At 45.6% G+C, this 71,024-nt stretch overlaps 5 protein-coding genes and 1 pseudogene across 5 annotated transcripts; 4 read left to right on the top strand and 2 right to left on the bottom strand.

The window, feature by feature from the left end:
- The first annotated feature begins 19,171 nt into the window (after positions 1-19,171).
- LOC136451149 (proteinaceous RNase P 2-like) lies at positions 19,172-22,436 on the top strand. Its single transcript, XM_066451898.1, has 6 exons — positions 19,172-20,279; positions 20,711-20,812; positions 20,913-21,088; positions 21,329-21,449; positions 21,650-21,718; positions 21,789-22,436. Exons 1-6 carry the CDS (start codon positions 19,176-19,178, stop codon positions 22,020-22,022), a joined length of 1,806 nt encoding a protein of 601 aa, XP_066307995.1. The 5' UTR covers positions 19,172-19,175; the 3' UTR covers positions 22,023-22,436.
- A 1,131-nt stretch (positions 22,437-23,567) lies between these two features.
- On the bottom strand, positions 23,568-27,311 carry LOC136451150 (probable aspartyl aminopeptidase). The gene is made up of 9 exons (XM_066451900.1): positions 26,928-27,311; positions 26,655-26,790; positions 26,272-26,544; positions 25,369-25,510; positions 25,012-25,251; positions 24,637-24,769; positions 24,376-24,557; positions 23,992-24,104; positions 23,568-23,772 (listed from the first exon to the last, which is right to left on the bottom strand). Exons 1-9 carry the CDS (start codon positions 27,166-27,168, stop codon positions 23,664-23,666), a joined length of 1,569 nt encoding a protein of 522 aa, XP_066307997.1. The 5' UTR covers positions 27,169-27,311; the 3' UTR covers positions 23,568-23,663.
- A 360-nt stretch (positions 27,312-27,671) lies between these two features.
- Positions 27,672-28,813, top strand: LOC136451151 (uncharacterized; annotated as a pseudogene).
- Positions 28,814-33,185: 4,372 nt separating this feature from the next.
- On the top strand, positions 33,186-35,227 carry LOC136454098 (rho GTPase-activating protein 3-like). The gene is made up of 4 exons (XM_066454644.1): positions 33,186-33,293; positions 33,379-33,506; positions 34,179-34,574; positions 34,662-35,227. The coding sequence occupies exons 1-4, from the start codon at positions 33,287-33,289 to the stop codon at positions 35,031-35,033; spliced, it is 903 nt and encodes a 300-aa protein (XP_066310741.1). The 5' UTR covers positions 33,186-33,286; the 3' UTR covers positions 35,034-35,227.
- Positions 35,228-35,663: 436 nt separating this feature from the next.
- Positions 35,664-38,111, top strand: LOC136454099 (uncharacterized). Its single transcript, XM_066454645.1, has 5 exons — positions 35,664-35,818; positions 36,043-36,090; positions 36,190-36,264; positions 37,622-37,726; positions 37,812-38,111. The coding sequence occupies exons 2-5, from the start codon at positions 36,073-36,075 to the stop codon at positions 37,926-37,928; spliced, it is 315 nt and encodes a 104-aa protein (XP_066310742.1). The 5' UTR covers positions 35,664-35,818; positions 36,043-36,072; the 3' UTR covers positions 37,929-38,111.
- Positions 38,112-40,526: 2,415 nt separating this feature from the next.
- LOC136455601 (secreted RxLR effector protein 161-like) lies at positions 40,527-40,937 on the bottom strand. The gene has a single exon (XM_066455556.1). It carries the CDS (start codon positions 40,935-40,937, stop codon positions 40,527-40,529), a length of 411 nt encoding a protein of 136 aa, XP_066311653.1.
- Between the last annotated feature and the right edge of the window lie 30,087 nt (positions 40,938-71,024).

The raw sequence follows: 71,024 nt of genomic DNA, 5'->3' as shown, positions 1-71,024 counted from the left end.
TTCCAAGAGTTCGCGAAGAGGTGTGCCCAAGTATGTACCAAGAATGTGCTGGCCCAGGTCCGGGTCCTTGCTCCAGAGGCGCCTCTCTCCAAGATAGCAGAAGAAGCTGAAAGCCAAGAATATCTTGACGCCGTTGAAAGGATGGAGCCTGAGGTTGAAGATCTAGCCAGTAGGGTTGTAGATAGTCTAAATATTGATATTTCCCTTTCTGATGACAACGCCTGACTCGATTGAGCGTCCTCTTGTAATATTACACTTCTTTTTAAATGAAGATTCTTTATTTTTGTCGATGTATTCTTTGCCTGGGTGCGGTTGAAGTCACTTGACTTGCTGAGTACCTTGTCTTGTTCCCGTCTTTGCTCCGTAAAACAACTCTGTGCCTTATTCTGACGAGGCCCCTCGATTTGTCGAGTACTTTTCTTTTCTTCCTCCTTTGTGATCCGTCGAGTGCTTTGTCCATGCTATGACTTGTTAGATGTAGATCTTTGCGTTAACAACCTTTCGCCTGCGCTATGTAAAACGACTCGGTATAGAATGTTGCCTCGACAAACTTCGGCATCCGAGTGCTTTCTTGAGTGGCGCTTGTGCTTTTCTGAGGAAAAAGTATTCCTATCTGGATGTAGCCCCCGAGCCTCTTGCTATTCGGAACGAAGTGCTGGAGGGTCTTTTGAAGTTAAAATTTCGGTCGACTCAGCCAAATTGCTTTTTGTTAGCTTTTAGCTACCCTCATCGGCGAGTTCAAGCGTTTTTTTTTCAGCTATTTTGCTCTTGGCCGGGATGCTCAGGCATGTTTTCAGCCATTTTGCTTTTTGTTTCGGGTGTTAGCTTTTAGCTACCCTCATCGGCGGGCTCAAGCGTCTTTTCAGCTATTTTGCTCTCAGCCGGGATGCTCAGGTATGTTTTCAGCCATTTTGCTTTTTGTTTCGGGTGTTAGCTTTTAGCTACCCTCATCGGCGGGCTCAAGCATTTTTTTAGCTATTTTGCTCTTGGCCGGAATGCTCAGGCATGTTTTCAGCCATTTTGCTTTTTGTTTCGGGTGTTAGCTTTTAGCTACCCTCATCGGCGGGCTCAAGTATTTTTTTCAGCTATTTTGCTCTCGGCCAGAATGCTCAGGCATGTTTTCAGCCATTTTGCTTTTTGTTTCGGGTGTTAGCTTTTTGCTACCCTCATCGGCGAGCTCAAGCGTTTTTTCAGCTATTTTGCTCTCGGCCGGAATGCTCAGGCGTGTTTTCAGCCATTTTGCTTTTTGTTTCGGGTGTTAGCTTTTTGCTACCCTCATCGGCGGGCTCAAGCGTTTTTTCAGCTATTTTGCTCTCGGCTGGAATGCTCAGGCATGTTTTCAGCCATTTTGCTTTTTGTTTCATGAAAACAACTCGTTGGAAGTCATGACAAGACATGCTGTGGATGAATATCATCTTTATTGATCATGAGTATAAACTAATACATATGTTGTTGAAGAGTATTGTCTTTCATTGATTGTGAACGTAGGTCCCTTGTGGCTTGCATATCTATTTTTTCTTGAGTTGTTTTTACGTGTAGAATCTTCTTAGCTGGCTGATGTGCCATGTATTGCTGACTTCTTTTCCATCTTCGGTTATTAACTTGTATGTGCCTGGTCCGGTGACTTTTGTGACAATGAACGGGCCTTCCCATGGACTGAGTAGCTTATGTCGTCCATCAGTCTTTTGTATCCTTCTTAGCACTAAGTCTCCAACTTGTAGTGATCAAGGTTGGGTACTCTTGTTGTAGTGCCGTCTTAAACCTTGTAGGTATCTGGCTAATTGGAGGGTAGCGTTTATTCTGACTTCTTCTGAGCTGTCGAGTTCTAATCTTCTTGTGTGTTCTGCTTCTCCTTCATCATATTGTTCTATTTTTGGGGATGTCCAGATCAAGTCGGCGGGTAGTACGGCCTCTGACCCGTAAACTAGAAAGAAGGGTGAGTGGCCTGTTGCTCTGCTTATTTGAGTTCGTAGCCCCCATACTACTTTCGGTAATTCTTCAATCCATTTGGACCCATAGTCCACTAGTTCTTCGTACAATCTTGGTTTTAATCTGGCTAGTATAAGTCCATTAGCCCTTTCTACTTGTCCGTTGGCTTCTGGATGTGCAACAGACGCATAGTCTATACTGAAACCACAGTCTTGTGCCTAGCTCTTGAATTCTGTAGCTGTGAAGGGGGAGCCTAGATCTGTGATGATTCGATTGGGCATGCCGAAGCGGTGCATAATGTCTTGGATGAACTCGACTGCTTTGGTTGCACTGTATTTTGCGAGTGGTTTGTATTCAATCCACTTGGTGAACTTGTCGATTGCTACAAAGATGTACTCGAAGCCGCCTTTTGCTTTTTTCAGGGGTCCTACTTGATCTAGCCCCCAGTAGGAAAAAGGCCAAGCGGGTGGGATGCAGATAAGATTGTGAGCTGGTACATGGGCTTGTCTTGCAAACATTTGGCAACCTTTGCATTTTCTGACAAGCTCTTCTGCGTCTTTCAAAGCGGTTGGCCAGTAGAATCTGGTGCGAAATGCTTTGCCAACCAGTGTCCTTGAAGCGGCATGATTTCCACAGCAACCTGAGTGTATTTCGTCTAGGATCTCTTTACCTTCTTCAAATGAGACACATTTTAGGAGTACTCCTGATGATGCTGTTCTTCTGTAAAGTTTATCTCCTACTAGAACGTAGTTTTTGCTTCTGCGAACAACTTGGGTGGCTTCCGCCTTATCTGCTGGTAATTTGTTTTCTTTGATATAGTCGATGAAAACTTAGGTCCATGAAGTGTTGATTATCAAGATCTGAACGCCTTTAGCCTGAATTTCATGTGTTGTTTCACTGGGTTGTTTGATAGAGGGAACTGATAGCTCTTCTATGAATATGCCGGGTGGAACCTTTGCTTTGTCTGATCCGAGCTTGGCAAGGACATCTGCTGCAATGTTGGAATCGCGTAGGACGTGTAAAATTTCTAATCCTTGGAAGTGTTTTTCAAGTTTCCGTATTTCAGCACAATAAGCACCCATGTTTTCTTTGGTGCAGTCCCAATCTTTGTTGACTTGGTTGATGACCACTGCTGAATCGTCGTATACGAGTAATCTTTTTATTCCGAGGGTAATCGCGACTCGTAGCCCATGGATGAGGGCTTCATATTCTGCTTCGTTATTTGTAGCTTGCCATAATATCTGAAGGACGTACTTGAGTTGTTTTCCTTCTGGAGAAATGAGGAGAACGCCTGCACCGGCCCTGCCTAGTTTGAGTGATCCGTCAAAGTACATCTTCTAGTGGTCGAGGATTGTATCTGATAAGGGCTGTTGAATCTCTGTCCATTTGGCCACGAAATCGGCGAGGGCTTGAGATTTGATTGCTTTCCGTGGGGTGAAATTGATGTCAAGAGCTCCAATTTCAACTGCCCATTTGGATATGCGCCCTGTGGCGTCTTTATTGTGTAGGATGTCTCCGAGTGGAAAATCTGTCACTACGGTAATCTTGTGGCTTTCGAAATAGTGGCGAAGCTTCCGTGAGGTAATGAGTAGTGCGTAGAGTAGTTTTTGTACATGTGGGTACCGGATTTTGGATTCTGACAGTACTTCGCTGATGTAGTATACTGGACGTTGCACTTTATATACGCGCCCTTGTTCTTCTCTTTCTATGACTATTGCTGTGCTGATTACGGTAGGAGTTGCCGCGATATATAGCATCATGTCTTCATCTTTCTTTGGAGGTGTCAGGATAGGTGATGAAGTGAGGTATTCTTTAAGTTTTTTGAAAGCTTCGTCGGCCTCTATTGTCCACTCGAACTTGTCTGTTTTCTTTAGTAGTTTAAAGAAAGGTAACCCTTTTTTGCCGAGTCTTGATATGAAACGGTTGAGGGCCGCCATGCATCCTATTAGTTTCTATACATCTTTGACACTTCTAGGTGGGCCCATTTCTGTTATAGCTCGAATTTGCTTGGTGCTGGCTTCGATCCCGCGCTGACTGACCAAAAATCCGAGTAGTTGTCCTGAGGGAACTCTAAATACACATTTATTTGGGTTCAATTTCCATCTCCATTTCTTCAAGTTTTCGAAGGTTTGCTTTAAATCTTCAATTAGAGTGTCTGGGTTCTTTGTTTTCACCACCACATCGTCCACGTATGCCTCCACATTTTCATCGATTTGATTCCCAAGGCAAGTCTGGATAGCTCTTTGGTACGTGGCGCCAGCGTTCTTTAGTCCAAACGATATGGTCTTGTAGCAGTAGGCACCAAACGGGGTGATGAAAGATGTCTTGCTCTGGTCTTCTTCTTTTAGTGTGATCTGGTGATATCCTAAATAGCAATCGAGAAAAGATAATAACGCAGATCCTGCTGTCGAGTCAACTATCTGGTCAATGCGTGGTAGCCCGAATGGATCTTTTGGGCAATGTTTGTTGAGATCTGTGTAATCGACGCACATACGCCACTCGTCCGTGTTTTTCTTCTGTACAAGGACCGGGTTTGCTAGCCAATCTGGATGTAGGATCTCCTTGATAAATCCGGCTGCCATTAGTTTTGTTATTTCCTTTTTAATTGCTGCCTTCTTGTCGGGTGAGAATCATCGTAGCCGTTGTTTTACAGGTTTGGAGCTTTTGTTAACATCAATTCTGTGCTCAGCCAACTCCCTTGGGACTCCTGGCATGTCAGCTGGCTTCCAAGCGAAGATATCTTTGTTGTCCCGAAGAAAGTTGGTAAGCGCAAGTTCCTATTTTGCCAAGAGGTGAGCACTGATAGTTGCTGTCTTGGAGGTATCGTCTGTGCCTAAGTCGATTTGCTTGACGTCGGCTTCTTTTGGTGGTGCGATGATGCTTGGCTTTTTAGCCGGTATTTCTAATTCTTCTTGGCTTGTTTCTGCAGCGATTGCGGCTATTTCTTTTCTTCCATTGTCGACTTGCGCTTTAGCTGCAATCTGGATCGCCTAAACGTCGCAGTCAAAAGCGCGCTTTAAATTGCTTCGAAGGGAAAGGATACCGTTGGGTCCTGGCATCTTAAGTAGTAAGTACGGGTAATGTGGTATTGCCATGAATTTGGCCAGTGCTGGACGTCCGAGGATTGCATGATATGATGAATCGAAGTCGACGACTTCAAATTTGATAAACTCTGTTCAGTAGTTTGAAGGAGTTCCAAAGGTAACAGGTAAAGTAATTTGTCCGAGTGGCATGGCTGCTTTGCCGGGTACTATTCCATAAAAAGGTGTGCTTGTTAGCGTAATCATTCCGGCGAGTTGTAGTCCCATTTTCCTTAGAGTTTCTGAAAAGATGATGTTAAGTCCAGCTCCTCCATCGATTAGTACTTTGGTGACGGTCATACCAGCAATAGTCGGATCCAGAACCAATGGATAATAGCCTGCGTTTCTCACGCTAGTCCATTGGTCTTCTCTGGTAAATTGGATAAGATACTGTGACCAATTGAGGTATCTTGGTGTAGCCGGTTCTGCTGTCATAATGGTCCGCAGTGCTAGTTTTTCTTGATGTTTGCTTCTGCAATCCGGAGCCCCTGAGAAAATCACTGCTACCGTTCCCCTAGGTTTTTTGGAATCCTTTGTCCTCATGGTTGTCTTCTTCTCTCTTCTGATTGTCCTATTTAGTGTTTTCCTTACTATCTTTTCTTGTGTATCGATCATTGAAAGTGTAGCAATTTCCGATAGTGTGCCTCCCACTAGGGTGCAATGGGCAACGTATGTTTTCAATGTCATCATATCTTCTTGGTTTGGGAAACTTCTTTGATTTGTCAGCCATTGCCACAGTATTGTCTGGTCTACGTTTTCTTTCTTGATGTCTGCTATCTCGTTGGCTTTGCTTGTCCGGGTTGTCTTGGTTGCTTCTATTCGGGAACCTCTCTCGTGTTTTTTCTTCTGCAGTAATCATCTTTTCTACTGTACGTCTAAATTCTTCATTGTTTCTCGGATTTTCTTTGTAGAAGTCTTGAAATTGCCATCTAGCCATGATTCCGTGAGAGAAAGCTTCAATTACTTCTCGTTCGGTTATGTCATGCACTTGAGCTCGTAGTTCGCCGAATCGTCGATAGTAGTTTCTGAGACTTTCACCTCCCCTTTGCTTGAGTCCTTTTAGTTCTGCATGAGTGATTGGGTGTGTAATGATTCCTGCGAAATTCTCACAAAAAGCTCTCTGCAAATCCTCCCAATTTCTGATAGATCCTGGATTTAGTTTATCGAACCATTGGAGGGGCATGGCCTCCAGTGCCATGGGGAAGAAAAGGGCTTTGATATCGTCGTCTCCTCCGGCTAGTTCAATCGATTGTGAATATATTCTGAGCCATTGCTTTGGTTCAGTTTTGCCATCATACTTGGAGTGATTAGATGGTTTGAATTTGTGAGGTAATCGCACCAATGCGAGCCTGTTCGCGAAACAGGGGAACCTGTCGTGTGCCTTGGTTTCTTTGAATTCAGATTCGGCGCCTTCCTCTGGCCAACTGTCGTTCTGATGGGAACAATCTTGCGAGGTTGTCTGGGTAGGAACCCTACTCCTAGTCTTCTTTAGTTGTTCAAATCGGTGGCCTTGATTATGTTCCTTCCTACTTTCTCCATCATGGCTTCCACCCGGCCCAAGTCTTTCGAAAGCAGATTTCCTTTGATTTAGATCTTCTTGCCGGTGGGTTGTTGATCTGGCGGGTAGTCTTGATCGAGCTTTCTCTTCATGCGTTCTCGGGATTGTCGATCGGAGCAAGTCCTAGAGCTGTTCATACTTCTCACCAGGATGCGAAGTTGCTCCGAGTTCTTCTAATGCTTCTCAAATCTTATCGTAAGGCGTATTCGCCGTGCGTCTCCCTTCAACTTCTCGTTGCGATTTTCTTTTGTCGTACTCAGCCAATTCTGACTCGTATCTGATCCAAGCTTCCCTACGCTGCCTAGCACGGTGTTGGCGCCCTTGCTTCAACTTGTTTTTTCTTTCTCTAGCTTGTTTCTGACTATCTGTTTCTCCGTCGTAGCCCTGGGCAAAGGGTGATATGTTGGATTCTGATTCATCCGATGATCTGACATCGGGTGCTTCCGGGGGATTTAATGGTGACCGTGGTCGTCGAACCATGAGCACCTCTCGCGCATGAGTCGTTCTGTTATTGGCGTTAGTTTTCATGCTGTCGGAGTCGCTGATAACTTTAGTGGATGCCTCGGTGTCGTAGATCGAGTCTCCTTCTTGGTAAGGTAAAATAGCTGTTGTTGTTGTGCTGACTAGTTGGGTTCCGCTACCTTCAGGAACGGAATCCAGCCAGTGGATGATACAGTCCTGCGATGTTATCGTTAGCACAAGGCCCTCCTGAGCTCCTGTTAGTGGTATCCCGAATCTTGGATTGAAAAGCCTTTCAACCTGTCCTTGATAGGATTTTGCCATGTTGTCGAGCCTAAATGGAAAAGAACTCGACTTCTTGAGAGAATTCTGGGGGTAATCCGAGTTGTTTTGGGTTGTGCTCTGGAATCTTGCCAAAAAAGAACTCGGTTTCTTGAAAGCACTCGGATAAAACTTCGTCTTGGAGCTTAGATTCGAATCGGATACGAGTGGTCGTGAAATCCGATTTGACTCGGATACTATGAGCTGCGCGAATCTTCTGGTGAGCTGATCCGTTGTAGTTGTTGAAATAGGAACTTCTTTTAGATGATCTGGATCTTCGAGGAGATGGCTTTGAAGCTTGCCGTTGTTGTCTGCCTCGCAGATCCATGAGCCGAAGATGAAAGTTGATCCCGTCGGGAAAATCATGTTGTCGAGGTCCATCGAGCTCTTAGAAGCAAAGTCGCCGAAAGCCCCTACCTGGCGCGCCAGCTGTCGATGTTTCACCACCGATAGCCTGCCACGGGGGTACCCGGGGCAGTATGTTCGGGCTTCGACGTATGCCGAACTCGATGGTTTACGCAAGAGACAGCCGATTTATCCTGGTTCAGGCCCTCGATCGTAGATCGAGTTAATAACCTTACGTCCAGTCGGCCTTAGCCTTTGCGTTGGATTGATTGTCAAGTGTCTTGTTGTACCATTGTCCTTCTCTCAGGAGCCCTGCCCTCCTTTATATAGTTAGGAGGCCAGAGTCCTAGTCGGTTTACAATGAGATTTCCTAATAGGATTACCTAATAGTTCTACTACTACGATTATATGGGAAGAATCCTAGTTGGACTAGATCTTCTTTCTCCCTTGCAGGGTATCCTGTGGGTCCCGCATCGACAATGCCTCAACTTTCGCCTAATGACATATCATTTATTTCTAAATGCAGGTATATAATAGGGCAAAATTAAGACTGCAGTAGAAAGTAGTACAGATCACTTAAACTATAGATGAGCATAACTTGCAGGTAATATAAATACCAATAATTAAGTTTTGGTTTATGAAAATCTATTTTACATAGACTTACTAGAATACAAGTGAATCCTTCTAAATTTAGCATTACTAATTATAAGTCATCTATTGCAGGTGCCATATACTTATACACATGCAAGTGAAAACTCAGAGCCAAACTTTGATCTCACAACAACAGATGGGATAAAAAAGTGGGAAGAAGCACTAGAATTGATGTATCAGACTAGCCAGGTACTAGATTAAATATTGCTTCAAATAATCATTTAATCAGTACAACTAAACATATGTCAAGAAGTATATATGTTCAAATAAATACAGGGCGAAAAGAATGCATTTGCAAATTCTATGTTGACAAATCTATCAGACATCAGTTACAATGACAGAGATGAGCATAGTAGGAACACCAATTATGATGTAGAAATACTTACTGTATCTGATGTCAACCTTTCAAATACCTACAAATACAAAAATGTGAGCAAATCATTGCTTAGTTTAAAAAATGCTAAGATAAAAAGGTTGTTTGTCAACTAAAATATATTTCAATGCAGGGAGGCTTCACTAAACTTATGATGGAACAGATCAGAAACTCTCAGGAAGATAATCAGACTGACTGGAATACGCAGGTAAAATTTATAATACCAGTATACAAAAATTACAATTCAGACATGCAAATTACACATATGTGCAATGTAAATTCAGCATAACAGGACTGTAATTTCAATGCTTCATTATAAACTGTGCAGCAACATGAAAAGATGCAAGGATCATTAACAAAGACGATACTTAGAAATAACAGGAATGAGGTAAAACTATATTATATATGCTTGTCAAACTAGTTGTGTTATATTATAAATGGTAACCACTCTCATTATCAAACAAATGAAACAGAATATGAGCCATGAAGATCTGGATAGAATCTTTGGACCACAAATTGATTGGTCAATATTAGAGTCAAGGTTGTCATATGAGGTAGATACAAACAGCTGAGTCAATTTGATTATATTTATAAGCAATACAAATATGTACTGGCATCAAAGTAAAACTTATCTTTGCAAAAATAGGACGGAGAAATGGCAATCATCGCTGATGATGATGGAGCAACGACAAACATAGCTAATGATGATAGATCTGAAATTTAACAATACCATTGGTAAACTGATGTATTCAATAACATGGACAATGATGAGGCACATAAAAATGATCTCTTCAACTATTTCAGTCCACACTAAAAAAACAAATTTTCATGAGCAGGACAAACTAGAGCCTTCTCAACCGTATCTGTCGAGTGTCCAACAGCTCCACTAGTTCTTTCACCTACCTGAACAATGACAAACAGATGGAATAAGTTGCATGGGCAAAATAAAAAGGGGGGGGGGGGTCTGCTGTTCATAAGTGCACGGGCAAAAAGAACAGCATAAAAACAATATGAGTCTGCTCCAAAACATAGACCGGAATGAAAGATCATGGTAATAACAAAAACAATGCAAGTCTGTTACCTTTGTTGAATCAAAAGGTATGTCCACTGTCGCACCACGATCATTATAGAAGCCAGCTGGTTCATGAGGAAGAGGTGGCATCCGATAATTAGAAGCAGCAGGTACACTTCCTTCCTGCAGAATAGATAGCAATAGGAAGATCGGTCAAATAATAGTTAAAGAAAATATGTGGAAGATTAGAACTAGCTGGAAACTTGGTTTGCATTTGCTAAAAGATAACAAAAAACTATGCCCCAAAGCTCTGAATTGATAGTACTATAAGTGTTAGGTGGAGCACATCAAAGGCCAACAGAGTCGCAAACTCATGATGCAAGAGCACAAGCAGCCACATGCCAATTTCCCGAGGAGAAAGAACTTCGGCAAAGACCTAATGCTACAAACAACCCTCAATTCCCTTGTGTCATTAATAACTCACCACCAAAAAAATATGCAGTCAGCTCTCAATTCCCTTTTGCCATTAGCATATTGTATCTTATAAAATATTGATGCCAATAGCACTATGTGTAAATTCACCCATAAAATAAGTTTTCACACATGCACTACAATGGGTAGGTCCCTAACATAACCCCACAAATCCGTGGCTGCCAACCCCACACCCTCGAACCCAAGCATCAAATTCCATGTTTAAGCATCATTACTCCCTTGAAAACCACAGAACAACAAATACAAGCACAGCCATGGGGGAATTGGACTTGTCTAGCACTCAATAGCTAGCTGCTGGCCCCTACTAGTCACTGAAATGGAGACTTTTACCATACTGATCATTGAAGAATAGACATTTAAAGATAGCAAACAGCACAAACCCAAAAAAAGCCAATACCAAACAGCAGAAAAATGCTGCAACCTATGCCTATAAAGTATTTTGCAGCACTATCTACAAATAGCAGTGAGGTGCACACATAGGAAAAATACAAACAGGGAAACACAGAAACTCACTTTTAGTTCAAGATTCTGACGTTTACTTGCAGCATTAGAAATTATGACTAGGGCTTCTTCAACAACTACAGGATTATCCTTTGTATCTCCAGTTCCAGTATGATCCAACACACTTGCTTAAAATTCAAAAATACATTATTTAGGGAAATAATTTTAAACTGAAATCACTATTCTAAACACAACAACATAATCAACAAAAGAAAATTTTGAATAGAGATGATCCATCAATTTAGAAAATATAAAACTAAAGAAAAATGAATAAGATGTAGGAACATTGACCTCGGCATCATCTTTTCTGCATTTGAGAGGGGATTTTCCAAGACGTTGAGATAGTCCATGTCGAGTCCTAGAAGCTACACTATCAGGACTGGAAGTTTGTGATGCATAGTTTTCCTCTTCCTCTTCCTTCTACATGAATCTACAGCTGAACCTACACTTGAAAATATTCATAAGAATATGAACAAAACAAACAAAGTTAACTCAATGCTGAAACAAAGGTATAGATCACTTCATGTACTTTGAACTGATGAGTTATTGGAAGGAATAATTTCAGTTGGCTGAGAAATAACACAATTGTCGCTACCAAAAACATTATATGCACTATCTGAATCAACTTTTTCAGTCACAGAAATTTTTTCATCATTAATTTTAGTAGCAACAGCCATTGTGGGATCCACATCTTCCACATTAACTGCAATAGCAGCAGCCAATGTGATATCAAAAACATCTTCCACAATGGTATGAGTTGAACCAACAGGCATTGGGGCTTCATAGTCATGAGCCATTGCAGCATTATCTTTGTCACTAACATTGGCTGGAGAAGGGATTCCAGCAGCAGAATTCGCAGGCAGTGGATCATCATCAACTGCATGACCATGACGCTTTTTCATGTACTGGAACATTGAGATGACAAGTTTGTTAGGGCTCCTGAAACCATGTGCTGTGTGATGTTCTTGGAAAATACCACACAATGCTTTATTGTCCTATCATGTCAAAATTAATACTACCATATGAATCATGCAAAGTTCAATATGGAGGCTAGGTAACAAAATATTGCGGATTCTACATATTAAAATAGTAATGAACTAAACATGTAATTTATTCACAAATATTAAACTAAATCAAATACTCACGAACATACTAAACAAGGCACCTACTTGTTCATCAAATAATCTACAATCAGTATACAGAGAATCCCTAAAAGAAGCACAAGCATCAACCGGTAACAAAGATTCAGCATAACAAGTTTCCTCAATAGATTTGACCTACAAAAAATTTATTACAGTTAGTCAGTCAATAATCTAAACAAGAACAAAACAAACATGACAACACTCATAAAACCTCAAACCAAGACTTACCGGATGCTTTCCAAACTTATCAGCAGAGATACAATCATATGAAGCATATTTTCTAATCATTGAACCTCTCCAACACAGAATTCTTAGCAAATTTGGGGGAAGCTGGTGATGAGATCCGAAGTTCAGGAAGTCTAGATAGTAAGCCTACAAGAAATTACAAAGCGGTCAGTAAATACATTACATATAGATGACAAAAAGTAATTGATAGGAAAACAAGCAATGGAAAAAAGACATACCGCAAAGAAGTATATGCAGCCATAGATTGTCCTTTGTTTTTTTCTATATAATGATATTGAAGCAAACAACCATTCAAATACAAACTTGGACCAGTCCCAATCTTTTACAGTCGAAACATCAATCAAAGCACCTAGATACTTGGGGCTGGGAAGAGTACTTGAGTTTGGGCACAGGAAAGTTGACAATGCAACAACCATGAAGTATCAGAAGATGTCATCATCAGATAAAGTGTTGCCTACCAACTTCTTGCCAAAGGTCTTGATGAGGGGCAAAGAAGTCTCATTGATTTCTTTAAGAAAATTGGCCTTTGCAGACTCATCTTTCTGCTGCCTGATGTCTTCACCACCAATTGGAATCCCTAAGAATAGGTGAACTGATTTTGCAGAAAAAGGGACTATTTTGCCTCCAATAAGTATACCACAACAATTGACATCGACTTGATCCACAATCCATTGGACAAAGTTTCTAGGCACTGAACATCCATCATACTCAAGCAAGATCCCAAATCCATGATCCCTGATGATCTTTTTCTTACACTCATCCAATTCTCTTATTTTCTCTCCAAAATACTTATTATTGCACATGCTTCCTGCTTTAGCAGATGAACTCTCACCAACAGTTGATTTTCCTTTACCAGTGCCTTTAACATCTCTAAGATTCTAAAAAACCAATGAAAACTAAGTTTTCAGTTATAAAACTAATCATCAGTTCACTAAACATGGTGTCAAAAAAGCACATGCTACTGAATTTGCCTTTCTAGCACGCTTCTGGACTTTAGAACGTCGTGATTTTCCTTTCTTCTCAATTGACTTAACAAACTGAAAAAACAACATCAATAGTTAGTTCATAAAAAATATAGTGGCATGGACTGATTGTAGTAACTTAACTGCTGGAGAATAAGAACAGAAAAGGTTGATATGTGCAAATGAGAGACAGACTGATGTCCTCCTATAACTATGACATAGTGAAGTAATAGTCCAAAGAGATACAGAAATATGCATAGTTTAGTCATAAAAGTTTTAGAACATACTCCAGAAAACACTCCTTTCAGATGCTTGAAAGCCTGGACCGCTACAGCAGGATCAATATCATCATCTGAGGAGTTTGGATCCTAAAAATAAAATAAGATATATCATATTATATACACAGGTGCATAAACAAACAAAATGAAGTAAACTTATTACCTCGCGAATATTCAATGAATCAGAGTTGTTGTCTTCTTCAGAGTTCATATCAAACTCATCATTACTCTCACCATTTACAGATTGACCATCAGATTACAACTCATCATCAGCCATGGCTATATAACAAAAAAAGTTTAATCAACTACAGTTTTCTTAAAAAATATGCATGCCTATAATTCAGAAATAAGAATTATTAAAATCTACATGTTGCTTCATTCTTCATGTATCTAAGCATGTATATATCTAACAAAGTACCGGTAAAACAAACAACAACATATATACCTATCCATCCATATATAGAAGAGATATTTCCATCCATCTTAATCATGAAGATATATGACACACATACAGAACCAAATTTAATAAATAAACCAACATGTAGTCTGAAACACACATACAGAACCAAAGTGAGTAGTATCTGTAACCTTCTGGCCCAAATAAGCATTTACTATCAGGTCCAAATGTTTACATTGTGCAAAGGAATATATATTTTAGTGAAACAACTCAGAAAATATTCAAATTTTCGATGGAAACACAGAACACACTACCACTTCTATAACCTTCTGGAGGTTTTCGCTAATGCTAGTATAGACTAAGTGGATAGGCTACAGCAAACAACTCCAACAAATCACTACAGAATAAAACTTCTAAAACAATCTCATGCAAAGCAAGCAAATGATCATCGGAACATTAGGATTTTGTATTTCACAATGGTCTCAGAATAGCATGTACAAATAGCAGCAAAAAAGCAGTTGGCTTACCTTGCTCTTTAGGATGGAGTAGCTCCCCTGCTGATGCTACAGAAGAACTGAAAAAGTAAACAAAAACATTTGTTTAGAACATTAGTGTTTAAGCAACTCTGTTGATCCAAATTTATAGCAGAACCAAGGCAAAACATAAAGGCACACAATTCAAAACATAGAACATACAAATATGAAATATAAAAATATGAATTATAGTGGCACATACCACGGAAATAAAAAATATGAGAGGTGGCCACCAAAATAAAGATGAATCAAACAATTGGAGAATCAAAACAACTATGCCAACCCAGATCTATGGTCAACAACTAATTTCAACCACAATAGCAGAAGCGGATCAACCATGATGCTAATTTAGTTAAAGATAAATAAACAAGCCCCATGCCGCTCATCAACAACTTCAGGGGAGAAAAAGCAATTAGCCATGAACAACTACTCACAAGAATCAGCTCAGATGGACCGGAAGCAAAACTAAATGAGCTCAACACATCACATTTATGTCTTGCACTTACAATGACAAATACAAGCTGTGTGTTGCAGGCCTAAAAACTCTAGTACTGTCACTTATACTCTGATACTGAAAAAACAAGTACAGACACGACACGACACGACACCACACCAGGAGTAGCTGGGTAGGGCCAATCTATGTTTATTTCCAACTAGTTTCTACATACATAGACTGACACTCTGGCAAAGGCAAAAAAATGGCAAAATGGATGGATCACAACAAAGCCTAGAAAATGAATATGCACAACACGCATAAATTTCAACCACAAACAAATTTGCACACTCAACTGATTGTGCAAAATCAACAAATATCACACATCGATAGGAGTGCAAATTCTAATAAATTTGGACACTCAACTGACTATGACAGGAAATTTTAGAAACAATAATAGGTTGCTTATAGGTAGAAAAAAATCAACCACAGGCAACTCATAGGGCCACACGAGATCAGATCTAGCAATCAGTGGCACTTGAGCAGGTTCCGATATTATACACTAGCTAATACAGGATGTGCAAACAAATTTCAGTTCTACTACTACAGCATGGAGAATGAACGAATCAAAGGCAGACAACAACAATGGGAGGGGCATACGAAGATTGCACAACCACAAGGACGAGTAGATCTAAAAAAATTGAAAGAAAAACACGCATCTGACATCCCAAACTACTAGAATGCAGATCGGCATCACAACGACACTGGCACATCCTCACAGCAGGGACGCGAGCGCGGGTGCGATGTCCGTGGCTCTGAACTACAAGAGAGGAAGGAGAGCTGCCCCCAACCACCGGCGTGCCTACGTGGTCTGGGTGTCAGCACCGGAGCAGACGTGTGGCTGTGAGGCGACCAGGTGGCCGTCGCGTCGGGCGGAGCAAATGTGCAGGTGTGACTGTGCAAGGCCAGAAGGTGGCCATGGTAGCGACCTAGGAGTGCGAGGAGCAAAGCTGGGACGGGGTGGAGACAGAGGAGGCCATGGAGATGTGAGAAAAGGAGGGGAGGCGGTCGTACTGGCGCCGGCTCTGAAAGGATCAAGATGACCAAGAGGGGGGGTGAATTGGGCTAATTCTAAATTTTCTTGCAATAATTAACTCCTACAGTTAGCCCAATTAACCTCTTGTGCCTAGAAAAGTATTTCTATTAATCTAACGCACAAAGGACTTACAACCTATGTTCTAAACTTACTCTAGCATGGCAATTCTATGAATGTAACAACAAGTATTGAATTGCTTAAAGTAAATGCTCAAAGTAAATGCTCAAAGTAAATAGAGAGAGAGGAACGCGGTGATGTTTTGCCGAGGTATCGGAGAGTCGCCACTCCCCACTAGTCCTCGTTGGAGCACCCGCGTAAGGGTGTAGCTCCCCCTTGATCCGCACAAGGATCAAATGCTCTCTACGGGTTGATTCTTCGACACTCCATCGCGGTAAATCATCCACAACTGCTCACAACTTGAGTTGGGTCACCCACAAGCTCCGTTGGGTGATCACCAAGCTCCCAATCACCACCAAGCCGTCTAGGTGATGGCGATCACCAAGAGTAACAAGCACGAACTCTCACTTGACCACGCGAAGCCTAATGAGAACGGTGGATGCACACTTTGCTACTCTTGATTCACTAATGAGGCTACTCTCTTGGATTCTCAAATCTCAATCACCTCACTAGGACCTTGCTCTTCTTGGCACTCACAAACGTGTTTCTCAGCTGTTGGAATGAGCAAAAGTAACTCCACACACGAGTGGAGCTTCTATTTATAAGGCAGCCTGAAAAACAAACCGTTATGAGCTTCTGCAGGGTGACCGGATGCTCCGATCATGCTGATCGGACGTTCCAGTCAGTTCAACCCACACACCAGTGTTTAGTGTTGATTGGACGCTGGCAGGGTCCGATCACCACTGACCGGACACGTTCGGTCGCATTAAACCCTCACTAGAACCTTACTGTACTCGACCGGACGCTGAACCCCTAGAGTCCGGTCAGTACTGACCGGACACGTCCGGTCGTAGATATTCTCTTCTAGAACTTTACTGGAGTCGACCAGACGCTGGACCTCAGCGTCCAGTCACTTGACCACTCCAGCGTCCGGTCGCGCCAGACGCAATCTCCTTGATCAAATGAACTAACCGGACCCTTCGGCTAGCGTCCGATCGCACCGGAGCCAACGTCCAGTCAGTATTTGATCCTCCATTCACTTCCAACTCTCGATCATATATGAATAAAGTTTGCTCCAAAGGATCTTAGGCATATTTAGGAGCTACCTAGTGCTAGTTTTAACAAGTGTACACCACACCTAACTCACTAGACTCATCTAGGTCAAGCTACCCATTCATACCCCCCTTAATAGTATGGCCAAAGGAAAAACAAAGTCCTAAACTACTCTAAGTGTCTCTCCAACTCCAATCGACACTTAGAACTAGTCATCCTTAACCTTGTCGTCCATCCTTTGAAAACCGAAACGATTTCCATCGTAGGGGCATGACCACCTTGATTGCCCAATTGATCTCCATTACCATGACCTAACTTAATTGCTTCTGTAAAACACACGTTAGTCATAGTAATCTTGTATTGTCATTAATCACCGAAACCCAACAAGGGGCCTAGATGCTTTCAGACTCCATGGATCCATGAACCAGGAAACAAATCCCCACATCAAACAACACCAAGAGCGCGATTGCCGCCATGGATCCACCGTGCTTCAACCAACACCAAAAACCAGAGAAACAAAGCAAAATAAAACTCGAATCAAAGTAAAACGAACCACAACGCGGGGAGGGAGATTTACTACAAACCCAAGGTAGCAGAAGCAACATACCTCGCCAAACCCTAGAAAATCGCCATGTGCCCTACCGCCGGGAAACAATAGCCTGAGGAGGGAGACGAGAGGAAATGAAAATGGGGAAGAAAACGAAACGGGCACCACAAATTGGGTGCGACTCCCAAAATCTAAAAAAATAGCATAGACATGTGGACCCCACAAGACAGAGACTCACACAAAAGAAAAGGCGCCGGAGACAAATCTGACAGCAGAGGGAGCTACGCGTGTTTGATCCAGCGGACAACAAATCGCGTGTGGGAGACAACAAAACACACAGTCATTGTATATCAATTCTCTAAAGTATTTGTTTTCTTCAAACACAGAAGTTTTCAGTTTTATCACAATTGTCTCAACTATCATGCTTTAACGATTTACACATTGATCAAAATCACAGTCGATTTTGTTTGCCAGTTAATCAGATGTTGGTGCTCTACCTTATAGGGGAACAATCTCCTAATAAGGTAGGTTATGTTTTCGGGGGAATTCCTTGTGTGCCATTAAAAAAGATTGCAATACCCTGTGTGCCTCTGAAAAAGTTCAGCGGTCTTCAGCGCCACTGCTCCAACTTTTTTGTGCCCTCCATGTCACTGCCGTCAGTTTGGGCTCTAACGCCGTCAAACTGCAGGTGTGAAAAGTCAAAAATACCCTTAAGTTGAAATATGTCATTAATTTTTTTTGAGCATCTTAACGACTTCAAATAAAAAAACCCAAAACTAGAAAGTTGTAGATCTCGTCGAGATCTATAATTTTCATATAAAATTATCTTCATTTAATTCCGCAAAAAAAAATATGATTTGATATGATTAATATATCTTAGAAAAATCATACCTATGCTCACTTGTGCACCGTCTCAAGTGCTATTAATTGTTTCTAGTGTTGAGACAGAGGAGTTTGTTTTCCTACCTATTAAGTGCAAGAGATTTGATTAACCATACCCATTGCAGCTGGCGGAGTTACATGGCTCAAGTGGTATTGATTGATCACTAAATACTTCCTTGCTATTTTGAAGGAGATTGATGAAGATTGTCTTGCCCTTCAGGAGGTTTCTGTTTCTTATGTCAGTAGATCTTGTAATAAAGTCGTTTCGGATTCGCATCGTTCGGAGACGTGGCATGTAACTCCGACGTGCCTGTACGACTTGATCATGTTTGAGGCTTCGGCCAGCTGATAATGAAAGGCAATAAAGTAAAAAAAATACTTCCTTGTTATGATATGAATTGGGAGAAGAGGGAACTCGCCAAAAAAAAAAAAAAAAGTGCGCCACAGGAGTGTAAGCCCCGTTCTGTTCGTCCAAGAGGACCAAGTGAATAACTGTGACAAGTTCGGCCATTTGACCCAGAGCCGGCTCCCTGAATTGGGCTCCACACGTGTCTCAGCCCCCCACCGAAGCAGCAGGGAGAGCCAGCTCGTGGGCCGTCCACGTCTCCGTGGGCGCATCGCTGCGCAAGGGGCCCGGGGACTTTCCAGGGCTGGTTAAAGCCCGCTCACCTCATCCTGTGGCGCGCCTAGACGTGCGGCCGCGTTCGTTTATAAGGACGGCGTCGTCTTACTGAACTGGCGATACGGGACTAATCCTCCTGACTGGGAATGTGGCTTGCTGTCCACCTCCATCATGAGCTGGAGCAGCTTATGGGCCGGTGGCGGACGCTAACCGCCCCTAAATTCCCGCCGTTTGTTAGGGCTCTTCCTCAACCCTTGCCCAGCCGCCGCCGCCGCGTCACCGTCGCCGTCTCCGTCACCCCCATGGCTTCCACGGCGACCTCGCGCCGCCGGCCACGGCGGGGCTCCAAGGGCCCCAACGCCGACCTCTGCCGCACCCTCACCGACTGCACCCGCCGCGGGGACGCGGCCGCCGCCATGGCCGCCTTCGACGCCGCCATCTGCGACGCCGACGCCCCTCCCCGCCTCGCCGCTCACCAGTACAACCAGCTCCTCCACCTTCTCGCCGCAGCCGACCGCTCCTCCTTCCCCGGCCCCGCAGCCGCCGCCGCCGCCGCCGCGCGCCGCGTCTTCGCCCACATGCTCCAGGCCGGGGCGCCGCCCTCCGAGGCCACCATCACGTCCCTCGCGCGCGTCACCGCCGCCGCCGCCGACACCGCGTCGGCCGCCGACGAGGCGTTCGAGCTCGTGGCCACCATGAAGGACAAGTACGGCCTCTCCCCGCGCCTCCGCTCCTACGGGCCCGTCCTGGCGGCGTTCCGGCGTGACGGGGAGGCCGCCAAGGCCTACGCTGTCGAGGCGCACATGACGGCCTCCGGCGTCTCGCCTGAGGAGCCCGAGCTTGCCGCGCTCCTGGATGTCAGCTCCAGAGCCGGGGATGCGGACAAGGTGTATGAGTATATGCATAAGCTGAGGCAGACCGTGGACTGCGTCGGCGAGGAGACTGCGGGAGTTGTGGAGGCCTGGTTCAGGAGCGACAAGGCGGCGATGGCCGGCGAGTCTGAATGGAATGCAGCTCAGGTGAAGGACGCCATTGTGGCCAACGGTGGTGGCTGCCACTGCCTTGGGTGGCTTGGAACCGGCTCTTGGACGGTGCAGCGGGTGAGAGTTGGGGCTGATGATCACTGTGGGGGGTGTAGATACCGCCTCGCTTGCATTGACATTGACATGGAGGCCACACAGAGGTTTGCTGATTCTGTTGCTGGTTTGGCCCTCGAGAGGGAGACTAAAACAAATTTCAGCAGATTTCAGGTGCCCTCTCTCTCTCTCCCATTGCTGTGATTACTTATCTCTCAACTTTATATGGCACCATGGCTAAGGTTGGCATTCTGGTTATTTTACTGCCAGCTATAGTTGATTATTCTTTTGCTAAATCACAGAGAATGAATAGTATGGGGAAAATGGACTGCGAGATAATGTGTTCTACTATCTTTTAGACTAACTACTAATGGTAATCTGATGTGTGCTTTGAGTGTGTAATGTGATTGTTTCTAACTGCTTGTTCATGTAGCTGATCCTAGATCTTAGTAACTAAACTAAGCTGTCACTTATAACTTCTGTTGTAACTTGTAACTATGGCTAGAGACCTTGCTTAAAGAACTTTATTTATTAGTTTGCTCCCTGTATTAGAAATAATATCCATTTGTGAACATAATCTCACATGTTGAGTGTGACTGTTATAGGAGTGGTTGGAAGCAAATAAAGAATATCAAGCTATAGTCGATGGTGCGAATATTGCACTGTATCAACAAAATTTTGCAGAGGGCGGTTTCAGTTTGACTCAGGTCTGTGCACCACTTTACACTGAATTTTGACATGTTCATGTTGATAATTAAGCAATATGTGCTAATCATTGTTCAACTGCTCATGCTTAATATAGAGCAGCTGGATGCCGTTATAACAGAGCTACGGGATAGATATCATGGGAAATGGCCACTTATCATACTACATAATAAACGAATTTCCAAGCTTATGGAAAATGCATCTAATAGACATTTGATTGAGACTTGGAGAACAAATGGGGCTTTGTATACTTCACCAAGTGGGTCAAATGATGACTGGTAATGCTCAGTTTCTAACCTTCAGTATATCTGAACTTACTGTTTATGCTCAATTCTCAAAGACAATGGAAAGACCTTGCGGCCACCTTGTCTAGTAAACTGGGAGGTGTTTCCTGTTTATGCTGTAATTCTGCAGAGATCGCAAACATCTATAATAACATAGTTTGTTGATTATTCACTTTTCTTCATTGTTATGTTTCCTCCTGGATGTTTCTAATTATATGAGATGCAAACATGCAGGTATTGGCTATATGCAGCAATCAAACTAAATTGTTTGCTTGTGACTAATGATGAAATGAGAGATCACATATTCGAGCTTCTAGGGTCGTCCTTTTTTCCAAAGTGGAAGCAATGTCATCGGGTGAGCTCTGCAAAACCAATCATATAGTGCTATTTCTCTGTGCATGGTTATTACACGAAAGCCTGGTTCTAGAAGCTTAGAATACTACTACATAGTTTGAACTAAAGAGTGTAATTGATCCTCTCTTAACCTGCTCCATGCATTGGATTTTGTCTTTTACTGTTAATTGTTATTTGCTAAACTCTGTTACAATTGCGCAGGTAAAGTACACCTTTAATAAAGGAAAAGCGGTACTTGTGATGCCATCCTCTTATTCTTCAGAGATTCAAGTAAGTAGTCTATTTTCAGGTGTTTTCTAGAGCTTAGTATCTGCTGTTGCTCATTTCGTCTTCATTGCAGGAGTCACTAGTGGGATCTTGGCACATTCCGATGGAAGAGAAGTCTGGTGATGAGAGAGGTAGGATTTGGCTTTGTATTGGCAGGGGAGGTTCCTGCAAAGAACATGGTGAAGTTCCCACAACTAATGGAGTTGTCCACGAAATTCCTCCAACTGAGGCATCTAACGTGGTGCAGCAGAGGCTGGCAGAAAATAAGGATGAGTCGATAACTGGTAAAAGAAAGGATAGAGATTGATCACTTATAGAGCAGCATCTACCTGGGAGTTTGTCATCTTTGAGCAATTGTGGCGAACTGCGTTTCTGCAGTCTACTTTGTTGTTGATTCAGCCGAGGCAGTTCAAGAATAGGGATGCAGCGATAGTGCCGTCCCAGATCTGCAGGATGCTGATAATTGTTAATCACTTTCACTGGCTTGCAGACTCACATTCTCCACATCGGGTGTGATTTTAGACAATTTTGCTGCGCCATGTATTCTGGTTGCATCCAAGATCATCTAGTGTAACACCAGAATACTATATAATCTCAAATTGGCTGTTCCTTTAGCTTTTACCTCTCCAGTTAATGAAAAGGTGAACTTTATTCTGGATGTATGGTAAACATTTCCAAGTGCATTTTTGAGCTGCTGTACCGTTTAGAAACTTGTATCATAATGTTAGGGGGTGTTTGGTTCCGTGGACTAAATTTTAGTCCATGTCACATCGGACGTTCGGATGCTATTTAGGAGAACTAAATATGAGTTAATTATAAAACTAATTACATAGATGGAGACTAATTTACGAGACGAATTTATTAAGCCTAACTAATCCGCCATTAGCATATATTTACTGTAGCATCACGTTGTCAAATCATGGACTACTTAGGCTTAAAAAATTCATCTCGCAAATTAGCCACAATCTGTGCAATTAGTTATTTTTTTCGTTTATATTTAATACTTCATGCATGTGTTCAAACATCCGATGGGACAGAGACTAAAATTTTCCTGTAGGAACCAAACACCCCCTTACCAAGGCAATTGATGTTGTTCTCATGCCTGGGATTCTGAGGGCAAATGCACGTTTTCCGAGGTTATTCCAGCATGGCAATGTGGCATCCGTGCCTCCAACTTTCTATTTCCTTATTACATGTTTGCTCTATACCAGTGGAGTATTTTTCTATGCCCGGAGAGAATTTCTTCGTTGTGCATAGCAAGGCTTCGTCTTTGTGCAAACTAAATTTGGACAATAATAGGGCGTGCTGGATTTTGGATCGGTGTTTCGTATTTTTCTTTGTTTCCGAAATGTGTCATAGCAAGGCTTTGTCTTTGTTTCGTATTTTTCTATAGCAGTGCACTATTTTCCTTCGTTGTTTGCTCTTGGGCCTTTCCAGAGTGCTTCGGGCCTTTCTCACCGTCTCTGTTACCGCCCCTGCTTCAGATTTCTTCTGCTCCACTCCACACGAAGGCACGAACAGCTTCAGTACTTTCGTCGTTGATCTCGGCTCAGGGTCTTGCCCTGCTCTTGTTCTGTGACAAAATGCTTGTAAAGGATGCTTCCGTTGTTCATTGGCATGTTTGAATAAGGTTTGTTTGACTTTGGACAAAACTGGATTCCTTATATTTCAAGACGGAGGAAGTACCTTTGTTTTTCTTGAAGACATCTTGAAAATCACAACTTAGGTGATCCCTGTCATCATCCATAATCTCCTCCATTAAATCACCACAAAAGTGACCAAGAGTGAGATTTTCTAATTCATCACCCTCCTTAATCCTTATCAACTAAAAAATCAGATCAACTAAAAAATCAGAATCTGAGTTTGATAGATTGATACTATGCTTGACAATCATAGTTCTAGTTTCCATTAATTTATTCAAACATAGAACAATGATAAGGATTTGGGCTTAAAAATCTACATTTAACTTCCTATCGATATCAGAAAACATCTCGAAAAAAGCTTTGAAGTGTCTGTATGTTGTGTCCACGTCTTCTTTACCACACATTTCTCGTACACTGCAACCAATGCAAAATAGTAAAGTTAGTATACAGTGCTGCAAAATTCCTAGGTCTAAAAGAAAAGCAACAATGGCATGAGCTATTTGCCAACCTAAACTATTCTTTCGGTTAAGTTTACTAATTATGCATTTATATGTGTACATATGATTCAGAAGTTGTCTATAAATACAATTGCAAAGAACTGTTTCTATGAAATGTTAAATGCCTGAGCAATACCTATGCATCGAAAGCTGAGGGATACCACAATCTACAGTCCGTATGCCAACACCAGAAGCAAGTATGGGTCCAATGGTGGAGCCACATCCCATATCATTCCTTACAACAAATTCCTGTGTGGTATTTACATCAGTCAAATCACTCCAAAAACCATCAAGTGAAAGGCTAAGTGATTGTGTTATCATCTTGTTTCTCTAGTATTCAGCATTTTTATAGGTGTGTATCAGTGTATCATGAGCAATAGATGATAAAACAAGGAAAAAATAATATCAGCATTGCCTCTGTTTGCTAGGCGTGTCCATATGTTCAAACTTCAAATATAACTGGGGTTTTGCAATAAAAAAAGTGCTAGGAGTAACCACGATACAAAAAGCTAAAGAGCACCTGAACCGGAAGATTATGAATCCTTGCTATTTCTTTGAAGAGAAAAGCTGTAACAGCACTTGTGGCATAACGTTGGTTAGCATTGTGCTTGATGACAAGTCCCTTCTGTAGTTCTGGTCTGTGGCACTCTTCATGCTTTTCGGCATAGTTTGGGTGCAGAGCATGAGCCATGTCCGCCGAAACTGGAAGTGTTCATAGAATTAAGCTAGAGCAAGTAAGGTCGATACAATTAAGCTAGAGCCCTACATGTTCAAATCTTACCAAGGAATGAAGAATGTATTGCACGTTCCAAAGCTCCCTCCCCCATCGACTGATGCATCAAGGAATCGATGATTCGTCTCATAGCCTGGAACATGGTTGGTGCACCAGCGCCTTGCATTGAATCTGAACCCACCTGAATATTGCAGGAATGAACATGAATATCAAATTACCCAGTTAGAAAAAAAAATAGCATTCCCTGGAATACTAGTGTTCTAATTCTTGCTTATGGCTAGTTCAATCAAGCATAAGCCACCATACATAGGATCCAACTGAGGATCGGGAATCTAGAAATGTAAGCATATATTTTTCACCAGCTGGGTAAAATTTAATATGATATGACCCATGTAGAGCAGCACTTTTGTGTATACAGTGTACCTCCTCATTATCGAACATAGCAACCATTCTTATGGCCTTCTCATTGGATAATTGTTCTGCCATCTTGGAAGAGTCCATGAGAGATCTGAGAGCACAATAACATGAAGCAAGATTATCCAGTCTTCCAGAATAGATGAACTCATTGTTTCCCCCACCAAGGCAACTAGGCTGGGTATCACATACATTCAACTCCATACCAATTATTTCATCTGAGTCACAACCTAATTCCTCTGAGAGAATCTGTGGAGTACAGAGATAGTAAAAGATATAACTAGAAGCCATCTGTAACATTCACCAACTAAATTTCCGTACAGTATGGGGACAATCCCAAAAGCAAACATGAGAAATTGGAGTTACCTGCAAAAGTAGTGGATGGTGGGTGACTTTTGTAGAGCTAGAGCTTTTGTCATCAGAATTTGTAGTGTCTTCATGTTTTGTTGCAAGAAGTGGAACAAGATGAGTCTCTAGGTTAGGCTTGAACCCATCAGTATTCACTGTGCTACAATGAAAAGGAATTCATTCATATAAGGGGAAAGACCATGTTTTTTTAATAAACCGAAAATATTAAACAGTAAGGATAACACCAAATAGTATAGAAAGGTAGATCCTGAGGTGCGTGCTAAAGGAAAAACAGAAACAATGCTGCCAAGGCAATTGTTTCATTAAAAAGAAAAACAAAAACTGAGATAAAGAAATATATGCTACAAGACATAGAAGGGACAACGAACTACAGAAATATTCACTTATCGAGAGTTTGAGACTGGCAAGAGAAATGGCAAGGCATAATACAGGATGCCTGGTAATTATTACAAGATTTACAAGATAGAGCCGAAGCACTAGCGGCTATAGCACAGGAGACGGAGGAGGTTGAGACGGAGGTTCCCTCAAGCTTAGATGCAAAACCGGTGTTGTTGCGTCTGTGATCCATGTATTGCAGACTAGAGTCAGCACTGGCCGATCTCGTACTGGTGGAGTTAGGAATGCCTGGGTTCGTGATAAGTTCTTGGGAAAGGTGGACTAAATGTCGTTTGGGAGCTGGTGGTGGCGAACTTAAGCCTATAACAGTTACACAACTTAGTATGTGATAAGCCTATGTAGAACCTCAAACTTCCGCAGCCTAGGCTGCGGATGGTAGCGCCCCTCACGCATGTACCGGCTGTTTGCTACCTTCTTCTTATTATAAATCAAAGCCGGGAAACCGGATCTTTCAAAAAAAAAATTACAAGATAGAGAAGTAACAAGATGAGCATGAGGACTAACCGGTTAAGATGGACAGCCAGTGTAGGTACACGTATCAGCGGCCTGGTGAGTTTGACAAGCTTATGCTTAAAGGAACCATCTGTAGCCTTGAGGATGACTCTCCCAGCCAAAGTTAGATCTCTATCGAACCATGTATGCCACAGCCCACTTCCATACGTCTGCACATTGACCATCTGGTGGCCAGATTTGATGGTGGCAGACCTGGGTTTGAGCTTGAGACAGGGACTATCAGTGTGGGCTGCGATTATGTTGAAACCGTTCCCAACTCTGTACCTGCAGTGGGTACGAGTGTAAGCTGAAATCATATTCATTCATATCGAGTGGCAGGCAATTGACACACGTGATATGATATGAGTAAGGAGAGAGCGAGGTGGGTGACTGACTTTTCCCCGATGGCAAAGGCGACCAAGCAGGACATGTTGCGCGTGAAGAAGTAGCGGCCGCCGGGCTGAAGGTCCCAGTCATCACTCTCGCTGAGCAGCTTGAAGCCCGCGTCGAGCAGCTGCCTCTTGGCCTCAGCTGGAAGCACGGAGAAGGAAGTGAGAGCGTGGCGGTAGCGGAATGCGTGGCGCGCTAGCGAGGAGTCATATCGCCGAACAGTGGGCGGGCATGAGGACGACGAGGGGACGGGGAAGGGAAGCGGCCTGCCGACGAACCTGTGGCGTGGAACTGCGTCCATGACTCGTTGAGGTAGTCGAGGAGGCCGGCGACGATGGAGGGCGGGGCGGCGGAGGCGTCGTCCGGGGGCGAGGCGGGGTGACTGGAGCAGAGGAGGCGCGAGGCAGGAAGATGGCCGCGCCATAAGCACGACGTGGTGGAGGAGAGAGCGGAAGGGAGGGCGGGGTTGCGGCGGGCGGGCAGCGGAGGCCTCGGGAGGTGGAGGCGGAGCAGAGCCATGGACGGCACCGGCTGACCAGTGTGTGGAGGCGCGGGCGGGCGGCGCCGGCGCGGCGTAACAGAAGGAGGCGAGTGGAACTGTGAAGAGATGACGACGGGGGCTCAATGCAACAGGCCAACATCGCGCGGCTATAATAGCATCTCTAAGTAAGTTTGTTGCGTAGGGCGTAGCCAAGTAATATAGCTAGGCTATAATAGCATCTCTATTTTTTTTGCGTGCTTGTCTTCCTTGCCGCCGGCACTCTGCTTAATCCCATTCCATCTCTTCGTCATCCAATTAACCCACACGCAAAATTAATCACAAAATCAACCATCATCATATAGGTAATAGGTTTTCCATCACTTATAATCAGATTTCTTGCAGTGGCTGTGGCTCACTCCATTCGTACAAATAATTTCTGTAAATATGATTGCTCGAGGTTTCGCCGCTTACCGTTGGATGATCGACTTCGAATATGCAGGTACAAATAATTTTATTCTTACAAAAGCTCCATGGTTCCTGTTGGAATTAAAAGTACAAGAGAAATGTATACAATTACATTTACCTATCCGTTCATTAAAAAAGGCATTCGTCTGCAGGTATGCTCTGTGCTTCTGCTGGCCTCGTTGCTCCGGCTGGTGTACCAGCGGGCGATCAGGCCACCGCCGCCCAGGATCTGCGGCGCTCCGGGAGGACCGCCGGTGACGGCGCCCAGGGTGAAGCTCAGGGACGGGAGGCACTTGGCGTACCTGGAGACCGGCGTTCCCCGGGCCACCGCCGCCCACAATAACATCTTCGTCCATGGCTTCGACTCCTGCAGGCACGACGTGCTCCCGGCGTCGCAGGACCTGCTCCGGCGCCTCGGCGCCTGTGTCGTCTCCTACGACCGGCCCGGGTACGGCGAGAGCGACCCAGACCCGTGCCAGACGGAGCAGGACCTCGGCGACAGGTTCCACGTCGTCGGCTTCTCCAGGGGCGGGCAGGTCGTGTGGAGCTGCCTCGCCCACATCCCGCACAGGCTCTCCGGCGCCGCGCTCGTGTCGCCCGTCGCCAACTTCTGGTGGCGCGGCTTCCCCGGCGGCGGCGTGTCCAGGCGGGCGTACGCCGCGCAGCTGCCGCAGGACCGGTGGGCGGTCAGCGTGGCGCGACACGCGCCGTGGCTCGTCTATTGGTGGAACACCCAGCGATGGTTCCCTCACTCCAGCCTCATCGCGCGCGACCGCCGCGTCTACTCTCCGCCGGACCTCGACGTCATGTCCAAGCTCGCCGCAGCCGCGGGGCCGCGGCCCCGCCCTTACAGGGCGGAGGTCAAACAGCAGGGGGTGTTCGAGGCGCTGCACCGGGACATGATCGTGGCGTTCGGCGAGTGGGACTGCAGCCCGCTGGAGCTGGAGCTGGGCAACCCGCCGCCCGGCGAAAAGGAAGTGACGGTGCACCTGTGGCACGGCGCCGACGACCGTGTAGTCACGCCGATCATGTCGCGCCACATCGCGCGGAAGCTGCCCTGGATCATGAGGTGCCGGACGCCGGGCACCTGTTCATGCTCGCCGACGGCATGGCCGACCGCATCGTCAAGTCGCTAGTGCTGGGGGAACAGAGGAGAATTCCCTGCAGACCATTATAAAAGGATACAACTTCCTTTCCTTGTCGACCACCGGTTCACAAATTTCGTCCCCTACGTACCACTGCCGTCATCCCTGTTAGGTCAGTCTCAGTAGTTTTCAACCCCCCATATTTTGAAAATAGTGTAGAAGAATTTCATCTCTATAAAACTCTCTCTACTCCCATAAAACTTTTATGTTCTCTCTCTTCATCGAGACAGACATATTTAATGCCCATGAAAATCTATGATATCCCCGTTGCGTTGGGCGTGGGTGTCAGTTTTTTGGATTAATGGCCATTCTACCGCTACTTCCACTAGTTCCGCACCCCGCGCGCTCGGTTCTCCAGCAGCCTCTGCAACCGTGAGGAAGACGGCGGCACGCGCCCCGAGCCGAGCGCTTCACCAGCCTCGGAGTCGCCGTCCAGGTAGAGATGGCCGCCTCAGCTTCCTCCTCGTGCTCGTGGCCGTGGCCCCCTCCGTCCCGCGCGTGCGCCATCGCCACTCGCCAGCTCAAGGCGCGGCGGCGGCATGTGGTGCTGGTGTTGCTGTTGCCGCCTCCGCCGCTCCTGTTTCATGGCGCAAAGATTTTTGCAGCGTCAGATTCGTGCCCGTGGGGATGGAGATTCCGATGTGGATGCGGACGCAGCATCCCCTCACCCCGCCGGGGCACCCAGCGTCGTCCGCCGGGACGCACAGAGACGAGCTCTTCCCTAGGTGGCGGCCGTCCACTCGAAGAGCTCGACGCCGGTGGTGGTGTACTCCACGTGCTCCGGCCGGGGCTGCAGGCTGCAGACGCACGGCGGCGCGACCGCCCTGCTGGGTGTCGCCGGCGTCGTGGAGACGTCGTCCCATTCCCACGCGTCGACGCGCCCCGCGGCGTCCATCGTGTACACCGGCTCCCGTTGACATTGAACTGGCAGAACGGCGCCATAGTTACCTCTGGTTTGCTAGCACATCGGCATTCTGAATCTGAAGTAGGAAGACTGGATGAGAAGAATTTGATCAGATCACTTAACTGGGTAGGAGGCGTCTTCGTACAACTTGACATGTTCCTTCAATATGTCGTCTTCGTACATCGCCCAGTTTTTTCAGAACAAGAACGAGAAGAAGAAAACGCAGGTGCCACAAGAACAAAGGACTGGAGGGCCGTCATGTCAGTACCGTCGGCGTCGGCCGCGTCGTGCCTGCCGCGGCGCCCGTGCGAGAGCTCCACGAGGTACTTGCGGCACCCCGCCTCCGTGGCGCACGAGAGGGCCGAGCAGACGCACGACGGCGCGGATACGTCGTCCCACTCCCGCGCGTCGACGTGCCCCGCGGAGTCCATCGTGTACACCGGCTGCTGTCCGCGCCGGAGGACGACGCGCGCATGGCGTCCACCCAGCACCGTCCGGGCGCGTCGGCGTCGAGCAGCGCCCACTCCGCGTCCACGGCCCGCGCGATGGCGAAGCGGGACAACAACAGGGGATGGCAGATGAGCAGCACGGGCGTATCCTCGCCGCAATCGCCGGCAAAGCAGAAACGCAGGCAGAAGCTCTTGGCGCAGTCGTCCACGCCGCGGCGGGCGGGAGGAGGACTTGCGCGCCTGTGACCAGGTTCAGGAGGCTCAGCGCCGGCAGACGGATCGCGTACGCCCGGCCCTCCGCCAGGCTCAAGAACCACGCCACTGAGAGCTTGGTGCTCCCGTCGTCGTCGTCGTCGCCGTCGCCGCTGCCGGCCTACGCCAAAACGGTGCCCAGGAGCAACTCTCGGCGGTGGCATACAAGGAACCACTGAGCTTTTCAGCGGAGGGCAGAATGGACATTTCGTCCTCCAGCTAAGGCACGTTAGAGGCAAAGTTCATGGTAGTGGCTTGGAGGGGACGAAATTTGTGAACGGGTGGTTGGCAAGGAAGATGAACTTTTCTAGTGTCGTAAAAAAAAATTGCATCTTTTATAATGGCCTATCGGGAATTCTCTCTTTTCGCATTGATTCGTATTGGAATTTGGAAGCCGACGGGCCGTCAGGCTATTCTCTGCGTGCATCCATAGGACCACAGATAGTGCACTTCCTATCACATACAGGTTCAGAATCCAACATTTTTAACTTTTTGTGTGTGTGTATATATATATATATATATATATATATTTGTTATAGTAGCATTTGCCAATATCTAACTTTTGAAATTACAGATTTAACGCTCAATTCTACTGTATATAAGATAATATATAATATATATTATACAATTAGTACTATGTGATGCTATAATCAGTTTTTGTACCTTTTGGAATTTGGATATCCACCTTCCGAATCCTAGGTCCGCCTCTGCTTAAGAGGACTTTGATAGATCGTCACATGGTTGGCATGGATAATCGATGGTAAAAGACATGACATGAGTTACTGAAAAGAAAAAACTAATATAATAAAAACATAGGAAGAAAAAACGACACCGGCGAGAAATGTACAGGAGGAATGGGGCCATATACCCTCTTGTCAGGGTGTGTGGGCCTTTTGCCTACCAGCCACATGTCAACTCGCTAAGAACACGAATGGGTGTGTGGTCAAATTGGCTCGATCTAGCTACAATAGCAGGCATGAGTGGATTTGGGTTGGGGATCTAACCTCGGGTGCTGTCCAAATTATTTAGAAAACAAAAACTTATATTAGCCCATCTAGCCCTACCTCCACCCCCACCCCAACAAAGAAGCCCCCTTAGCGGCCTCATCCGCCTTCCCATGGCGGCCTAGACGTGTCCCCTCCTCTCCCCTCTTGAGTTGCCGAGTGCTAGAACCCTTGATGTGGTTCTGTTCGCTTCTCAAATCCACCCATAACATCCGTGTGACCGCTACCCCGACTTAAGACACGGAGAGGACTAATGAACACCGCCACACCGAAGCATGGACGCAGTTCGTGAGCACGCCCCTCGCGGCCTCTACGTGGATCTCTATGACCGCAACCAGGAGGAGCAGCGGCAGCAGATCCACAACACGTAAGTGGTGTGAAACTATGAAGTAATTTGGTATTTTTATCTAGTATCTACAATGTTCTCTGTCTCGCTCCTTTGAATTGATATCGTCGATTATGTTCTTTGTTATGTATGCTGTTTGTTTATATCTATTAATGTACGGTTAGTAAGATTTTTAGTTGTATATTATTTAGCCCCCTCTCGTCCCGTTTCTAAATCCACCACCGGTAGCATGTGACTCACAAACTACAGCCATAGCCGTATCTGAAGTTGGAACGAGCATACCCTGTGTGAACAGGTTCAAGTAACCTAACCAACGAGTGCATTTTGAATTTTTGAGAGGTGGAAGGAGACACCTTGTCTTACATTTCTAATAACATGAAGTCAATTTGAGCCCATGCTTGGATTTAAAAAAAAAACAAAATGTCAATAACCCTCCTGAAAGCCGTTGGCACTGCGTCTAACTGCTGGGATTGCAAGAAGCGCGTGGAAAATTTTAAATACGACGGAGTTTATACCAAATTAACCAAACATACATATATAATAATAGGAGTATCTCACAACTTGCAACATATTTTTTTTTTCTTTTTATTTGTATGTGTACTGCTATTATACAATGGGCCACTACTAGGTAGGTGAGTAGACCATACATGTCGATCGCATCGACGAAGATCTTTTAGGTTGATTATAAGACGAGGCACATATTTGCACAGAAAAGATGAAGCGGCGAGTTGGCGTAGTGGTGCCGCTCACGTCGCTGCAGGATGTATGCGCATGCAGCTAGTTCCTCACGTATGACAGGCCACGGGCAGCGTGCCATGGATCCACCAGCAACCGCCTCCGTCTCGGTCGTCAGCCGGTCTCCCTCTCCCTCCACCATCATTCCATCAACTGCTTCTGCTTGCATTGCAGTGCACTCCCTGTCCCTGGGTCTCATCTCCGTCCTCGCATTCGCATCATATCCATCATCACGTCTGATCCACAACTCCCCTCTCCGATCCATCGACATCTCATCTCTGCGTGGGCTAGCCGCAGCTTCAATTATTCTTGCAGAGATGAACACGATGACGACGACGATGCAGGGCGGCGGCGGCGACGAGGAGCAGGGGTGCTAGCCGGGCGGCCGCCGCGTGGTGACGGCGACGAGATAATGGAGATCGGGTGGCCGACGGACGTGCGGCACGTGGCCAGGGGCGGATCTAAGTAAAGCGTCGGGTCCGGACCCTGATGACTTCCGTAGAACCAGCGATACCCTCTGTATTCTCATCATGTTGGACCCCAGTGAAATTAAATATTGACTCCAACAACTGTGCAGCCCAGTGCAAAGGCCAGCAGGCCACAAACGCAAAAGCCCAATATGAATACATGGATGGACATCGTGTAGCCAATAAACAACAGAAGCAAAGAAGCTAACAAGCCCAAAAACCATGCCGTCGATTACTCTGCCTAGACCGGCCGCCGCCTGATGCTTGTCTTTCTGATTCAACTTCTAGGTTTCTTCCTTTGCGATCGCCCCCCTCACAGCCTGTAGATATCGCCGTATCTTGCCGTGGCCGGCGCCGGCGTGACGTTGGCTGATCGGAGCAATATCAACATGTCAGGTAAGGAAATATACGCATGGCTGCAGGCTGCTTGCTGTTATTCAATATCTACTTTAGTGTTTAATTGTGTTCACTAATTTGATAGCCAATCAAAGCACAATGGACGGATTCTTGAAAGGAAAAAAATCCCCCTGTGATGATCACTACAAATATGATTGCTTGAACCCAATTATTGATTTGCGGTTTACAAAATTTAATGATTGTTTTAATGAGGTAAATTCTGAATTGCTTACCTATGTTGCTGCTTTCAATTCCAATAATTCTTTTGATGCTTTCAAATTTGAGAGTTCGATGGAGTTGGCAAATGCATATCCTAGTGATTTGATTCAAATGAGCCAGACGATCTTAGTCTTGAGCTTCGTATTTACATTGATAACGTGCGAACCGATGCAAGATTTGCCCCATTGGATACTATTTCTGAACTTGGTAGATTCATGGTGGATACATAAAAACATATTGCTTTTCCTTTGGTATATCAACTCCTCAAACTTGTGCTAGTTCTTCCTATCGCCATAGCATCAGTGGAAAGATGTTTTTCAGTAGTGAAAATTGTGAAGACAGATCTACGGAACCGTATCAGGGATGAATTTATGAATGACTGTGTCGTTTGCTTCGTGGAACAAGAATTTCTTGATGCAATCCCAAATGATGATGTCATAGTTCGTTTCCAGAATTAGACGATAGTACCCGTAGAGTGAAATTATAAGAGGTAACTACTATTATAAAAAGTTTATTCTTATCTTATTATAATATTATTAATTTCGCTCCTATATATGAATCCTTAATTTTTGCAGCCTGGTTTCACAATTATGCCTATATTTTGCATGTATCATGGTGTTAGATTACTATAAATTATATCATGAGTTTGCGCCGACCCCATCACAGTTTTTTCTAGATTCGCCACTGCACGTGGCGCACGTGACGTTCGACCGGTTCCATGGCTTCCGCGGCGTCCCCGAGGAGCTGTTGCAGCAGCAGCAGCCGGGCCTAGGCCTAGGGGCGGTGGAGGACGGCGTCGTCCGGGCGCCCAGCGCCAGCAAGACGGTGTTCGGCGTGTCCACGGAGTCGATGCAGTGCGCCTACGACGGTCGGGGCAACAGCGTCCCCACCGTGCTCCTCCACCTGCAGCGCCGCCTCTACGACCAGGGCGGCCTCACGGCGGAGGGCATCTTCAGGGTCGCCGCCGACGGCGCTCAGGAGCAGTACGCCAGGGACCAGCTCAACAACTCCGGCGTTGTGCCCGACGGCGTCGACGTGCACTGCATCGAAGGCCTCATCAAGGTACCGTACCGTAGTAGTCCGGCCGTTCAGCTAGCCATTGCATATCCTATCTGACGTGCGCGAACGACGTGGGACAACATGATGCAGGCGTGGTTCCGGGAGCTCCCCGGCGGTCTGCTGGACGCGCTGCCGGCGGAGGAGGTGACGCGGTGCCAGACGGAGGACGACTGCGCGCGGCTCTGCGGCGCCAGGCTGCCGGCGCCCAGGGCGGCGCTGCTGGACTGGGCGGTCAACCTCATGGCGGACGTGGCGCGGGAGGACAAGGCCAACAAGATGGGCACGCGCAACGTGGCCATGGTGTTCGCCCCCAACATGACGCGCGCCGACGACCCGCTCACGGCGCTCAGGCACGCCGTGCAGCTCATGAACTTCCTCAACATGCTCGTCGAGAGGGCGCTCAAGCACCACCACCAGGCGTCCTCGTCGTCTTCTGCCTCCTCTGTCCTCATCAATGGATGACGATGATGATCGATCGCCGGATTAATTAAGTAGCAATGCAAGTTCGTTGTGGAAGTTAGTGTAGGACTAGTGTGTTTTAATTTAATCTTCGTGTGTTTGTTGATTAATTCCATCAAATTAAAGCTGCAGTGTGTATGTGTGTGTTTAATTTCTGTCTCGTCTGATCTGATGTCCTGGTTAATCGATCTGTCTCAGGTTTGCAGAGGTCTTGAGTATATATATAATTGCATTGATAGAGTACATTTGTTAAAAAAACTATTGAAGTACACATCAGTGATGCATCTGGACACTCGGCTACATGTGTGTTAGTAACACAGTAACTACATCTATGCAATATAAGTGTGGTGTGAATTGTGATACATCTTCGGTAGATGATGTATGAAGCCGAAAGTTTATCCATCTCCATTTCTAGCTTTTGCTATGTATATAAACCGTATAGTTATATGCATAGAAATAGAAAAAGGTCTGTACTTCTTGAAGAAAGCATGTTTTAAACATAAAAAAAAAAACAGATTTGGACGAATGGGTCACTGGGCCTAGACAGTAGACACACTGCCGGATATTCAGGCCTGCTTGAGGCCCACGAAAGTTTCTAGGGCGCTTGACCAAACGGCCCTCGTGCCTTTTCTTCTCCTGTTCACCCCCTCGTGACCTCGTTGCGCTCTCTCTCTCTCTCTTGGGCTCTTGGCTGCCAACAGCCGCCGCCCTGCGCCTGATGTTCTAGCCTCGTCGGTTCCTTCGCCAAGCCTTCTCCGGAAGCTTCGCCGGCAACGAGCACCCATCGGGTATGCGCACCCCTTCTCTCCCCTCTCTGCTGTGCGAAACGGAGCACCCGAACCCTAACTTGGGCCAGTATTTGGATCTGATCTAGGAGTAATTACAAGTGCTCATATGTAAATGCCTACTAGTTCGATTTTTTTTTTGGCAAAAAAATTTGGGTGTACATGTGTGCAAAGTCCTGCCTCTTCCTAGAAGATTCATTCTTTTTTTTTTTTTTTTGCAATTCCAGATTGCCGGCTCTACTTGGTGAGCCGCACCGATGGCGGAGGAAGCCAATGTAAGCACAAAGCTGCCGCCTTTTTCCTTCCCTAGTTACTAGTTATGCGATGTCTCGTCTTTTGGTTACAAATCTAACCGTGACTCGCTCTTCAAACAGGGAAAGAAGGAGGAGGAGGAATTCAGCACGGGCCCTTTGTCAGTGCTGATGATGAGCGTCAAGAACAATACTCAGGTTGGTCGCTTTTCCTACTAATTGATGATGTCTCAGTTAACCACTTAATATGTTTTCCTGTTTTAACCATCTGTCAGTCCATATCAATTATCTCTTCCAAGTATGCAAATCCTGGCATTCTTGTCTTGGCTGTCGACATTGCCTGTCTCTTCCAAGTATACAAATGCTGATATTCTTGTCTGTGTACATCTGATTGTCTCTTCCATGTACGCAAGTGTTAGTATGGTTGCCATGTGATTGTGTTACTAAAACATTCAGCTATCCGAGGAGCACACAACAGGAATTCCTCTGTATTTTTTACAGTCACTTCCTTGAAAATTGTGTCATCATTAGGGTGTGCGACCATACTTTCTGTATATCCGTTGTGCCAGTTGATTGTTGCTTTCGTATTTAAACTTTTTAGCTCTGTGTAGCCTAACAATCCAGTTAAAGAAAATTGTAAGACCAGCTCTTTGTTTCATAGCTTATACATCTTCCTTAGATGCAATTCGCATGTCATTCACTGCAACATGGCCTTTATTGCAAGCTTGCTGTTCCCACATTATTTTTGTTCACATAAGTGATTACACCATGATTGGAAGTTGTGAGAGACAAGGACATGTTGTTTTCCTTGCCTAGCCTTGCCCAACAAGTTTAGTTGACAAGCAAACATGTTTTGTTTCTTTGTTGGGTTTGGATTGGGGCAAGGTGGCAACAGTTGTCTTGGTTTTGACTTTTGAGGGGTTGTCCCCCACTACCGGTTTTCTCTGCCAAACCTTGTTTAGCTGGGCTAGTGGACAAGGTTGGACCAAGAAAACCAAAATGACCTCTATCACAGATTCCTCAGTTTACATTACCAAGAAAATTACTGTCGTTTAATTCGTTTGAGAAGTCAGATTTCTTTCCCTGGATCTGTTCTCTGAATGGAATGGTCAATTTTGTTTTAAGCTTACTACTTTGATGTTGAATTTATTCTGCCAAAGTTGCTTGCCAGTTGTTCTTTGTATTGTGGTCAACAGATCTCTTTATGTTGATGAAATGCAAAAGTAAGCTTGCACTAATTCATCTACTGTATGGAATGATTGGTTTCATTGTAAGCTGACTAATTTGATATTGAACTCATTTAGCCAAAATTGCTTGTCAGTGGCTCTTTAGGTTATGGTCATGGATATTTGTTATATCTTTGATCAGACACTGATTTTCATCCACTTGCAACTAGTAGTTGTAATCCTTGACCTGTCTCCTGCAAGTGCCAAGCTGTATCATTGTTACCCCCACAGCTATCTCTCTGATATGCTACATTGCTTAGTGCAGACTGCATATATTGCATTTTAAGTGCTCTGTATTCTGATTATGTGCGCTCTCTCATATGTGCTAGGTTCTTATCAACTGCCGGAACAACAAGAAGTTACTTGGTCGTGTGAGGGCATTTGATCGGCACTGCAACATGGTTCTCGAGAATGTTAGGGAGATGTGGACTGAGGTACGGTAACACGATACCCCAGCCTCTGAATTGTTTCCATCTCTTGTGTTGCTGTGTTCATTGACATCTGTTGCTTATGCTGCAGGTACCTAAGACTGGTAAAGGCAAGAAGAAGGCTCTTCCGGTGAACAAAGACAGGTTCATAAGCAAGATGTTCCTCCGTGGGGATTCAGTCATCATTGTTCTCAGGAACCCGAAATGAGTCGACGACTTTGCTATGTTGATGTCTAGTCTGTATGCTACTCTAAACATGGGTAGTATGTAAGGGACGATTCTTCTTGATCCAGAATAGCCGTGTCGATGGTTGTTTTAGTTGGGTGCTATGAAATATGAATTCGCCTCTTGGCCCATTAATATACCCGATTATCTGCTGAAGACAAGATTAGACCCCCCACTGTTTCATTATTTGATTCCCATTTTGCAAATTGCAAAGGTCACAGTGTGTGTTTGATCAACATATGATCGTCGTTGCCAAGATTTTAGCTGCTTTTCGCTTAGAAGCTGATTTTTTTTTGAACGGGGAGAGCTTAATTATAGAAGGTTAACATGATTAAAATCACGGGTTGAAGCCACCGACACGTAGGTCAGGATGTCATTAGCAATAAAAACATATGAAAGCTCTCTTCTACCAAACTGACACAGCTCATGAGCTACCTCATTTGCACTCCAATGACACTTGGAGATTCTAACTTACTGAAAGTTCTCGAGGATTTCCTTCGCTTCTTCTATGGTCATAATATAGATCGGTTTTTGCCCTTGTCCTCTAGAAGCTGGCATTTTAAGCATGGCAGAATCGTTCATTTATTTATAGATAGATAGACAAGATTATTGAATAGACTCTGCTGTGGCCTGTGGAGAATCAAAGTATAGCTCGAGAACAGCAGTTTATTAATCGGTACACAATTATTCAATTAAATAATAAAAAATAATTTGCGTGCATATGGGTCCATAGCTCTGTGGTAGAGCATTAGACTGCAGATCAAGAGGTCTCGGGCCCTAATGATGTATTATTTTTTACCTTTTTTATAACTATTCAAGCTGCATCTCCATCAACACCCTGCTGCTGCTACTATCGCTTCTTCAATTTTTATACTCCTATTATTCTTGCTTTTTTTTAATACCTATTCAAGCTGCATCTGCCGACAATACTGCTGCATTACTATTGCTTCTTCAATTTTGTTTTCTGATAACCCAATATCAGACACGAGGGATTTGTATATTTTTCATCTTTGGCCCCGTTCGGATGGTATGGTTCTGGAGGAATTGGGATGGTTTGGAGGAATTTGTGAGAAAACACTATTCCAGATAAAAAAAGAAGTAGATCAAGCCGGATTTAAAGGCACGCGAACGGGGTTAGAGCAAAAGTGATCAAAGACGTTGGGCCTTTTTAGTTGAATATATGACAAAAAAGGGGAGGGGGGAGGTAAGCAAACGGGACTCGCCTTCTTTGCACGGTCGGAACCAACGCGCATCGCCGTAATGGTCTCCCATGCCTCCTTAGCAGAGCTCTTCGTCCCCAATGGCTCCCTGTACTCCGCTGGCACAGCAGCAAAGATGGCTTCCAACGCTGACATGTTGTCTTCTTCGTTGTCGGTGCCCTTATCAATGACATTCCAGAGCCATTGGGCTCTGAACTTGACCTTCATGGTCACCGCCCATTCACCATAGTTGGTGCGAGTCAGTGTCGGCCAACTGGTGCCGCTGACCTCCCGCACCGTGCGCACAATGACCTCCTGTCGTGGCTGGGCAGCCACAGCAGCGCCGCTACTGTCGTCCATCTTCAAACCGTCTATCATCGCCAACGGTTAGTCCGGCGACGGCGTTTGTATAGCTCTGCTACCGCTTGTTGATCCCTAGCTGCCCTGCACAAGTAAGCAAGTAGTTTACCAGCACACACACTTACTCACTATGGCTAGAGGTAGAAGAAGAGATTAAGAACAGCACACACACACTCAGCATAAGCACCAGCGTTGGTCGAAAACCTGCCCTTTGGTTTATGGCAACTGAACTGAGTATTCTGTTGTCCTTTGGATGGAATATATACAATTCTAGTTGTACCTTTACCAGGTACATAGTTGTTGACCAACTACCTACTCCTGAGTACAAGAGTACACCAACTACCTACTCCTAAGGTACAGGGTACACTAACTCCCTACTCCTAAGGTACAGAGTATACCAACTACTCCTAGCAGTACAAAGCTTACCTCATCCCACTACCAAGACATGGTCGATGTAATAGCTACCAACTAATGTACTAGAGGTGGCCTATTGCAATACTACTATAGCTACAAGAACTGATCGGCAGAGCCAATCAATCCCCAACTCCCAACAGGGAGTGATCGGCCGAGCCGACCAGTCTCCAACCAAGGAGAGAATGGGGAGCAACAGATTATGTCTATCAATTCTTCCTCTAATCCTGCTTCTTGCCCGATGCCTTGACCTCATCCATGCCAATCATCTTCCTCAGCTCCATGAACCGCAGGCATCCGAGTGACTTGGTGAGGATGTCAGTGAGCTGTCTGCCGGTCTCGACAAACTCGATGACGATCTACCCTCCATCGATGCAGTCCCAGAGGAAGTGGAACTTGATGTCGACGTGCTTGCTCCGATCATGGAGGACAGGGTTCTTAGCAAGGGCGATGGCAGGCTGGTTGTCCACCATCAGAGCTGGCGGGTGAGCTTCCTCGCCGGTCAGCTCGCCCAGCAGCAGGCGCAGCCATATAGCCTGGCATGCCACCACGGCCGCTGCGACGTACTCTGCCTCATACGTCGATAGCGCCATGATCTTTTGCTTCAGTGACTACCAAGCAATGGAGGCCACTCCAAAGAAGATGAGGACGCCGGAGGTGCTCCGTCGCCCATCAATGTTGCCCACCATGTCCGCATCGCTGAAAATAGTGAGCTCTGGCTCACCTTCCTTTGCCTTGGGGGCCTCATTGAACACCGTGAGCCACAACCCTCCCTTGCTGCCACTCTTGGGGAAGATGATCGCTTGATCGAGCGTCCCCTTGACGTAGCGCAGCAACCTTTTCACTACCGACCAGTGATCTTCGCGTGGGTCCTCCATGAAACGGCTGACGTACCCAACCGCGAACGCAATGTCCGATTGGGTATGAGTGAGGTAGCGTGGCCCATCAACGATACTCTGGTAGCGCATCGCATCCACCTTTGCAGCAGTGTTGTGCTTGCTCAGCTTCAGCCGCTCCTTCATCGGAGTCGCGCATGGCTTGCACTCTGCCATGTTGTAGCGCTCCAACAGCTTCTCTGCGTAGGCGCGCTGACCCAGGGAGATGCTCTACTTCTCCTGCCTCACCTCGATGCCGAGGTAGTAGGAGAGCACGCCGAGATCGCTCATCTTGAAATGAGCCACCATCTCACGCTTGAAACCATCGATGTCCTATGCTCGTGCTCCGGTGACGATCAAGTCATCCACGTACACGTCACCGATGAGCTCCTCCTTCCCCCATCACCTCATGTAGAGCGCGTGCTCTGTAGCATAGCGAGTGAACCCAAGCTCACCCAAGGTGGCATCGAGCTTGGCGTTCCACGCCCGAGGGGCCTGTCACAGCCCGTAGGGCGCCTTGCGCAGCTTAAGCACCATGTGCTCAGCGCCCTTGACGGCGAAGCCCGGAGCTTCCTTGACGAAGACCGTCTTCGTGTGCTCACCGCTGAGGAACATATACTTGATGTCGAGGTGGTAGACACGCCAATCCTTCGCTACTGCCATGGCCAACAACAAGCGAACAGACTCCATTCACGCCATCGGAGCAAAGACTTCCTCGAAGTCAATGTCCTCATGCTGCACGAAGCCGCGGGCGATGAGCCGAGCCTTATACTTGACAATGGCGCTGTGCTCATCTCGCTTCACCTTGTAGACCCACTTCAAGTCGATCAGCCTGCAGCCCATCGGTGGATCTACCAGCTCCCATGTGCCATTGTCCTCAATGGCCTTCATCTCTTCCAACATCGCCCATCACCAATTGGCGTCGTGTTCAGCCACTTCGAACATCGGTGGCTTCTCGACACTAACAAGGAGCAGCTCTGGATTGTCGAGCACCTGACTCGCCAGGCCTATGGCCCCTGCATTGCTGACGATGTTGTCCAGCCTATGGAACCAGACCTCCTCGCCATCGTGGAAGGCATCCACGAACTCGCTGATGTCGCTCGAAGGGGAGGTGAACTCAATCGGTGGTCCCTAGCTTCCCTATTCTGCCGAAGTGGTCGGCATCACTGCTGGACCGCTCGGCACCACTGCTGGAGTGGTTAGCATTGCTACTAGACCACTCGGTACCATTGTCGGGGTGGTCGGATCCACTACTAGAGCGGTTAGCACCACTCCTAGAGTGGTCGACTCTAGTGCTAGAGCGTTCTACACTGCTGCTGAAGTGCTTGGCACCCCTCTACAGTGCTCAGCACTCCTCCTAGAGTGGTTGGCACTACCCCAAGAGTGCTTGTCTCTGTCGCTAGAGTGGTCGACACCTCCTCTCTAGCGTCTCTACCACCGTGGATGACCATGCGCTCGACGATGAAGGTGCTAGTGAAGCCGCCAGCTTCCCTCATGCCTGGACTGTCCTAGTCCTAGGTCGCCTTCTCATCGAACACCACATCCCTAAAGATCATCACCTTACCTCTCTTGGGATCATAAAGCTGATAGGCCTTGCTGCCCTCCTCGTAGCCTAGGGGCACCATCGATGTGCTCCAGTCTTCTAGCTTGCTGAGATGAGGCTTGGTGTTCTTCACATGGCCGACGTAGCCAAATGTCCTAAGGAAGGACACATTCAACTTGCGTCCATGCCAAGCCTCGAATGGCGTCTTGCCCTTCAAGGCCTTGGTGGGCGCGCAGTTGAGGATAAACACCTCCGTGGTCACCGCCTCTCCCCAGAACTCTACCGACATCTTCTTAGCCATCATCATGGATCAAGCCATGCCGACCACCGTCTGGTTCCACCGCTCCACCACACCATCTGTTGTGGCGAGTATGGTGTGGTGTGGTGTCGCACCATGCCTTGATCCGCGTAGTACACAGCGAATTCCACCTAAGTGAATTCACCGCTATGATCAGTCCGCACCACGTGCACCTTCTTACCGCTCTCCGCCTCCATGCGTGCCTTGAACTTCTTGACCGCTTCCACCACCTCGGTCTTGCTGGTCAGAAGCTACAACCACATGTATCGACTGTAGTCATCCACTAGCAATATGAAGTACTTGCGCCCATCGGGCATCGCCGGCGTGATCGGTCGGTAGAGGTCACCATGGACCAGCTTGAGGGTCTCTATGGCGTGGTACTTCACCGTCTTTAGGAACAATAACCTTATTTGCTTCCCAGTCAGGCAACTGTCACACAGCTCGCCTACGCGCTCGATGTGAGGCAGCCTAGTCACCATCTTCTCCAACCGACCAAAAGCATCAAAGCTGAGATGTCCATACCGGGCATGCCATAGACACGGCTCCTCCGTACGCTGTGCAGCCAAGCAGATGGGCTGCTCCACCTTGAGGTCGAGTAGGTACAGCTGATTTTAGGACCTCTTCACCTTGGCAAGAAGCCGTTGCTCCCAGTCCCTGATCCTGAGGACACCGTCCTTGATCAGTACCTCGTTGCCACACTCATCCAGCTGGCCAATGCTGATGATGCTTGAACATAGCTATGGGATGTAATATACATTCGTTAGTGCATGGTGCTTGCTATTCTAGCACCTGAAGATGATGGTGTCGCGCCCTTGGATCGCCACCCTTGAGCTATCACCGAACTTCACCGTGCCGATCACATCATCGTCGAGCTCAGAGAAGGCTGCCTTAGAGCCCATCATGTGGTTGCTGGCACCAAAGTCCAGGTACCACCGCTGCTCTTGCTTGCCGCCCACACATCCAAGGTGGACTTGGGCGCACAGTTCATCGAGGTTGACAGCCTTCAGAGCCTTCCTAGGCCCTTCCACCACCATCCCCTCTCCCTTCTCCTTAGCCTCAACATCGTGTAGTGCACAGAACGTCGTCATGAGGAGAGTGGCCTCATCATCATCATCAGCCTACATCAGATGAGCCTCAGCCTTCTTCTCCTGCTTGCGATTTGGGCACTCCTTTGCCCAATGGCCCATCTTTCCGCAGCATCGGCAGGTATTGGGGTTGACCTTCTTCTTCTTCTTCTTCTTCTTCTTCTTTGAAGAAGCCTTGCCACATCGCTTGCCATTACCACTGTGGTTGGAGGAGGCTTCCCCGGACTTCTTCTCCTTCATTTGGGTAGCCCACTCCTCTATTAGCAACAGCTTGCCGCTGTCTATCATTGCTATGGCCTGCTCCATGCGCTCGTCCACCACCCGTAGATGACCTGTCACATCCTTAATGGTGAGGATGGACAAGTCCAGCATCATCTTTATGGAGAGAGCAATCTAGATGTACTTCGCCAGCATGGAGTGGAGGTACTTGGAGACCACCTCTTCTTTGTCGATGGTGATGCTGTGGCTCCTTAGCTTGCTAATGAGCGTCTATAGGCGAAGGGAGAAGTCCTCCACCAATTCACCATCCTTGAACTTGAGGTTGGCGTACTCCTGCTTCAGTAGTTGGGCCATCGCCTTCTTTGCACGGTCAGAACCAACGCGCATCGCCGCAATGGCCTCCCACGCCTCCTTAGCAGAGCTCTTTGCCCCCAATGGCACCCTATACTCCATTAGCATAGCAGTGAGGATGGCTTCCAATGCTGACATGTTGTCTTCTTCAATGTTGGTGCCCTTGTCAATGGCATTCCAGAGCCATCGGGATCTGAGCTTGACCTTCATGGTCACTATCGACGAAATATGGTCGGCAGTCTACCTAGGAGTATGCCCAAGGTAGTAGATTGTCGGCAGACAGATGCGCAAGCCACAAACAAGACGGTGACGCAAGACGGACACGAGGTTTTATCCAGGTTTGGCCGCCAAGAAGGCATAATACCTACGTCCTACGTCTGATTTGTATTGTTGTATGTCAATGAGAGATGTTTTTTAGAGGGATCCCCTGCCCGCCTTATATAGTCTGAGGGGTAGGGTTACAGATCTGAAAACTAATCCTAGTGAGTTACAATTGCCATACGTGGCCGGATAAGGATTCCTATTCTAACCGACCAGGATCCTGCTTGATCGCCAAATCCGCCTTGACTCCTTGCGCGGGACTCCAACCAGGTTGGCTAGGCTGCACATCATCTTTCAGATGGACCAGACCCATTGATCCGGGCCAGCCTAAGCTTAGCCGTAAGGGTATAGGGGTTAATACCCCCACAGCTAGTCCCTGAGCACCATGTATTATGCTGCGACACGCCATTTCGACCTTCTCCGACAAGTAAGGCTCGAGTCCTTGACATCTCTTGACCACCGTCGTCGCTGGAGAAATAGGTTGTCCGAAGAATGTATGGTGCTCTTAAGAAAAAAGAAAAAGATTTCCGTCCTGGAAAGTGTGCCCACTTGTAGTTCTAAAAAGAAATGTAAGTGCGTCTTGAAGCGTAGCATCTTTGATCATCAGAGGCGTAGTGGTCGAAAAACAAGCACATTCACCGCAAGGTGAAGTGTGCCCACTTAGTCCCCGAGCCTGGTAGTAGGTGACGTAGGCACGTGGTGCCAGGGTCTAAAAAGAATTCTCAGTTAAGTTGAGAACCCAATCGTCGTACAAATGATACGAGATGCACCGGCAGGTGCATCGTACCAATGTAGTCCCCAAGCTTGCTGGAAGGCAAAGTATGAGCCTTGTAGCAAGGTCTAAATAAATGTCTCTCAACTGTATATGAGTACAAATCATATGTAGCCGAGGAGAACGATTCTCTGAGCAGTGGTCAGGACAGTCCCCGAGCACGATAGTAATCCTTACAATCATTCAAAGCATAGGGGTCGATCAAAACACAGTCACCTCAAGGTGAAGTGTGCCTACTTAGTCCCCAAGCCTGGTAGTAGGTGACGCAGGCATGTGGTGCCAGGGTCTAAAAAAGAATTTCCACCAAAGTTAAAAATCCAATCGTTGTACAGACGATACAAGATGCACCGACAGGTGCATCGCACCGACATAGTCCCCGAGCTTGTTGAAAGGCGAAAAGTGAGCCTTATAACAAGGTCTAAATAAATATCTCTCAACTGTATGTGAGTACAAATCACATGTAGCCAAGGAGAATCATTCTCCGAGCAGTGGTCGGGATAGTCCCCTGAGCACATCAGTTGTTGGAGCAGTCCCCGAGCACGATAGTGGTCGGAGTAGTCCCCGAGCATGTTAGTGGTTGGAGCAGTCCCCGAGCACATCAGTGGTCTGGGCAGTCCATGAGCATGGTAGTGGTCTGGGCAATCCCTGAGCACGGCAGTGGTCTGGGCAGTCCCCGAGTATGGCAGTGGTCTGGGCGGTCCCAGAGCATTGTAAGAGTCTGATCCATTCTTAAGCGCAAAACAGGCATCGAAAACACGAACGCCATTGATGTATTTATTCGGTGTATTTATTTATCTCCATTCTCTACCAAGTCCAGTCTGACACGCCTGGTCAAAAAAGCAGATGGGTATAGTACGTCATTCTAGTCTTCTTACTCTTTTCTGGCAAATAGTCGCTTGGCACCTAGTATGGCGGTGCAGTCAGTGTGGGCCCTCTTACACTATCAACGAAGAGGCAGCGTACACTGGTAACGAAGGAGCACGTTTATTGGCGTAGATCTTGAGGTTATGTGAACAACCGTCTGTGGCGCATGTGCACGTCTCCCAATAATCTCGGGCGGATGAAACGATAGGAGCTCTTTGTTATATATAATGTAGATCTGGTAAGTTACTCACACCGTTCCCTATTAGTCATTCGCCAGCCGCAACCTTCTTCTTTCTCTTACCAAACCCTATTCCTCTGAAAATCATTGCCAACCCCCTCACCACCGCATCCTCCCCCTTAGTAAGGATAGACTAATGGCGAAAAAGAGATGCCCTAGAAGAAAGGCAGGAGTCATGGCAAAGGAGTGGTGGAAGTCGTAGAGCAATGAGCAGACCATCGAAGGCCTCATCGCCATGGGAGTGCTCCATAACAAGGCACTCACGGGATGGCACGCGCTGGAAGGAGAAAGCTTCCCCGATCCACAACCAGGTGAGATTGTGGTTTTCGAAGACTTCTTCAAACGGGGTTTTGGGATTCCAGTACACCCTTTCCTTCATGGTCTCTGCTTGTATTACGAGATTGGGATTTGCAGTCTACATCCCAACTCGATTCTTCTTATCTCCACCTTCATCCATCTCTACGAGGCTTATGGTGGCTTCTAGCCCCATTTCAACCTTTTTCGCCACCTATTCTGTCTTCGAAAGAAAGGGAGCGGCGGCTCCAAGATAGCCAGAGGCGTCTACCTAAATCTGCGCGACGGTATGAGGGCCCAATACTTGCACTGCCCCTAGAACACCTCACTAGACGAGTGGTACAAGAAGTGGTTCTACATGCGTGAAGAGTTGAACACCATCACCCTGTGCGACGTGGGGCTGATTCCAGAGAAGAAAAATAGCTGGTCGGAGAAGCCTGAGAACTTGGAGCAGATCGTCGAACTGCTCAGGATGATCCCGTGGGGAAGGCTTGATGGCCCAAGCGTGGTCGGGAACTTCATCAGCCGAAGAATCTAGCCCTGCCAGAAGAGGGTTCATCCTGGCTTCGAGTACCAAGGAGGCACAGATCCAACGAGGACCTGGAAAGATGTGCTCGACAAGGTAGAAGTTAAAGCTAGGATTGGGGAGCTGTTCAACCTGGCCGATCCCAACTATGTCCGGTTAAACGTCATCGAGCACGCCTTCAAGCTGGCCCGACCTCCTCCAAAGGTAAATGATGCTTCCTTTTAACTGTAGAGTCATGTTGTAACAAGAAATTGACTGTTGTCTCCATTATGTGTCTCAGATTAATGGTCATGACTGGGCAGCAGTGTTCGTGTCTTCACCCCCCGGTGTGGACTACCTGCAAGTTGCTGGCCCAGCTGCCCAGACTAGCTCTAGGACCGACGACGTCCACTGGGTGGCACTTGAGGCTGTGGAGGATGCATTGACCAGAGTCGCTGGCAAGCATCCAGCTGCCATCAAATGACGCCAAGCCATCTTCCCCCTTTTAGACGACGAAGCAGAGAATGCAGACATCTTCCAGCTCGTTCCTCGAAAGAGGAGGAGACAAATGGGGTCAACGAAGCAGGGTGGCTCCTCTGTGCCGGCAGTGATCGCATCACCAACCACTGCCACACAGAAGACAAACGAAGGAAGCGTCGAGCATCAAACCCCGACGCCTATGCCGGTGGTGGAAAAAGTTCCGGTGGAACCTACCGAGCCCACGGAGCAGGGGCGGTCGAGAAGACGCTCCTTCGCCACATCATTCCACGCTTCGAAGCTGTAAGTATCTATAACTTTGATGTAGACTTGTAACTTGTATTGAATACTATTATCTTCTAAACTTTTCTCTAATACATTAGGTCGGCGTCCACCGAAGATCCCGACCAGCTGGCCAGGTGCGGCACAACTTCGCCAGCAATGGCAGAAAAAACTGCCCAGCAGCCAGCCATGGAGGGACCTGTAGGAGAAACTTCGCTGGAAACTCAGCAGCCGAGCAGCCCAACGATAGTCCCCGAGCAGCTGGTCGAGAAGATAGCCTAGCCAAGTACAAGTGCTCCGAGCACTAATCCTGCTGAGGTGGATACCTTGGCACCAAGGGAAACAGACCAAGCCGAGGAGCAGCAGCCAAAGGCGGCACAGAGCACTCTTGCCGATGCAGCGGTTCGTGGAAAAAGCCATGGTGGTCACGGAGACTACAGGCTCCAGACTAGCACCGCCCCCTGAACAGGAAGCTAAAAAGGATGAAGTTGAAGAAGTCCTGGGCCATCCCCAAGATAAGCGACAACATGTATATGTGTCGCGCTGGCAGAACGATGAGTGGGTGATGCACGAAGAAATCCCCGAGGTCGAAGAGACCCTAAAAGTCGAACGAGCGGCAAAGCGTCTGGTGACAAAAGTCCAGGTATGTCTGGTTTGGCCACTTGACTGTGTTATATAGTCGAACTGTCTGACTTAGCTTGTCTATATGCAGGACTTGATGAAAACTACAAAGTACCGAAAGAGGTGCTTTGACCAGATTGAAGGGATCACGGCGACCAATAAAGAACTGACGGCCGAAGTGGAACGCTTGTGCCGCCAACTTGAAGCCATTGACCAAGAGAGGACAGAGCGAGAAGCACAGAACCAAAACCTGGTTGGCTAGCTCAATAGCAAAGAGTGGGAGATAACAAGTAAATTTTCATCTTATCATAACAAGTGCAGGACTTGTGTTGTTGCATTCTTGACAGTAACAGCTGTAATGCAGGTTTTGAAGCTGAAGTGACCCGCCTCCAAGGGGAGAATAGCCGTGTGACCACAGAGTGTGGTCGCCTAAAGGAGGACAATGAGAAACTGGCGTGTGACCAGTCTGAACTCCGGGACCGCACCACCAAGATGAAGGAGGATCTGAAAAGTAAGCATTCCAGACCACTTTTTTATTCTGTTGCCCACCTTGTCTTGTCTTGCCATTATATTTGATGTCTTGTACTGTGTTCAGTTTTGAAAGTCAATGCCAAGAGGCACCTAGAGGCCATGATCAAAGAGCGTGATGACTGGAAAGCACGATACCTCAAGGCCACCGAGGAGGGGGACACGTGGAAGAACCGGTGCCAAGAAGTGGCAACTGGCATTGTGCCCATCCTCGACCTTATCGACCTGGCGCTCATAGAGGAAGAGCCGAGGACGCCCTAGCTCGGACTGGTCAAGAAACATGACAGCCTTCTCTGAGGATGCCTGTACCAGAGGCATGTATTCTATCCACTTAGAAAATTTGTCAATCAGCACGAAGACGCATATAAATTTCCCAGGAGCCGGTTTAAAAGGCCTGATCATATCCAGTCCCCAACATGCGAAGGGCCAAGAGGTTGGACTTGTCTGGATCTCATGTGCTAGTACGTGGATTCTCTTGGCGAAGAACTGACAACCCTCACAGCGGCGGACTAGCTTCTCTACATCGGCTACTGCTGACGGCTAATAAAACCCTGCTCAGAAAGCCTTACTGACTAGTGTTCTTGAGGCGCATGGTTGCCGCAGGAGCCAGAGTGGATTTGGTCTAGAAGATGTTTGCCTTCCTCCTGGGTTATACACTTCATCAAGATTTCTTCCTTTGTGTTTTTGCACCATAACTTACCATCGACGAGCAGATACTGCTTACTGCGACGCATCAGGCGCTCGTTTTCTGTCCGATCAGTATAACCGCTGCCATCTGTTAAGTACTTGATAAAAGGTGTTCTCTAGTCTGGCTCATGAGTGGTCAAAGGCGGCTCGGTTGTGCTCGGCGCCGGAACCATAGCCACCAATTGCTGGTCTGGAGCTTTGTTGACCGTGGAATCTTTGTCTTCAATGAAAGGCGTGATCAGGTCTTGGACAAATATGCCATGTGGGATCTTGGCTCGGGATGATCCTAACTTTGACAGCACATCCGTTGCTTGGTTCTTGTCTCGGACCACGTGTATGTACTCGATGCCATAGAACCTACCCTCTAGCTTTCTTATCGATTTGCAGTATGCATCCATCTTTTTGCTGGTCGTGTCCCAGTCCTTATTGAGTTGGTTGATGACCAGAGCCGAGTCTCCGTAGACGTAGAGATGTTTAACACCAAGCTCAACCGCAATGCGTAAACCATGAAGGCATGCTTCATATTCAGCAGCATTATTAGATGCCGGGAAATAAATCCTGAGGATGTACCAGAGCTACTCCTTGGATGGTGACACAAAAAGAACTCGTGCTCCCACATCGTCAATGTTGAGAGAGCCGTCAAAGTACATTGTCCAATATTCGTTAGATCCTGGAGAGGCAGGCGTGCTTAAGTCTGTCCACTCGATGATGAAATCGACGAGTGCCTGAGACTTGATTGTAGTATGGCTTGCAAATTCCAAGGAGAAGGGGCATAGCTCCATTGCCCATTTGACGATGCGCCTGTTCGCATCCTTATTACGGATGATGTCCCCCAAAGGGTACTCGGTCATGACCACCACACGATATCCATCGAAGTAATGTCTCAACTTTTGGGATGTTATCAGTATGGCGTAGAGCAATTTCTAAATCTGTGGGTACCTGGTCTTGGATTTGTTGAATACCTCACTGATGAAATAAATTGGCCATTGTACCTTATAGGCGTGGCCCGGCTCGTCGCGCTCGACCACCATGGTAGTGGAGACCACCCGATTGGTTGCTGTAATGTAAAGTATGAGAGTTTCGTCTTCTCTAGGAGCAGTGAGGACTGGAGGTGAAGTAAGGTAATGTTTTAGCTGCGTGAAGGCAGCACCTGCTTCCTCCAACCACTCAAACTTCTCAGATGCTTTGAGCAGTTTGAAAAATGGTAGTCCTTTTTCTCCTAATCTTGATATGAAATGGCTTAGAGCGGCCATGCATCCGGTAAGCTTCTGGACATCCTTCACCTTTTTGGGGGGCTTCATGTCTAAGACAGCTTTGACTTTCTCCGAATTAGGGCATATGCCATCGTAACTGACGACGTTGCCTAGCAATATACCAGAAGGAACACCAAAGATGCACTTCTTTGGATTTAACTTCCATTGGAATGTATTGAGGGCCATGAAGGTACGTTTTAGGTTGTCAACAAGGGTATGTGCTTCCTTGGTTTTGACAACTATATCATCCACATAGGCCTCTACCAGGTCATCTTTTATCTCGTCTGCGAGGTAGGCCTAAATGGCGCGTTGGTATGTAGCCCCGGCGTTCTTGAGCCTGAACGACATAGTCGTGTAGCAGCAGGCACCGAAAGGCGTGATGAAAGACGTCTTGATCTAATCGTCCTTTTTGAGAGCGATCTGGTGATAACCAGAGTAGCAATCGAGAAAGGAAAGGAGCTCGCAACCGGCGGTTGAATCTACGACCTCGTCTATGCGAGGTAAGCCGAAGGGGTCCTTAGGGCAGTGTTTGTTGAGATTAGTGTAATCAACACACATTCTCTATTCATTATTCTTTTTGCGTACAAGAACTGGGTTGGCTAACCATTCCAGATGATACACTTCTTTGATAAATCCGGCTGCCAAAAGCCGTGTCACTTCTACCCTAATCGCCTCCTTTTTGTCGTGAGCGAACCGTCGTAGCTTCTACTTGATAGGTTTGGCCTTGCTGTTGACATTTAAGGAGTGCTTGATCAAGTTCCGAGGTACATTGAGCATGTCGGCAGGTTTCCATGCGAACACATCCATGTTGCTCCTCAAGAACCCGACAAGCGCGTCTTCCTATTTGGGATCCAGGTTGGCCCCGATAAGGGCCGTTTTGCTGGAGTCACCGTTGACCAGCTAGATCACCTTGTGCTCCTTTGACTAGATGTTCTTGCGTGGAGTCTCGAGGTCTGGGATCTCCAGGTGGTCGGCTGAGGTCTTCTTAGCATCGAGCATGGTCTTGGCCATGCGAATAGAGAGGTCGTGAGCCTCTGCTATTTTGAAGCTGTCGTCCTCGTAGGTATAAGCTGTGTATACGTTGCCCCTGAGGGTTAGAACTCCTTTCTCGGTAGGCATCTTGAGCACCAGATACCTGTAATGAGGTATGGCCATGAACTTGGTGAGCGACGGTCGACCAAGAATAGCATGGTAGGTGCCGTCGAAGTCAGCAACCACGAAGTTGACGTAGTCAGTGCGGAAGTGGTCCGGAGTCCCAAATTGCACAGGTAACGTGATCTGCCCAAGAGGTGTAGAGCTCTGTCTAGGGAGAATGCCCCAGAACTGTGCCTCGTACGGCTTGAGGTCCGCCTAGGCTATTTTCAAGGCAGGCAGGCTGTTCTTGAACAATATATCGATGGAGCTACCACCGTCGATCAGTACTCTATCGAACTAAACCTTGTTGATACAAGGATCGAGGACCAGGGGAAAACACCCTGGCTTAGGTATGGCGGCCCATTGGTCCTTCCTGCTGAAGTATATTTTGCGGTGAGACCACAGAGGGAGCCGCGGGTCGGTGAGAAGGTTGTTAGTGTTTGCCACGTTCAAGCAAGCATGGGCGAGCAGCTTGCATTCTCATTTGGTCTCAATGGACACCTTGCCACCGATGATGGTGTGTACGCGATCAGTTGGCTTGACGTATTTATGATGAGGGTCTACATCGTCATCGTCGTTATCTTCATTGCGCTGTTCCCCTGCGTCGTTAGGCTTGTTGGACGTATCCGGAGCCTGTTGATGTGTGTAGATAGTCTTGAGGACGCGGTAATTCTCCATGGTATGGTTCGACTTAGGATGGAGCTGGCAGGGCCCCTTCAATGCTTTGGCATAGTCGTCTTCATAGTTATGACGTTCCGCCCCCCTTTTTAACGGTATTGACCTCAGCCGTCAGTCTTCCCGAGCACGCTTGCTCCTGTAATCGTCACAGCGGTTACGCCGCTGATTACGTTGGTCACGGGAGTCAGTTGCGCTGGTTGCGGCAGGTCAAAATTGTCGTTTCGACCACATACTGCCGCGGTAATCGTCAGTGGTGTGGGGGGTGGTCGGAACGTGGAACCCTTGCTGCTTCTTCAACAATTATCTTTTTAGCGTCGTCGGCATCCACAGTATTTCTTTGCGGTGGCCTAGGAGCGCTATGACTGATTTCAGGTCTCTTAGTGGAGGAGCTTGTCCCTTAGGCATCATGGAAGCGGAGGCTAGTGACTGAAAGCCTCGATTACCTCATTGTCGGAGATTGATGGGACCTTGATGTGCATCTCTGAGAAGCGCCGGACGTACTCGCGTAGTGGCTCATCTTTTCGATCTCGAATCCTGTTGCAGATCAGTATTTGTTGCCTAGCTAGTTCACAAGTAGTGATGAAGTTGTCGATGAAGGCTTTCTTGAGCTCCTACCAAGAGTCAAAGTAGTTTAGCAGGCAAGCTGACCAGCCATTGGTGACCTGCATGGCCAACAAGCGACTGGGAAATAGTTAGACATGACGTGTTCAGTCCGCCATGGCTGATCTGCACATGGTCTCATAGAGCATGACCCATAATTCGGGGTTTTCCTTGCCGTCGTACTTTTGAAGTTTTTCGAGTTTGAAATTTTTGGGCCATATGACGTGGCGAAGGTGTGGAGTAAACTGCTTCAAACCCGGCGGGCCGTGGGTAGTGTCATATTCCATATGGTGATAGCTTTCATGGGATGCACGATCATTGGCTCTCTGGTTGATGCGAGCATGCAGATCACGTCCACCGAGGTAATGGCGGAGATCATTATTGCCATCGCGGCGATCTCGATTGCCATCTAGATTAGCCCTACGACCGTGGTTATCACAACGATTGTCGCTGGTTATCTCGGTGGTTGTCATCTCGAACATCAGTGGATGATTATCCTCCTAGGCGGCGGTTGTCGTCCCTGACCACCATCATGACCACCGTTCTGCCTTGACGGTTGTCCGATGGGTCATTGTTGCGCGAGCCACGTTGGTTGAGTGGCTGTGAGTGACTTGAGTATTGGCGGCTGTGGCTTGATTCCACTAAAACGGATGGAGCCCGGGCTTGATTCATCATCTCTGCGGTCTAAGCCATAGCAGCCATCAGATAAGCTTGTATGTCATCGCGAACTGCCTGGGTCTCAGGAGTATTGGGTAGCCACTGCATTATCACCATGGCGACGGCTATGTTGGCGCTTGGAGTCTTGAAGACTTGTTTGTCCCCCACCCTGTCGAAAGCATTGTTGAGGTCACATGGCTGGACCCTTATGCGTCGTGCCTCCTGGTCTGCTTCAGCTTCGATCTATCGGTGATTAAACCGATCAATATTGCGTGCTTCATGAGCAGTTCTTTCTTGTTCTGTTTCGCCAACTATTGGTGCCTCATCATTGCTGACAACATGGATCAAATCCCCTCATCTTGGCGAGAAAGACGGAAATTGGGGGAAACCTGGGGCGTGGTCTGGGAGATCTAGATTGTATTTGACGCCTTCATCTATGTGATGCTAAAGCTCGGTGTGGACAGATGCATTAGATGTGATGCCAGACGAGGAGCTAGAGTCACCCTCTCAGACTGTGTGGACGGATCCTTCTTGATAATCTTTGATCTGGACCATGTTGATGAAGTTGCGTGGCTTCGGCTGAGATTGGTGTATAGGACACAGATCCAAGCGGCGTTGTAAGTTATACGCATAGCTAGAGGTAGCGTTTCACAGGCCGTAGGGATGGGCCTGGTGTCTCTCCGTTGAGGCTTCGTACTCAAAGAGTTGAAGACCCATCATGAAGACTGGCCGGCGATGAGCGGAACGCCCCTCAGGAGTGGATATGACCACGAGATCTATACCAAGTCGTGTAGGATGACTGGCCTGAGCTGGTCGGGTAGATCTATTGTGGGAAGCAGTTACCTGCTCATTAGGTTGACTTTGAATCGTACTTACCAAAGCTAGGGTTTCAGTGAGTTTGATGCCGACCCGATCGATGGAATCGAGCAGGTCAGTGTTGTCGATCTGCTTCCCTTTGTAGCGGGGAAGCGGATGATGGGTTGTCGGCATGGCTGAAGATGATGTAGGCATGGTCGGAGCCAGATGTACCATGGTTAGAGCCAGATTTGTTGTGGTCGGAGCCGTATCCGTCATGGTCGGAGCCGTAGCCGATGCAGGGGAAGTAGTGGTCGGCGCAGACTAAATCCACGCCTTCTCCATGGTCATGGCGACGAAGTCATCGGGGCCGGTGGTCCATGTGATCTGGCCGACGATGAACGTGAGGCCGCTCGGTGTAGCCATAGAGCCAGAGGAGATGACCATCTTGTTTGCTTGGAGAGCAATACGCACACCCCCTACCTAGCGCGCCACTGTCGACGAAATATGGTTGGCAGTCTACCTAAGGGTATGCCCAAGGTAGTAGATTGTTGGCAGACAGATGCGCAAGCCACAAACAAGACGGTGACGCAAGACGAACATAACGTTTTTTCTAGGTTCGGCCGCCAAGAAGACGTAATACCTACGTCCTGCGTCTAATTTGTATTACTGTATGTCAATGAGAGATGTTTTTTAGAGGGATCCCCTACCTACCTTATATAGTCCGGAGGGCAGGGTTACAGATCTGGAAACTAATCCTAGTCAGTTACAATTGCCATACGTGGCCAGATAAGGATTCCTATTCTAACCGACTAGGATCCTGCTTGATTGCCAAATCCGCCTTGACTCCTTGCACAGGACTCCAACCAGGTTGGCTGGGCCACACATCGTCTTTCGGATGGACCAGACCCATCGATCCAGGCCAGCCTAAGCTTAGCCGTAAGGGTATAGGGGTTAATACCCCCACAGTCACCGCCCATTTACCATAGTTGGTGCGAGTTAGTGTTGGCCAACTGGTGTCGTTGACCCCCTGCACCGTGTGCACAATGACCTCCTATCGTGGCTGGGCAGCCACAGCAGCGCCGCTACTATCGCCCATCTCCAAACCATCCATCATCGCTAGTAGTTAATCCGGCAACGACGCTTGTATGGCTCTGCTACCACTTGTTGATCCCTGGCTGCCCTACACAGGTAAGCAAGTAGCTTACCAGCACACATATTTACTCACTATGGCTAGAGGTAGAAGAAAAGATTGAGAACATCATGCACACACTCAGCACAAGCACCAGCATTGGATGAAACCCTACCATTTTGATGAGTACATCACTCCTTCGGATGTACCCACTGATCCTCCAACCATCATGAAAGGTCCAATGACCTAGGCTCGAATGTGTCAACTCAATTTAGAGGTGAGCTCGTTCTAAAGCGATCCTTTTTATACTTTTGAGAATAGACTACTACTTAATGATGTTATCTTGCTTAGGAACATTGGAGAGGGTCATGAAGGACTTAGAGGATGTGGTGGAGGTGAAGATGACCAGCAAGGACGTCCAACAGGAACCGGAGGCCCGGTCGAACATGATTTCGAGTCTGCCTCGGCCTCTAGGACCAGTCTGCCTTAAACTGGTCACCTAAGACGCATCCGGACTCCATTTTTAATGATCCACATATGGATGGAAAGCTAATTTGATAAGAAAGCCAATCCAAGTGGTTTTACATCAAAAGCTATTTGGAATCAATAGGAATCATGGTCACAAGTTAGCATCCAGAATCTGCTAGGGTGCTGCGACACTGTCTTTTGGTCTGTTGGACCATATATCGTGTTTGGGCCCATTAGGGGTGCGTCCAGAGGTCTTGCATAACCCTAGAGTCTTCATAAACAGCCGCTGCCCCTCCATTAGGGTTTAGGTTTTGCTTAGATTATTCTATCAAGAATAGTTTCGCCGTTCATCGGTTTGTAAGACCCCAACTTCGTGAGATTAATCATTCATCTATAATTTGGTTGTATTCTTTCTTGTTCTTGCTTGTGTTCTTCATTGCGTAAGCAGGGATTAGCCTTCTTAGTGAGGTCAACCTGGTTCGTGACTTGGTTGATAACTAGAGGAGCTGTGGTGCTAAGATTGCAGGGTTCGATCTTTCGATCTGAAGCCGGATCAGTGTGTCATTCTCCGCCACAATGATAGTTATCTCTACCTAACAGAAGATCGGGATCGCCGTTTCCATTACCTTTAGTTTGTGGTAACTGAACTGAGTATTCTATTGCTCTTTGGATGGAATATATACAATTCTAGTTGTACCTCTACTAGGTACATAGTTGTTGGCCAACTACCTACTCCTGAGTACAAGAGTACACCAACTACCTACTCCTAAGGTACAGAGTATACCAATTACTCCTAGCAGTACAAAGCTTACCTTAGCCCACTATCAAGACATGGCTGATGTAATAGCTACCAACTAATGTACTAGAGGTGGCCTATTGCAATACTGCTATAGCTATAGGAACTAGTCGGTAGAGCCGATCAGTCCCCAGCTCCCAATAGGGAGTGGTCGGCCGAGCGACCAGTCTCCAACCAAGGAGAGAATGAGGAGCAACAGATTATGTCTATCAAACTCTGGATTCAACAGAGGAAAACCACTATGACTTCATTGGAACCATTCAAATATTCAGTCAACTTGTAATCCCAATATTTGATAGAAATTCAACATGAATTGTTAGATGACTCTGAATAAAAATAAATCCTATCTCTATACTGTCAAAAGGAAAGAGCAATGCTAAATAAGAGAACAAAACATCTCCAATCCATTGTCACACCAGCAGTGCTGAAAGCATGCAATTTAAGTTCTAGACTATTGTGCAACCAAACAATTCTTCTAAGTGCTGCTTCTCGAATCCATCAGCAGACAAGCCTTTCAATGTCTTGACAATAACATGCTCAAATTACAAAAGACAAGTACTAACTCCACTCAACTTCTCTCCAAATAGTCCCACCACCTCCTACTCATAGTCTCATACTATATAAATAATAACTACTAGTACCAAAAAGAGAATGGTGACACCACCACCAACAAGCTTCTTTCCATTATCAAATCCAAAGGTTAGCAACCTCTACCTTCTTCCCCCCTGTTCGCTCAATCTACTCTAGGTTTCTACAATACACAACAAAACATCAGCTAGTCACATACAGTAAACAAAATATAACAATAGAATCAGCACCCTAGGTAATTAATTTTTGAATACAAAGCTAAACTTCTGAGTTCCCATATAGTCCACCACATAACAGTGACAGTGTGACACCTATACTACTATACGAACACCCTTTCTCTGGTTTTGACCAAGTATTCTACAAATTTATAAGCAACACCCTTTCTCTACTTTTGACAGTGCAAGCTTACTTTTGCATTTCATCAAAATAAAGAGATCCATTGACCATAATAAAAAGAACAACTGGCAAGCAACTTTGGCAGAATAAATTCAACATCAAAGTAGTAAGCTTAAAACAAAATCAACCATTCCATTCAGAGAACAGATCCAGGGGAAAAATCTGACTTCTCAAACAAATTAAACGATATTGGTTTTCTTGGTAATGTAAATTGAGGAACATGTGATAGAGATCATTTTGGTTTTCTAGGTCCAACCTTGTCCAATAGCCCAGCTAAACAAGGTTTGGTAAGGAAAACCTAGGTAGTGGGGGACAACCCCTCACAAGTCAAAACTAGAAAACTCTTGCCACCTTTCCCAAATCCAAACCAAGCAAAGAAAACAGATAGGTCCTTGTGATTCACAATTTCCAATCATGGTGTAATCACTTACATGAACAAAAATAATGTGGGGATAGCAAGCTTGCAATAAAGGCCATGTTGTAGTGAATCGCATAAAGGTTTTTGTCACGATGATGCATAAAAATTAGTAGTTGGATGAATGAAAATTAATTCGTTACCGCATAAAAACCTCTACACGAGCTGGACATTCCACCAGACACAACCTGATAAGGCTGACGCATGCATGCATGCATGAAACTCAATCCAATCTCTTTCGTTTTTCCATTATAATTTCTCAATGAAGCATCCTATTCAAAAATGGTTTTCACCATTAAACTCCTGACATTTTTATGCATGATTCAAGATCCATTATGAATATATTTTTGTAAAAAAATTAAAATTCATAATTTTGTGCATTAGGATATAGAGATTTATACTTCTGGCTACATATAGAATCTTGTGAGCGAGAGCATAGAAACATAGAGATGACCTTGTGTTTTCCAAAATTTGAAATTTGAATCATGGCACGTGATGGCCGATTGGATGCATATAATCACTGTCAAGGTGTGTAAAAAGTTTTTGGCACCGATGTTGCATAGAAATATGTTGTTGGATGAATAAAAATTAATTTTGTTACCGTGTAAAAAAACTCTCCGTGAGATGGACATTCCACCTGACACAACTGTGATTGCCTTCGCCAAGATCATGCTTCCCACTAATGCGGGTGTATAATTAACATGGGAACAATGTATAGAACTTGGAGACCGTAAGTGTAAAACTTGGAGACGATCTCGTCTTCTCCAAAATTTGAAATTTGAATCATGGCATGTGATGGATGATTGGATGCATAGAATCAATGGTCAAGATGCGCAGAAAAGTTTTTGGCATCCATATAAATTAGGGGTTGGATGAATAAAAATTAATTTGTTACTACATAAAAACCTCTCCGCGAAATGGACATTATACCTGACACAATCATGATTGCCTCCACCAACATCATGCTTCCCACTATGGGGTGTATAATTAACATGGTGGACAATGCATACAACCCTCACAAAACACTCTCCTCTAGGTATTAATTTTTTGAAAACTGTGATTGCACAAACCCACACCATTCTTTTCACTAGGGGATGTATAACTAACACAGGAACAATGCATAGAACCCTCACAAAATCTTCCCTCTGGGTATTATTGTTTCAAAAACCCTGACTGCACCAACCCACACAATGCTTCTTTCTAGGATATTTAATTAATAGAGAAACAATACATAGAAACCTGTAGAACCCACCCATGGGAAGGGGCAATTATAACAAACATCATAACGGTCCCAACCCACACCATGCTTTTTTCACTAGAGGATGTTTATTTAATACAAGAACAATGCATAGAAACACACAGATCCTTCCTACTAGGGGAGGTGTCTATTATAACCAACACCGTAACAACCTATACCCACATCATGCTTTTCACCAAGGGATGTTTATTTAATAGAGGAACAATGCATAGAAACTTTACACCATGCTTCCCTCTAGGGACATATTTAATTAATAAAGAAACAATATATAGAAACAAATAAAACACTAACCACTAGGTGTGGACTATCCAATGGTCCCAACTCACAACATGCATAGAAACTCAGTCAACAAAATATTGAAACCCAACTAAAATTACACAGAACCAATAGTTTTCCTCATGTCATCCAAGCGTATAAACATAACATGGAAAACTAACTTTTTTACATTAACACATCAACTACATCAAGATCACACTATGCCACCGCCACAAGCCAAGGAAGTCATGGTCGTCGCAAGCCATGTCCTGTGTCTGAGCCACCATTGACCTCTCACAACAATTAGAGAGGAATCCTTCCAACCATCCTACATCACAACAAAGGCATATAAACATGTTTGAGCAGGCGTAGAAAACTTCCAACAGCCATGCATATAATCCCTAGTCAAGGTGCACAGAAAAGATAGTTGTGCCGACGTTTCATAAAATATAGTGGTTGGATGAAGACAAATTACTTTTGCTGCTGGTTTGCGTCTCCATTTTTATTGTATGCATAGAAACCAATTGTTTGGTGCATAATAATCCATTCAGCTAGAATCAAATATAAAAGTGTTTCATGCATAATAACCCACTAAGGGGTGTTTAATTAATAGATGGACAATGCATAGAAACCCATAAAACCCTTCCCACTTGATGGGACGATTGTTACAAACATCATAACGACCCCAACCCATCAACTACATAATGATCACACTACACCACTACCGCAAGCAAAGGAAGTTGTGGACATCGCAAGCCATGTCCTAGGTCCAAGCCACCGTTTACCTCTCACACCAAATGGATGAATTCATTCAAGCCATCCTACATCACAACAAAGGCATATAGAAACATGTTTTGGTAGGCGTAGAAGCCTTACAACGGCAAGACAGGAATATAAACATATTTTAGCAGGCACAAAAACCTTGTAACGTCAAAAGAAAGGCATAGAAAAATGTTTTAACAAGATCAAAAACCTTACAGGGGTAAGAAAGGCATAGAAACATCTTTTAGCAGGCACAGAAACCTACTGAAATTAATGTTTGCTACATTAATGCAAAAATCACGGCCAAAAAACTAGAAAAAATTATAGCTTGCTAGATGTGACCAACAGATCATACAATCAAAGTACTTGAAAACAAACTGTAAGAGTCATTATTGATAATTGTATAGAAATCTGTAACACCAAAGTATAGAAATGTCATCCAGTGATGTATAGAAGTCTTCTAAGAATGCATGGATAATTATTAATACAATGTATAGAAATGTGTTCCGACATTAAATATAAATGTGCTTCGACAATGTATAAAATTATGTTTCAACAATGTATAAAGTGTTCTCCATCATTGGATAGAAATTCTAGATGATTTCTTGCTTACACTGTTGGCTTAAGAAGCGTAGAAATAAAAAATACTAAAGTACATGAAAACAAACTGCAAGAATCATTATTTATCTAGTATTTTTTTAGAAACCTGCACTGACCATCATAAATAAATATTTTATTTAGTTAAATTGCCAAATCATAATTGCTATGCATAAAAACTTATGTATGCAAGCACAGAAACAATTTGTCTCTAAATGGACGCATCAATATTGCATAGAAAACCATGCTTGCTTGCATTGCTAGCTCTTCATTTGCCGTAACCCCATCTTCCTACAAAGCTGCGACCAAATCGATTTAAAACATGGCAAAGCAACTGCTTCCTCTCGACTGCATAAACTCTTGTTCATGCAAAAACCAATGGTTGCTTGCTTACACGGTTGGTTCAAGATGCATAGAAATAAAAAATAAAATGCACATAAACCTTGTTGTGACCCAGGCGAGAGGCGAGGTTGGATCCGCAAGGGGAAGGGGTCGTTGTCGCCATCAGTGAGGGAGAGGGGAGGGGCGTCATGGCAGGGGGCGTCGTCGGGTGGAAGGCAGGGGCCGTCGCGGTCGCTGTAGATGCCACCGAGGGGGCAGTACATGGCCACCAGGAGATCTTCAGTAATTAGTGATGCTGCATCACCTGCAGCCAACAATAATGTATAGAAATGTGCTCCGATAATGTATAGAAATGTGCTCCTGTTGACACAAAATGTGACGCACTGTGCCTCACACACAGCAAGCCGGAAAGCATGGCTTCAATTGGGCCCCCCGAGTGCTTCGTGATCCGGAAACGTGCCAGTCAGTTTGACCTGAAAAAAACTAACAAGGAATAAAACAGTTAAATGCCAAACCGGAACATGTCAGATGAGACCAGACAGTTCCATATATATAGCCCTGAAGCCACTTACAACGACATACAGCTATAGGAAGCTGTCTGCCAACAAATTTATAAACCATTCAGCTAATCGTAAAATGAGCACACGTAAAGATCCGATTGCTGAATGCATATGCATGGGAAGACATGTTTGAATAAGTGAAATTAATTATGAGTTAATGCATAACCAAGCTCAGCAATCCAGCCGAGTTGGGGTCCATGAAGAAGGAACATGCAAATAAACATGATTAAACTAATCTAAAACCTGCATCTGCCGCACAACACCTAGTTTTGTTAAAGCTTAAACGTAATTAGCATGCATGAACCCACAACATGTGACAATCTAGATTAAAATAATTCAGCCATTATGAGCATGTTATCTATTTGCAAAGGTAATATGAAAAGCAATGATCATTGAAGCGCGAATAAAACCATAAAAAAGGGTCGAACAATATTAATCTAGATTGGGCAGAAGTGTGTTACAAATATATAAAATATTTAAAAACATGCAACACAGGATAACTTAATGAATCTATTTAGATTTTGCCGTATCTAATAGAGCCGATAACTGTCTTGCTTTCACTAAGCATATTGAGCAAACGCCTACCGCACGGTGTCTACTCATAAACAAAGCATAAGCAAAGACTTCTTGATTGTCAAGCAAAGATCCGCCGCATGACCATTGAAAACAAACAAGACTACTTGCATCACGTCTAAATCCACCGCATGATACTAAACATGATAACAAGGTTGTCGAAACTTACGGAGGTCAACGGATTGATGACTCCTCTCAAAGAACTCGACGACACGACAAAAGGACTCGAAGGTTGGCACGGGGCCGGTTGTATTGATTTGGTTGTGAACCCTTATTACAATGGTCGAGGGTCAATATTTATACCCTAAACAAAACACGAGTCCTAGAAGACTACGATTTACAAAGGAACTATTAAACAAACTTGGAAACTACGATTCCTTGCCCTAAACTCTCGAAGTCCTTTATTATTATAACTTTCATCTTTTCGATCGGCTTTGCCTACCATCTTCTGCTTTCCTGAATGGAGTCACCACCTTCTGGAGTAACCGACCGCATAAGCATTTAGCCGACCGCTTATTTTGTTTGCCGAATATCCTTCTTCCCGCATGCAGGTCCACCTGTCATCCTCCAAAGTCGACCAAAATCCAGTGTTAACACATGCCCCCTCAATTTCGGGATAAAAGTCGTTTTATTCTAAAATTGACCACAAGCTCCTTCTTCCTCCTAGGTCAGCACCGTTCAACACCACAACCGCCGTCCAAGATTTCAAGCTTTCAGCGCAACCTCGGACCCACTTTGAATCTTCAATGGCGACCCAGGACGAAATCCCAGAGGTAAACTTCACTTATATTCGGCAATTTCCACTTGATCTTCCCATTCTTCTTTTGGCTTATTCCTCTTTGATTTCAATCACCCTTTAAAGGAATACAAGAATCAGATTTTGATCCCCTATGCTGCCAACCCCAATTCCTATTTCCTCGGTCCAATGGGAAATCCTAACCCTGTTGAAATTATCGAGAAGGAAACCCAAAGAATCCCTTTCAAATCTAGGATCACCTTGCCAAACCGATGGCCAAACACGTTCAAGAACTGGCCATTTCCCCCAATTGCTGGATGGCGGAATTGGTACAGGAGAATGCTGGAGAAAAGCAGCAGCCACTGGAAAAGTCAAGACATCAGTCATTGTCTGGAATTATCCTTAGCAGAAACACCCAGAAACGATTCCCTTTTGATAGCAGCTTCCCATTTTTGGTCTGACACCATCAATGCCTTCATTTTCAGCCATGGTATAATGACCATCACCCTAGCCGACGTGTTCATGATGACTGGCTTGAACGTGTCACTACCAGTATACCCTTATAAGTACAAGAGCAAAAGTAATCAAAGAGCCGTCAGCTCTGGATGTGGATGGGTCAAATACATCTAGAACTACATGAATGCATCTGGCACCATTTCTGACAAAGAGTTGAAAGCCTTCATGAATATGTGGCTATGCAGATTCATCTTCTGTGGAAAATCCAATGAACCAACCCTGAATCACATGGTGATGGCTGAAGACTTAGCTGCAGGCACTCAGATCCCACTAGGCAAATATCTCTTAGGGTCTGTTTATCATATGATGCATCAGATTACTCTTCAGATGTGCCAAGGTGGAGAAATCTCTTGTGTGAATGGTCCCTGGTGGCTAATTCAAATGTGGCTCTAGCTATACATGCATCAGATAACCTCCGTAAGCCTCTTCAATCTAAGTTTCCCTTTAGTTAACTATGCTGAAAGCAGTACAGCAAAGGTTAAGGCTTGTCAGACTTATGGGGAAGCAGCATCATCTATCAGCATTGACATAGACATCGGTCATTTCTTCAAGCTATTTTTCAAAGGATTCGGCAACGTGCTCTGGTTTCCTTACAGAGAAAATGAAAATTTGACTTTGCCCTACAAGTTTAGCTATGAAATTGGTTGTTCAGGTCAAGAATCCACGAAGATCTTCAACTCCTTTATCAAACCTTGCACTCTGCCAGCCGAATTTCATCATGGGAGGTTAGTGTAGTCCACCTATGAATTCTACTATACAAATATGGTGGCCAGACAATTAGGATGTGGCCAGCTGTCCCCAAGATTCCTCTTCTCAACAATCATAAAGTCAAGGGAAGTAATAACAGAAAGAATGGAAGCCAAGAAAACCTTTGAATTAGGATGGGAATTGCCAACATACGAACCATCTCCATTTGGGCTAATAGATGCTGCTCATCCCTTCTTTGTCTCTTGGTGGGGCTCAGCTAAAAGAGGTGATCATTCTGCTGAACAAGGATACCATTAGTCTGGTTCAGGATGCAGATCAGATAAGAGACCTCCTTTAACTCATTGATCAAGATATCCCTTCTGCTCTCAAGGCCCCCCTAGAATCTGCAGCCCATCTTGATGACCACTTTGCCATGGTGAGAAGGGCAACCAAGAACATATCTTCGAGGGCTACTTTGCAGAAGGATAGATCTTTGAAGAAGCTAGAGATTAAAGATCTCTACTCTCATATCCAGACCACAAGAAATTCCTTGACAACCTTGGAGCCTGAACTGAAAGCCATGGAGGATGAAAAAAGTAGACTAGAAGCTCAACTAGCCGAACTGAATGCCACAATTCAGTCTCACAGGGCCCATATAGCTAATTTGCCGAAGAACATAGAAGCAGCTTCACTAAAGATAACTTCGATCATCAAAGAAGATCAGCAAATCAAAACTAAGTTATCCAGCATCCAGAGTTCTGAAGATGAGGATCAGAAAGTGCTAGATAATGTTAGCCGAATCAGGACTGAAGCCATAGAGGCAATCAATCAGCTTCTGAACAAGTAAACATTGGGCTTGTAATAAACTTAAGTGTGATATCCTCTGACCCTTGATCAATCAACTTTATGTTTACATATTTTTATTCGTTTGAAAAAATCAATTGGCCATTTTCCCTTAAATTATTCAATTAGAATGTAGCCGATTGTCTCCATTCTTCCGATAGCCGAACGAATCCTAATTTAAATGTTGTGAGGGTATAGCCGAACAATGCTGGCTCCAACAAATCAGGGAGATAGTCGAACGACGTCCGACTTAATCCATGCGTGGCCCAGCCTAGTAGCGGCCCAGCTGAAAGGAGAAAACCCTACTCCATCGTTTGACATTCTCGCCCCACGACTCCGTGGAATTCGCCACGATTCTTCGCTTCGGCTTATAAATAGACCCTTCCGTTAGCCTTCATCGCTATCTCCGTTTTAGCATTCTCACATCTGTCTCCTCCACTTCCTTTGTTCGATTCATTCTAGAAGAAAACCCTAACCTCCACCAAAGCAAATGGCGAACAGCGGCGACTGTGGCAAGTGACCTGCTGATGGAGAGGCGGAAGGAAGCAGAGCATCGCGCTGCCGGCGCCGTGGGTACGATTCGGCTTTTTGCCCCCTTACAATTTTCTTGTTCATCTCTTAGTTTCGATTTTTTCTTCCTCATTCATCAGGATAAGGGTCATCAGCTCCAGCCAATATCATCTCCTTCCTTCGGCGACAGCAGCTCAACTGGGAACTCCATCATCCGGCTCTTCCAGATCCTCCAGCTCTTCAAGCTCCTATCATCCCAATCCTTGGGGCCCGGCGGAACTAGCAGATGCACACCATCCATACTCTCATGAGGAAGCGCTCAAGTTTTGCCAGGAGAGGGACGAGGCCCGGGAGGAGCTAGGCGATGTCTCCAAGAGATTCGGCATCGAGCAAGCCGAATGGGACGACCAGCGGAAGCAACTCTGCAACGCCATCACCGGTTTGATATCTTCATTTGGTTTTATCATTCTGGCTTCCCCTGCTTGCTGACCCATTTTTTCTTTTCTGCCCAGCTCTTTCTGCGGAGAATGACCGCCTAAAGGCGGCGGCAAATAAGATTGCTGACAAGGTGAATGCCCAGGGGGAGACATCCGAGGCATGCCTTGATGCTGTGGACGGCCGTATTGATCAGGCCGTCATCCAAGGTGTGCACCTTGGCGCTTCTCTTGGGCTGGCAGCAATGACCTCCCAAACCAACAAAGACTACTCCTTCTAGCCAGTCGGCTTCGTTGGAGGACGTCCGGACGAGATCAACGACATCGATGAGCGTCTGGAGGTCTACGATGATCATGCCGCCGCCCTAGCTGAATCCACAAACCCCCAGTCCATCCTCAACAAGTTATTTGAGGAGTAGTTTGTATTAGGATGAACTTCTATAAATAATCTTGTCTTTTGGAAGAATACTTATTTCTTTGATTCTTTTCGGCAAAACTCTGCCTGTGACCATCAGAAAAATGCTGAAAACCCCCGGTCTTGCATAAACATTCTTGTGCTAGAGGCGATGCAAACTGCATCGGCTATTTTGTGCTAAAGGCGATATGAACAATATCGGCTATTCTCAGTCTTATTTTTTTAGGCTAAAGGCGATTTTCCCTTTATCGGCTTTTCTGATCTATATTCATGAACCAACCTCAACACTGGGGTAATATTTCTTAAGAAATCTTCCATTGATAGCTCTAGTAAACTCCTCCCCAAATAAAGTCTTCAATATGTATGCATTGCCAGGTACACATTCTACTATTCGGAAAGGACCTTCCCAATTTGGAGACCATTTGCCGAACGCTCTATCCTTTATTCCAACTGGCAATATAGTTTTCCAAACCAAGTCTCCTTCTACGAATTGCTTCAGCCTAACCCTTTTGTTATAATACTTGGCAACGCGTATTTTATTTTTCTCAATATTTTCCAATGCCTTGAGACGAATCAAATGTAAATCTTCCAATTCATCCATCATCAGATTCTTATAATCTTCTTCTACCAATTCTTTCTGTAACACAACTCGCCTTGAACCTGACTGTAACTCCCATGGTAATACAGCATGATGCCCATAAACCAGTTCATAGGGAGACATTTGAGTGGACCCATGACAAGCCATTCGGTAAGCCCACAATGCTTCATTAAGAACCAAGTGCCATCTCCTTGGTTTTTCATCAATCTTCTTCTGGATGATTTTAATCATAATCTTATTTGATGCTTCTGCCTGACCATTAGCTTGTGCATAATAAGGAGAAGAATTATACAACTTAATCCCCATATCTTTGGCAAAATCATAGAATTCTGAAGAAGTAAACTGAGTTCCTTAATCAGTTGTTATAGTTTGAGGAATCCCGAATCTGTGAATTATATGTTCCTTAACAAAACTGATCATATTCTCTGACGTTACCTTCTTCAAAGGGATAGCTTCAACCCACTTGGTGAAATAATCCGTGGCCAAGAGTACAAATTTGTGTCCCTTACTAGAAGGAGGATTGATTTGACCAATTAAATCTATACCCCATCATCTGAACAGCCAAGGCTTGATTATGGGATTCATAGCAGACGCTGGAACTTTTTGAATATTGCCGAATTTTTGACAATTGTGACACCCTTTGTAATATTCAAAACAATCCTCCAACATTGTCGGCCAAAAATAACCAGTTCTCCTAATTATCCACTTCATCCGATAAGCTGACTGGTGTGCACCACACAATCCTTCGTGAACCTCATACATCACTTTCTTGGCCTCTTCTTGACTTAAACATTTTAGCAATACTCCATCGACGGACTTGTAATATAACTGATCATCAAGGAACACAAATTTGAGAGCTTTGTACCTGAGTTTTCGGGAAACTTTTTGAGATGGACCTTTCAGATAATTGGTAATTTCGTATCTCCAATCACCATCTACTTGATCAGTATTTAAAACACCTTCTCCTATAGCAAAAACTTCCCGACTCTCTCGATATCTAGAAGCAGCTTGAGCTAACTTATTTGCTTCTTCATTGTACTCTCTAGGGATATGATGCAAGGTTACTACCAGAAAATTCTTCAAAAGTTCTCTACACTCATCATAATATTCTCTTAACACATTGTTCTTGCATTTATACTGACCACTCAGTTGATTAATCACCAACTCAGAATCTCCAAAGATTTCAACAGCAACGACCTTTACTTCTATAAGAAGCCGAAGCCCTCTAAACAACGCTTCATACTCTGCCTGATTATTAGTAACATGAAATTCAATAGGAACCGCATACTCAAAAGTTTTTCCTTGTGGGGAAATTAAGAGAATACCAGCACCACCACCTTTGTTGCAAGATGATCCATCGAAGAACAAGGCCTAAGGCACAATGCTTATCGCCTCAACAGAAAGATCCCGATGTTGGGTAATAAAATCGGCAATAATTTGACCTTTTACCGCCTTTGCCGATTCATACCTTAAATTAAATTCTGACAATGCTAAAATCCATTTGCCAATTCTTTCATTCAAAATTGGCATTGATAGCATATGTTTGATTACATCAAAACTAGAAACTACCACGCATTCGGCATTCAACAAATAGTGCCAAAATTTGGTACATGAGTAATACACACACAAGCAAAGTTTTTCTGTAGCCGAATACCTTGTTTCCGGGTCTAGCAGCTTTCGGCTAAGATAAGCTATGACTCTTTCTTTTCCTTCAAATTCTTGCATAAGGGCCGATCCTATCGTTAGGCTATCGGCCGCCACATACAACTTAAAAGGCTTGTCAAGTTGTGGAGGTACCAGCACAGGTGGTGCCTTCATATATTGCTTGATCTCATCAAAAGCCTTTTGTTGTATGTCACCCCATACAAATTTTTGATCCTTCTTGAGCTTTAATAAAGGAGAAAAGGGTAAAACTCTCTCTGATAGATTGGATATGAATCTTCTTACAAAGTTGATTTTGCCTAACAATGATTGTAATTCTGTGAGATTGGTTGTCGGCACAACTTTATCTATTGCTTCCATGCTCTTTTTTCCAACTTCAATTCCTCCTTTATGAACTAAAAATCCCAAAAACTCACCAGCCGAAACTCCAAAGGCACATTTGTTTGGATTCATCTTCAAGCCATGCTTTCTTGTGCACTCCAGAGTCTTTCTTAAATCGACTAAATGTCCTTCATGATTTCTAGACTTGACCACTACATCATCGATGTAGATCTCTACAATTTTGCCGATCAGCTTGTGAAAAATATAATTCATAGCTCTTTGATAAGTTGCACCGGCATTCTTTAACCCAAATGTCATGACTATCCATTCAAACAAACCAATATGACCAGGACATCTGAAGGCCGTTTTTTAAATATCTTCTATTGCCATAAAATTTTGATTATAGCCGGCATTACCATCCATAAAACTAATGACTTCATAACCTGCTGCTGCATCTACTAGTAAATCGGCAACTGGCATTGGGTAACCATCCATGGGAGTGGCCTTATTAAGATTTCTAAAATCTATGCAAACCCTCATTTTTCCATTTTTCTTGTATACCGGTACTATATTTGAAATTCACTCTGCATACTTGCATGGCCGAATGAAGTTTGCTTCTATTAATCTTTCAACCTCCTTCTTCACATCGGCCAATACCTCCTCTTTGTATATCTTCCATGGAGGTTGTTTGTAAGGACGAAATCCAGGTTTAATGGGTAATCGATGTTCAACAATGGAACGATCCAATCCAGGCATTTCCGTGTAATCCCAAGCAAAACAATCTTTAAACTCTTTCAATAGATCTATCAACTTTGATTTATATTCTGGGTCTAACTTTGCACTAATATACATCGGCCTTGGCTTAGAACCATCACCAACATCAATTTCTTCCAACTTATCAGCCGACATAAAACCACGTCCCAACTTTCCTTTGTTGCCATCGACAGGATTTCCCATTAAAAATTACTATGAGAGCCGACTGCTTGGATCGGCTGTTGGCCCTCGCTGAAAACATTTACAGGACCTTCTTTCCACACTTTTCCAGAGAAACAATCGACGCCTTCATATTCCCAGTAGGTAGATTCTGTGGCAGCAACACTTACCGAATCATCAGCATATACAACTTCAACGTCATCTCTAATCCATTGAATGAGAATTTGATGCATGG

The sequence above is a fragment of the Miscanthus floridulus genome, chromosome 5, assembly GCF_019320115.1.
Source record: "Miscanthus floridulus cultivar M001 chromosome 5, ASM1932011v1, whole genome shotgun sequence".
Taxonomy (NCBI): Eukaryota; Viridiplantae; Streptophyta; class Magnoliopsida; order Poales; family Poaceae; genus Miscanthus; species Miscanthus floridulus.
The sequence above is the reverse complement of the archived record's forward strand: the minus strand, read 5'-3'. Positions and strand labels throughout refer to the sequence as shown.

Coding starts and splice junctions, on each gene's coding strand:
- LOC136451149 (XM_066451898.1), top strand. CDS start 19,176: ATGTGGCTTGCTGTCCACCTCCATCATGAGCTGGAGCAGCTTATGGGC. Junction 20,280..20,710: donor CAAATTTCAGCAGATTTCAG/GTGCCCTCTCTC, acceptor TGACTGTTATAG/GAGTGGTTGGAAGCAAATAA. Junction 20,813..20,912: donor GCGGTTTCAGTTTGACTCAG/GTCTGTGCACCA, acceptor AATATAGAGCAG/CTGGATGCCGTTATAACAGA.
- LOC136451150 (XM_066451900.1), bottom strand. CDS start 27,168: ATGGCTCTGCTCCGCCTCCACCTCCCGAGGCCTCCGCTGCCCGCCCGC. Junction 25,511..26,271: donor CTGGCTGTCCATCTTAACCG/GTTAGTCCTCAT, acceptor TTTTCATTGTAG/CACAGTGAATACTGATGGGT. Junction 24,558..24,636: donor AATACATTCTTCATTCCTTG/GTAAGATTTGAA, acceptor GAACACTTCCAG/TTTCGGCGGACATGGCTCAT.
- LOC136455601 (XM_066455556.1), bottom strand. CDS start 40,937: ATGAAGGAGCGGCTGAAGCTGAGCAAGCACAACACTGCTGCAAAGGTG.
- LOC136454099 (XM_066454645.1), top strand. Junction 36,265..37,621: donor GCGTCAAGAACAATACTCAG/GTTGGTCGCTTT, acceptor CATATGTGCTAG/GTTCTTATCAACTGCCGGAA. Junction 37,727..37,811: donor TTAGGGAGATGTGGACTGAG/GTACGGTAACAC, acceptor CTTATGCTGCAG/GTACCTAAGACTGGTAAAGG.
- LOC136454098 (XM_066454644.1), top strand. Junction 33,507..34,178: donor TTAATGATTGTTTTAATGAG/GTAAATTCTGAA, acceptor ACCCCATCACAG/TTTTTTCTAGATTCGCCACT. Junction 34,575..34,661: donor GCATCGAAGGCCTCATCAAG/GTACCGTACCGT, acceptor AACATGATGCAG/GCGTGGTTCCGGGAGCTCCC.